The sequence below is a fragment of the Nerophis lumbriciformis genome, linkage group LG03, assembly GCF_033978685.3.
Source record: "Nerophis lumbriciformis linkage group LG03, RoL_Nlum_v2.1, whole genome shotgun sequence".
Lineage (NCBI taxonomy): Eukaryota > Metazoa > Chordata > Actinopteri > Syngnathiformes > Syngnathidae > Nerophis > Nerophis lumbriciformis.
This window is the reverse complement of record NC_084550.2, coordinates 35772610-35844698: the sequence shown is the minus strand read 5'-3', so window position 1 is coordinate 35844698 and position 72089 is coordinate 35772610. Positions and strand designations below refer to the sequence as shown.

At 39.9% G+C, this 72089-nt stretch overlaps 3 protein-coding genes across 8 annotated transcripts in view; all 3 read right to left on the bottom strand.

Moving 5' to 3' along the window:
* LOC133583746 (6-phosphofructo-2-kinase/fructose-2,6-bisphosphatase 2-like) overlaps nt 1-9048 on the bottom strand; it is a 62216-nt gene extending 53168 nt beyond the window's left edge. For all 4 annotated transcript variants that reach the window (XM_061937667.2, XM_061937669.2, XM_061937670.2 and 1 more), the window contains exons 1-2: nt 8800-9048; nt 8494-8591 (exon numbers count right to left, since the gene is read on the bottom strand). In XM_061937667.2, the coding sequence (XP_061793651.1) occupies nt 8494-8572 (79 nt within the window). In that variant the 5' untranslated portion in view covers nt 8573-8591; nt 8800-9048. The remainder of the gene's footprint in view (nt 1-8493; nt 8592-8799) is intronic.
* Nucleotides 9049-15062: 6014 nt separating this feature from the next.
* phtf1 (putative homeodomain transcription factor 1) lies at nt 15063-62044 on the bottom strand. Of its 3 annotated transcripts, none has more exons than XM_061937664.1 (17): nt 61785-62044; nt 61526-61617; nt 61339-61395; nt 61193-61262; nt 60957-61115; nt 44819-45011; nt 44613-44733; nt 39077-39241; nt 34631-34873; nt 34423-34551; nt 25529-25798; nt 23487-23618; nt 23322-23408; nt 23091-23246; nt 20850-20945; nt 20485-20610; nt 15063-15487 (listed from the first exon to the last, which is right to left on the bottom strand). In XM_061937664.1, exons 2-17 carry the CDS (start codon nt 61553-61555, stop codon nt 15467-15469), a joined length of 2055 nt encoding a protein of 684 aa, XP_061793648.1. In that variant the 5' UTR covers nt 61556-61617; nt 61785-62044; the 3' UTR covers nt 15063-15466. The 3 variants fall into 3 exon arrangements, with proteins under 3 accessions (XP_061793648.1, XP_061793650.1, XP_061793649.1); XM_061937666.1 differs by having other exon boundaries at nt 34507-34551; XM_061937665.1 differs by having other exon boundaries at nt 39089-39241.
* Nucleotides 62045-62589: 545 nt separating this feature from the next.
* LOC133576048 (olfactory receptor class A-like protein 1) lies at nt 62590-63713 on the bottom strand. Its single transcript, XM_061929008.1, has 2 exons — nt 63679-63713; nt 62590-63545 (listed from the first exon to the last, which is right to left on the bottom strand). Exon 2 carries the CDS (start codon nt 63532-63534, stop codon nt 62590-62592), a length of 945 nt encoding a protein of 314 aa, XP_061784992.1. The 5' UTR covers nt 63535-63545; nt 63679-63713.
* Nucleotides 63714-72089: the final 8376 nt, after the last annotated feature.

Sequence of the window (72089 nt, the reverse complement as noted above, 5' to 3'; positions counted from 1 at the left end):
CATCAAGGGTTAAATCACCAAAAATTATTCCCGGGCGCGGCGCCGCTGCTGCCCACTGCTCCCCTCACCTCCCAGGGGGTGAACAAGGGGATGGGTCAAATGCAGAGGACAAATTTCACCACACCTAGTGTGTGTGTGACAATCATTGGTACTTTAACTTAACTTTAACTTTACACATACAAACTGTAGCACACAAAAAAGCACATTTAATAAAAAAAACGTTATTATGGTCTTACCTTTACTTATAAATGAAGTCCATTCGCCGCTGTTGTGCTGGATTAACGTACCCTGACGGGAGTGTTATATCAACTAAAGCCCTCACTTAAACTTTCCACGTCCAAGATTGAATCTATTTAAAAAAGTGTAACCGAGGGTTTATAAATGTCGCCTATACTGTATGAAACTACAAAATAACAAACACGGAGGCTCCAGTTTACACGAGGACCACTTTATGTACCTTCTTTCAAAAACTTCCGCTCCACTCCAACGTGTCATCACTTCCGCTCTTAGCGCCTTCAAAATAAGAGCTCAAGGCATATACTGTATAACAGCGCATAACAGGAACTTAACATCACAAAGAGGAAAGCCCATAAAAATAGGTTACAAAAGTTATTTCATAAGAAGCCAAAAAGTGCAAAAACAATAATGTTCGTGTTGGAGGAGTTGTGAATTAGGTACACCTGCAGTCTGCAGGTGTACCTAATGTTTTGGCCCTGCAGTCATTCACAACTCCTCTAACACGAACATTATTGTTTTTGCACTTTTTGGCTCCTTATGAAATTACTTTTTTAAATAGATTCAATCTTGCACATGGAAAGTTTAAGTGTGGTCTTTAGTTGATATAACACTCCCGTCAGAGGGTGCAAATTCTACGGCGAGGGTGCAGGAGGCGAGCCTCAGCCAGTGCGTCTTTTGCAGCCGTTTTATGATCGCTCAGCACAAGAAATACGTTACACACATACAGTTGCTGACAAAATACACTGTACATTATATACCTCAGCTAACTAAACTATGGAAATGTATAATATAATTCATATAGCAATACGGTCTCACTGCACAGCAGGCCAGCAGTTAGCCGAGTCCGCAATCCATGGTGAGGCACAACTGAGTGACGTGCCTCAACTGGCTGCTGATCACCGCACCGTCTCTTCTCAGTATTTGAACGGCAAATGTGAAAATTCAGCGATTTTGAATAAAAATAATCTAAAACTGGTGAAGTTAAATGGAAAATAACTTTATAGTATAATCACTGGATACATATAACAATTTAATAAAAATGTTTTCTTTTTACATTTTTTTTCTTTCCATGATGGCAGGTGAGGCCCAGCCTCACCTGCCTCTAGTGACTGTACGTCACTGGTACATACGTACCTAACACCTGCACATGCATTAGCTTTGGGTGTTGTTAGCTAATGATAGCGATTTGGTTAGTTAGTGTTGGCTGTCATTGAATGTATATTCTCTCAAAACAACAACACGACTGCAAATTGTTCGTTTCTTCTCTTGGACTGCTTTTGTATGTGTGCACGCGCTACGTGTTGACGAGACACGGTGACAGTCCCAAACACCAATTATTATTTCCGGGACGGACATTTTATTTTAATCACATAAACATGGTAATTGTGAAACATATATAGACAGTTTTAAAACAAATGTTAAACCACTAATGGTAACTTAGGCTCGCCAATGGTGTTCTTGTTAAGTTTTGTTTAAAATGTAACTGTAAGGAAGTTGCAAACAGCCCCTTTAATAATGTAATCATTTTACTTTAATGTAACTAATTTTGCAACATGGAGGTATAGGTTATTAAATAAGTGGGATTTATTTTCCTCTCCCGACACATAAGAAATAATAAAGTTAATAAAATAAATACTGTACTCTAAATTAATGTAATAAAACATTTAAGACAATAAATACAAATCTAAACAAAACATATGTAGTAACAAATGATGGTGGTTAACATTTGAATATCTGGTTAGAACAAATATCTAAAATATACACTGGTGCCTCAACTTAAAAGTGTTTTGAAAAGACTCGTCTCTCAGCTAATCATTATACTTTAAGTTACAAGCATCCCCGCCATGAGTTGGCGTAGCAAATGTCACAGTCAACCCATATGATCAGCCCAAAAACACCAGGGGCCTCATTTTGCGCCCGCACAAAAACCTGATGTATGCACATTTTCACGGGAAAGTTGAGATGTATTAAGAGTGAACTGAACATCAAACATATATTAACGCCATCCCCCTCAGGGGGAAACTGGGTAACGTACTGACAAAGCTTGACCTAATTGTACTATAACAATCTATAAGGTTAATATAGTCCGCTTGTCTTTCTTCCTCAACATTTATCTACTTTCTTTTGTAATTACAGTTTTAAGTAGATATTCAACCCCTGTTTCCATATGAGTTGGGAAATTGTGTTAGATGTAAATATAAACAGAATACAATGATTTGCAAATCCTTTTCAACCCATATTCAATTGAATGCACTACAAAGACAACATATTTGATGTTCAAACTCATAAACTTTTTTTTTTTTTTGGCAAATAATAATTAACTTAGAATTTGATGGCTGCAACACGTGCCAAAGTCGTTGGGAAAGGGCATGTTGGTGTTACATCACCTTTTCTTTTAACAACACTCAATAAACGATTGGAACCGAGGAAACTAATTGTTGAAGCTTTGAAAGTGGAATTCTTTCCCATTCTTGTTCTATGTAGAGCTTCAGTCGTTCAACATTCCGGGGTCTCCGCTGTCGTATTTTACGCTTCATAATGCGCCACACATTTTCGATGGGAGACAGGTCTGGACTGCAGGCGGAGCAGGAAAGTACCCGCACTCTTTTTTTACGAAGCCACGCTGTTGTAACACGTGCTGAATGCGGCTTGGCATTGTCTTGCTGAAATAAGCAGGGGCGTCCATGAAAAAGACGGCGCTTAGATGGCAGCATATGTTGTTCCAAAACCTGTATGTACCTTTCAGCATTAATGGTGCCTTCACAGATGTGTAAGTTACCCATGCCTTGGGCACTAATGCACCCCCATACCATCACAGATGCTGGCTTTTGAACTTTGCGTCAATAACAGTCTGGATGGTTCGCTTCCCCTTTGGTCCGGATGACACGATGTCGAATATTTCCAAAAACAATTTGAAATGTGGACTCGTCAGACCACAGAACACTTTTCCACTTTGCATCAGTCCATCTTAGATGATCTCGGGCCCAGAGAAGCCGGCGGCCTTTCTGGATGTTGTTGATAAATGGCTTTCGCTTTGCATAGTAGAGCTTTAACTTGCACTTACAGATGTAGCGACCAACTGTATTTAGTGATGGTGGTTTTCTGAAGTGTTCCTGAGCCCATGTGGTGATATCCTTTAGAGATTGATGTCGGCTTTTGATACAGTACCGTCTGAGGAATCGAAGGTCACGGTCATTCAATGCTGGTTTCTGGCCATACCGCTTACTTTGAGTGATTTCTCCAGATTCTCTGAACCTTTTGATGATATTATGGATCGTATATGTTGAAATCCCTAAATGTCTTGCAATTGCACTTTGAGAAACGTTGTTCTTAAACTGTTTGACTATTTGCTCACGCAGTTGTGGACAAAGGGGTGTACCTCGACCCATCCTTTCTTGTGAAAGACTGAGCATTTTTGGGGAAGCTGTTTTTATACCCAATCATGGCACCCACCTGTTCCCAATTAGCCTGCACACCTGTGGGATGTTCCAAATAAGTGATGAGCATTCCTCATCTTTATCAGTATTTATTGCCACCTTCTTCAACTTCTTTGTCATGTGTTGCTGGCATCAAATTCTAAAGTTAATGATTATTTGCAAACAAGGTTTATCAGTTTGAACATCAAATATGTTGTCTTTGTAGCATATTCAACTGAATATAGGTTGAAAATGATTTGCAAATCATTGCATTTCGTTTATATTTACATCTAACACAATTTCCCAACTCATATGGAAACGGGGTTTGTATGTAGATAGGTAGATAGATAGTACTTTATTGATTCCTTCAGGAGAGTTCCCTCAAGAAAATTAAAATTCCAGCAGCAGTGTACAGAATTGAGATTGAATTTAAAAAGTAAAAAGTAAATAATGAATGGAAACAGAATACAAAAATATTACAATAGAATAAAAATAAAAAGCAACAATGAGAATAAAAATATAACAGTAAAATAAGAATATAACAAGAGAAACTGGGCAGTAGTGATCATGTTGTGAAAAAAGTATTGCACTGTTATTGTTTTGCATCCCCTGTCATCCTAGTACCCCCCTCCAAAGGACAGAGGAGTTTTTGAGTCTATTAGTCCTGCACTTGTACCGGGTATTGTTGATAATTGAGGTAATTATTAGTATTATTCATTGTCAATAGTGTTATTTCTATTGGTATTTTAGGGCTGTGAATCTTTGGGCACCACATGATTTGATTCGATTCGATTCTTGGGGGTAATAATTTAATTCAGAATCGATTCGCAATTCAAAAGCAATACTTTTTTAATAACATTAGATGAACTACATTCCTCCATAAAATAGATAAACAGCTCTGATAAATTTCTATATTACTTAAAGGAAAACTGGTTTTGTTAAAAAAAAATTGTACCCAAACATTTAATAAAGTCAAATACGAAGAAGGCAACCAGAGAAGTATCCGACACTTCTATTTTCTAAAATCAATCTGTACAGCAGATATAGATCATCTACATCAACAATATTATTTGTCTGAGTGGCTGGACAGGACAAAAAATATGAGTGAACTGATTGTGGAAATTTACGGTGCCTTACGCCAACTTCATGGCTGGCTTACGCCCATTTATACATGTTGCGGATACTTTGGCGACACCTGCAGGTGATGCTCGGTAAATGTTTAAATAAAGAAATCCATCCATCCATCCATCCATTTTCTACCGCTTATTCCCTTTGGGGTTGCGGGGGGGCGCTGGAGCCTATCTCAGCTACAATTGGGCGGAAGGCGGGGTACACCCTGGACAAGTCGCCACCTCATCGCAGGGCCAACACAGATAGACAGACAACATTCACACTCACATCCACACACTAGGGCCAATTTAGATGTCAAACAAATTACTCCGCAGAATGATTGATGTGCACATCATTGACATGTAAACAATGAACACAACCCCGCATGTGCAATTAAACGACTGGATATAAATGCATAGGGGAAGTGGTGCAAAAAAAATCACAAATATTCAGCATGTTTGCTGGGTATATCAAAGTAGCAGTCGAGTGTAAAAACAAGTTGACTTTATATGCTTATTTGTAGAGATGTCCGATAATGGCTTTTTTGCCGATATTCCGATATTGTCCAACTTTTAATTACCGATTCCGATAACAACCGATACCGATATATACAGTCGTGGAATTAACACATTATTAAGCCTAATTTTGTTGTGATGCCCCACTGGATGCATTAAACAATGTAACCAGGTTTTCCAAAATAAATCAACTCAAGTTATGGAAAAAAATGCCAACATGGCACTGCCATATTTATTATTGAAGTCACAAAGTGCATTATTTTTTTTAACATGCCTCAAAACAGCAACTTTGAATTTGGGACATTAGGAGGGTGAGGTGGGCGGGGTTGGGGGGGCGGTGTAAGGGGATAGTGAGGGTATATATTGTAGCGTCCCGGAAGAGTTAGTGCTGCAAGGGGTTCTGGGTATTTGTTCTGTTGTGTTTATGTTGTGTTACGGTGCGGATGTTCTCCCGAAATGTGTTTGTCATTCTTGTTTGGTGTGGGTTCATAGTGTGACGCATATTTGTAACAGTGTTAAAGTTGTTTATACGGCCACCCTCAGTGTGACCTGTATGGCTGTTGAACAAGTATGATTGCATTCACTTGTGTGTTACGGTGCGGATGTTCTCCCGAAATGTGTTTGTCATTCTTGTTTGGTGTGGGTTCATAGTGTGACGCATATTTGTAACAGTGTTAAAGTTGTTTATACGGCCACCCTCAGTGTGACCTGTATGGCTGTTGAACAAGTATGATTGCATTCACTTGTGTGTGTGAAAAGCCGTAGATATTATGTGATTGGGCCGGCACGCAAAGGCAGTGCCTTTAAGGTTTATTGGCGCTCTGTACTTCTCCCTACGTCCATGTACCACTCCGTACAGCGGCATTTTAAAAAGTCATACATTTTACTTTTTGAAACAGATACCGATAATTTCCGATATTACATTTTAAAGCATTTATTGGCCGATAATATCGGCAGCCCGATATTATCGGACATCTCTACTTATTTGTGTGTCATTATATCGATTAAACTATATCCAATTGTATTTACAATACACAAAGTATGTGAAAATACCGTCTAAATGTCACAAATTCAGTCAGTAATTTTAAAATATTGCTCTTGGAATATATTCGGCTATTTTTGGAGATTGACATTACGGTAGTAACACTTCCTCACTCTGACCGTATTAGCATATTTCAGTCATACTTGAAATACACAAACATTGTAAAGAGATGTGCTGTTTATCATTCACAACCATAATGTAAGCCAAGAACACATATGCTTGGCTTTTTTATGCGTTCGAAATAGTAAATAAATATCTAACAAATGAGTCAACAGATGGAGGGTCCTCCCATTATACTCTCTAAAACATCCAGAAAGCACCAACAATACTCCATTTACATGTCGTGACCTGAAAATTAACCAAATATGAGTGATAATTGTTATTATAAGCGCTAACGCAGACAAACTATTTTAGCGGTGCATTGATAGCAGTGAGATAATGCTAGCTTACGCTGCTATTGTTGGCACACTGATGATTGTCACACACACACACACTGGGAGTGGTGAAAATATCCTCTGCATTTGACCCATCCCCATGTTCACCCCCTGGGAGGTGAGGGGAGCAGTGAGCAGCAGCGGTGGCCGCGCTCGGGAATCATTTGGTGATTTAACCCCCAATTCCAACCCTTGATGCTGAGTGCCAAGCACAACGGGTCCCATTTTTTGTAGTCTTTGGCAGGGGCGTCACAAGCTTTTAAGGACAGGGCGAACGTAGCGCACGAGCACAAAACTTCACAAACGGCTAACAAAGACTTAGAAATTATTCATTGTTATTATTATTTAAAAAATGCACGGGACGAAATGAAATGCTCCCCGGGACGATGGCTTTTAACCATTTTTTTTATTTTTATTTTAATGTATTTATTAATTTGACATTTTATATTAAATGTCTTGGTTTTTCCTCCCTCTGAAAATCCTATGAAATGTTTACCAAGCCATTCTATAACAATACAACAGTAATTAATGTAACAATACAATAAAAACAAATATATTTAATGTTTTTTTCATTGTTTTAACATTAGACTAATGTATATTACTTTATGTAGATTCTACAAGTGTGATGTGGGCATTTTCTATATGAACAGTCAAAGGACCGCAGGCAAGGTTGCAGAGAAAATGCGGACTGGATTTTGAGTGATGTGGGCATTTTCTATATGAACAAGTGGAATGGATTGGATACCGACACACTAAAGGGGCTCTCTCCCTTAAAGTACCAATGATTGTCACACACACACACACACACACTAGGTGTGGTGAAATGTGTCCTCTGCATTTGACCCATCCCCTTGTTCACCCCCTGGGAGGTGAGGGGAGCAGTGGGCAGCAGCGGTGCCGCGCCCAGGAATAATTTTTGGTGATTTACGCTATGAAGTGAGGGGAAACTGAGTGAATAATGACAGGTTATATGATTAATTTATTTAAACTCATATTCGGGCCACTTCATAATGAGTATGTCAGCATGTATTTGTTAAAAAAATAAAATTATATATATATATATATATATATATATATATATATATAAATAACACCAAATTATTTAGGGGGGCTTAAGAATATTTTAGGGGGGCCTGAAATAGGCCTAACAACGCCAATGGTCTTTGGTATGACTCGGCCAGGGTTTGAACTCACAACCTCCCAGTCTCAGGAGGGACACTCTAACCACTAGGCCTTATGAAAACATTTTTCCAAAACACAATATAGAATGTGAAATACAACAGGATAATGTTTTAATTTGTTTTCAAAACGGTTACAAAAAAGTGGCACCCCAAAAATTCACTGTAGGGCCCCATTTTTATGATTTGATGGGGTCCCATGGACCCCATTTTGAAAATTCCTAGCGCCAACACTGATGGTGTATTGGTGCGTGCAAATCAGCAGCAGGCAGCTGTGGCCTGCGGGCCGGTTATAATACTAATCAAATATCATACATAATTCATTCGCGGGCCGGATCTGGCCCGCGGGCCTTGACTTTGACTAAGCGCTCTGTCACAGAAGTAACTAATTAGGTTGCTGTGCTACGAACATATCTAACAATATATTTGCAAATATTATGCTTTTTACAGAAGAGTAAAAATATTGGAACCACTTTCAACAATAAGTTTATAATAAATAATTAATATTGAATAGGTTGTGCAGGCAGGTGTCCTTAATGAAGTGAGCAGTGTTCTACTTGCATTTCTTCTCCTTCATCCTCACGTCCTTCTTGGCGTCTACTGAGCCCAACAAACAGTTCTCTCCTTGCTGGTTCGACATCGAGGAGCCGGGAAGACTGCTGTTAAAATCACAAATTGACTGTAGACATGTACTTTTATGTGCAGGACAATTGTGGGCGATGTCTCCCTGGCAACGTGGAGCCCAGAGAACAGAACACGAAAAGCGGTTCTGCCACATCATCGGTCCACCGAGGGACGAAACTTGGCAAGACGAACAATGTAACGTCACATAGTCATACGAATGTTTAAACATGAATGGTTTCTTACCTTGGTATTGTAATATGTACAGAACCAGTAAAGGTGAGTGGGTCTCGTTGTTCTGTCACGCCGTCCTTGGTGCTTCTCAGCCCGGCTGGCTGGTGCCTATGGCGTCACATTAGTGTCAAAAATCCGAGCGCATAAAAACTGTTATCGCGCGCTGATTCTCCACTTCGTGCGCGCGCGCGACACCCTTTTGCGCGCGCGCGGTTCCTTTCTGTGCGCGCGCGATGCCTTTCTGCGCGCTCTCTGTGTACTCCTGGCATCTCTCCTCGCGCTCTCATGTTTCTTTTTGGCACTTTGGGGGCGGGTATGCTTCAACGGCTCCTTCTTTCTGATTGGTCAGGCGAAAAATGCTGACAAATGCTCAGAGCCAATCAGAAGTATAGCAGGGCGGGTCATCGTCAATATGTATCAAGATTTACGGAGGTAGAAGTGGATAAAAAAAATGTCGCGCGCTGATGAAAGATCATTTTATTAATTTTATGGCTGAATCAAAAGAAATTCCATAAATTAGAAAACAAATGTTCAAGAAGAAGTGAAATTATAAAATAATGTTATGGTTGGATGTTATTGCTGGTGGACCAGTTCTGGCTGAAAGATGTGATTATGGTGTTTGTTGTCTTATTATTTATTTGGGTCACATTTTGTATTACCCTGTATTGTGTTTATGTGGTATGAAATAACCTGCATCAGCGCACGACATTTTTTTTTTATCCACTTCTACCTCCGTAAATCTTGATACATATTGTCTAAGCATACCCGCCCCCAAAGTGCCAAAAAGAAACATGAGAGCGCGAGGAGAGATGCCAGGAGTACACAGAGAGCGCGCAGAAAGGCGTCGCGCGCGCGCAAAAAGGCACCGCGCGCGCGCGCAAAAAAGCACCACGCGCGCGCAAAAGGGTGTTGCGCGCGCACGAAGTGGAGAATCAGCGCGCGATAACAGTTTTTATGCGCTCGGATTTTTGGCACTAATGTGACGCCATAGGTGCCGTTCCAACGCGGAGGCGTGCCGCTACTGCACGGTGCCTTACCGTACTGCTGCTAATAGACGGGCCAGCACAAGTACAAGCTACCACAGTGCAAACCTCTAACGGTGAACAGCTGAAATAATCACATGTGAAATTCGAGGAAAAGCGGAAGTTTTTGCAATGTTTAGCCTAAACACGTGGACAGTTTTGACATTGTATTGTAAATATTTATTTCGGACATGTTAAAAAAAGAAGAAAAACAAAAACAAAAAACAAATAATGAAAAAAATAATAACATAACATTACAGTTTCACTTTGTAACGGTGGGAAGAAGCAGAGCTTATCCTATCGCTTTACTATATATTTTTCCTATAATACATTTCCTATAAATAATTTTAAACACAATTGTTCACTTCCTTTTTTTATCTTAAACAAAAGCAACAAATGAATGAATAAATAACTATCAATACAGCTCATATATATATATATATATATATATATACATATATATATATATACATATATATATATACATATATATATATATATATATATCAGTGACGTGCGGTGAGGTTGATGGCTGGTGAGGCACTGACTTCATCACAGTCAGATTTACAAACATATGAACCCTAAAGAGTATCTTATTCACCATTTGATTGGCAGCAGTTAACGGGTTATGTTTAAAAGCTAATACCAGCATTCTTCCCTGCTTGGCACTCAGCATCAAGGGTTGGAATTGGGGGTTAAATCCCCAAAAATTATTCCCGGGCGCGGCGCCGCTGCTGCCCACTGCTCCCCTCACCTCCCAGGTGGTGATCAAGGGATGGGTCAAATGCATAGGACAAATTTCATTACACCTAGTGTGTGTGTGACAATCATTGGTACTTTAACTTAACTTTAACTTTACACATACAAACTGTAGCACACAAAAAAGCACATTTAATAAAAAAAACTTTATTATGGTCTTACCTTTACTTATAAATAAAGTCCATTCGCCGCTGTTGTGCTGGATTAATGAACCCCCTGACAGGTGTGTTATATCAACTAAAGTCCTCACTTAAACTTTCCACGTGCAAGATTGAATCTATTTAAAAAAGTGTAATCGAGGGTTTATAAATGTCGCCTATACTGTATGAAACTACAAAATAACAAACACGGAGGCTCCAGTTTACACGAGGACCACTTTATTTACCTTCTTTCAAAAAGCTCCGCTCCACTACAACATGTCATCACTTCCGCATATACTGTATAACAGCGCATAACAGGAACTTAACATCACAAATAGGAAAGCCCATAAAAATAGGTTACAAAAGTTATTTAATAAGAAGCCAAAAAGTGCAAAAACAATAATGTTCATGTTGGAGGAGTTGTGAATTAGGTACACCTGCAGTCTGCAGGTGTACCTAATGTTGTGGCCCTGCAGTCATTCACAACTCCTCCAACACGAACATTATTGTTTTTGCACTTTTTGGCTTCTTATGAAATAACTTTTTTAAATAGATTCAATCTTGCACGTGGAAAGTTTAAGTGTGGGCTTTAGTTGATATAACAATTCTACGGCGGGGGTGCAGGAGGCGGGGCTACTGGAGCCTCAGCCAGTGCGTCTTTTGCAGCCGTTTTATGATCGCTCAGCACAAGAAATACGTTACACACATACAGTTGTTGACTAAATACACTGTACATTATATACCTCAGCTAACTAAACTATGGAAATGTATAATATAATTCATATAGCAATACAGTCTCACTGCACAGCAGGCCAGCAGTTAGCCGAGTCCGTCCATGTTGAGGCACTGAGTGACGTGCCTCAACTGGCTGCTGTTCACCGCACCGTCTCTTCTCAGTATTTGAACGGCAAATGTGAAAATTCAGCGATTTTGAATAAAAATAATCTAAAACTGGTGAAGTTAAATGGAAAATAACTTTATAGTATAATCACTGCATACATATAACAATTTAATAAAATTTTTTTCTTTTTACATTTTTTTTTCTTTCCATGATGGCAGGTGAGGCCTCGCCTCACCTGCCTCTAGTGACTGCACGTCACTGATATACACATACATATATATATATATATATATATATATATATATATATATATATATATATATATATATATATATATACATACATACATACATACATACATACATACATACATACATACATACATACATACATACATACATACATACATACATACATACATACATACATACATATATATATATATATATATATATATATATATATATATATATATATATATATATATATATATATGGTAAAGGTCTTAAGTGTAGTGCATGCACACAGATATTACATTTTTTTTAACATTTATTTGGTAATATTTTTTCAACAAAACAGTTAAGTGAAATACAATACAATATGAATCAAATGTTCTCCCCCCACAAAAATAAATAAATAAAAAAAATAACGAGCTAATCATTATGACACTGGAATGGGTTGAGATTTGTTTGTGGAATGTAGCAACAAATTATCCACCTAAAAGAGGGGCTCTGTCATGCAAAATGTGAAATTCCAGGAAAAGTGGAATTTTTGGGATGTTTCAGACTACCAAAGTGGCCTAAATAGGATTTTTTGGAGATCTGATTTTTTCCAGCTTACTGTTTACACTGCAAGTAAAATGTGATTGTTATCAGACTCCAGTGTAGACGGGCACAGGCCCCAATGTGGACTCTATGTGGCCTTGACGTCACTTGCATGTGCACTTCTATAAAGTGAAAACAAAGAAAGTTGAACGGGAGGAAGTCGGTACTACTACAAATTAAAATAAAAGTTGCGACACCTTAAAAATGTGTGTTTTTTTACGTGAAAGTAACATAATGTATGAATGGATGTATATAGTGTAATGTATTTGGGAAGGTTGTAATCTTTTTATGGCTGTTGAGTAGAGGAGACACGGACATCAGTGTGGATCTACCTTAGTTTTATTTTTCAACTCACATGAAAGCAAATACACCACAGTGTCAATTCTAGTCTTTCAACAATGGCTATTTATTTGGAATCCAAATATATATTCATATATTACATGTAGCCTATGATTTGTGCACTATTGACAAGTTATGTACCGAAAATTTGGTCGTCTTAAATAGATGTTGTGATGAAATATCCCTCGTGTGCGTCTTTCCCCGCACACACGAGTGACGTAGCTCACCCAAAAATTACAAAAAAGTCACATTCAGGTTGCATTGTGTCTAGACCAGGCCTGGGAAATTATTTTGACTCGGGGGGGCAAATTTAGAGAAAAAAATGTGTTTGGGGGCCGGTATATCTGATTTTTAGGAACACTAATACAAAACCTCACAATAATGTCTGATTGAATGCTAAAAACGTTATGACAGACCGCCTTAAAAAACGGAATGGAATTTAATTTTTTTTAACTGAATCAGACACCCAAAATGTACATGAAATTAAAGAATGTGAGATTTACAATATTAACTATGAATGATAAAACACTAAATATTGACGACATATGAACGTCACATCGCCTCTCGATCGACATATTTTATAATCAAGCAAAACGCAACAAAAATGCAACAAACACAGCGAAATATGAACGCGAAGGGTATAAAAACCCCACCCACTATTTCATATATCTGATACATCACTAAGCTTTAGAACTTTGTTGTAAAAATCTCCCTTTATGTCTGCCCCTGACACCCGCATTTCAGGCTGGCCGCTCTGGAAACACTCTATAGAAATGCTCCCACACTGCTTGGTGCCTCGTCTGAGCTGCTGTGACTTAGATTACCATAGTAACTAATTAGATTACCATAGTAACTAGTATATCATGCAAAAGCGCAGATTCCAACCATTGAAATACTTTTTATAGTTCAAGACTTACAGTCATTTGTAAACATCTCTGCACATCATAGTGGCAGCTACAGATTCCATCTTAAAGATCTAAAAAAATTATTTGGGAATGTCCGTCGGGCCAGATTGAAACGCTTAACGGGCCGCATGCGGCCCCTGGGCCTTAATATGCCCAGGTCTGGTTTAGACTGAAGTCACATTTGAAAAGACCAGGGGCCGTATTTATCAATCGTCTTATAGTGCCATTTTACACTTAAGTCCTGAGAATTTGCAAAATTTAGTCCTACTCTCAAACTTAAGAATAAAAGCTATTTATCAACTTTCTTAAGTCCAAGAATCCCTCCTACTCTCCACGATATTTAAGAGACCTTCAGAGGTGTCCTAAGTGGTTAGGAGTTGCCAGCGGGGGATGGCACTGAGGCGAGAGAGACGTGCGCGGACGTTGAGGGAGCGGAAGGATGTCCTGGCTTAGTTTGATGACGAGCAGCTGATCAAACGGTATCGTTTAGACAGAGGGGGTATTATTTTTGTCACAGATTTAATAAGGGGTGTTATCTCATCAGCAACATCACGCAGCAGAGCTTTCACAGCAGAACTAAAGGTCATCACAATGCTTCGATATCTCGCCACTGGGTAAATGAATTGGAAAGAAAAGGAAACATTTATTTTTGATTCATTGCCAATATTGTTTGTTTGTTTTGTATTATTTTGTAGTTTATTGTCAAAATATACACTCCTATTGTCCACTTAAATATTTCTAAGATATTTCTTTATTCTTAGACAAGGGATTCCCTTCCGTGATTGGTCATTTCTATGGACACAGAAATGACGTCACCTAAAATTCCGTTTACGGCACATAGTAATGTCGTAATTCAGCTCTGAGTGTGACACTTAAGATTCAGTCCTACACTTCGCTGAAAGTGTGAGTAAGACGCTTGATAACTAACTTTTAAGTACAGCTTTCAGCGAAGTATGTCTTTACTCATAAGTCAACCCTTAGCAGACTTCTTAGGAGTAATTCTAAGACGCTTGATAAATACGGCCCCAGATTTCAATCGGATTCAGGACTACCTCCTGATGTGGTCTGAATCTGATGCCAAAAGTTCAAATTTGAAGCACCTTGGAGCGTTTAGACTGGCAAAAAATTGTTTTGATCTGAATCACTTGAGGGCAAAAAAAAAATATTTGGTGCGTAGTGTAAACAGGACCTACAATTGTTAGCCGAAATGTTCTAAATGAGCGTAATATTTTAATGCTGGAATTATTTGAATTGATGTTGAAATGAGGAATAATAAGTTCTCAATTCATTTCATTGGGAATTTGGGGCCAGGAAATGTGTAATTCAGGGAAAACCAGGAATTACTGTGAGGTGAAAGCGACAACATGTGAATGTTTGAAAAATGTGGTCGTTGAATAATAATATTGCTGAGACGTTTTGATGCACAATAACGTGTGTAAATGCTCTTCAAGCAAAATGAGTAAAACAATTTATTTTATCAAACATCCATCAATTCATTGCATAGTTATATTCACCAGTGGTCCTCAGTAGGGAAGGCAGATAGTGGTCATTGAACACCAAAGTGCTAAAATAAATACGTTTTAAATCCCAAAGTTTCCTTAATATGGCCACCTGTGCTTATTTACTGGCATTGCATAGCATTGACATATATGCTTGAAGGTTAGTACTGAACTACATAGTCTGTGTTTCACTCCGTCCTTGTCATGTTTCACTACATTCAAGGGTCAAAAGTGTTAAGTGTGTGACGGACATGTGGTCAGTAGTTTTGCACGAGGGGTGAAGGCGAGAGGTGGCCGGCGTCTGACCACCTTCCTTCAGGAAACTTTAAGTGCTTTTTGGCGCATTCACATTACGGTTTGATTTTCCACAGCTGCAAAAGAAGCAGAACATGTTCAACTGTTGAATGACATTACATTCATTCATATACATTCACTAATCCATGCCAATAACCATCTGCACTTGCAGCTCTTTAACTCTCTAGTTCAGGGGTGTCCAAACTTTCTGACTTGGGCGCCGCTTTGGGCTCGAAACATTTGGTAGAGGGCCAAAAGCCGACTGCATGTAAAGTAATACACACACATACATATGTATATACCGTATTTTTCGGATTATAAATCGCAGTTTTTTTCATAGTTTTTCATAGGGTGCGACATATACTCCGGAGCGACTTATGTGTGAAATTATTAACACATTACCATAAAATATCAAATAATATTATTTATCTCATTCGCGTAAGAGACGAAGCAAATGTCCGCAATCGTCACACACACGTCAGCAATCGTCATACACGACAATAAGAATTCGGCGGGGGCGGGTCATGGCAGAAATGCATTGTGCGTCATGGCAGAAGTGCATTGTGGGTCATGGGATGCTAACTGCTGCTACATCCGTAGCTATTAAAATTGATTATTTCTACATTGGCGGTAACTTATAAAAACTGAGAAGGGCTGAACTAAAATGGCACTGAAAAGGAAATCATATACTGCAGATTACAAGCCAGACGTAGTGAAATTTGCAGCAGAAAACGGCGATCGAGCAGCAGAAAGAAAGGAAGCGGCGCATACCAGGAGCGTCAACGAGGAAGAAGATTTCATCGGATTTAACGATCAGGAGTGACAGATTGTTTGGTAAACGTATAGCATGTTTATATGTTGTAGTTATTTGAATGACTCTTACCATAATATGTTACGTTAACATACCAGGCAACAGTTGGTTATTTATGCGTCATATAACGTACACTTATTCAGCCTGTTATTCACTATTCTTTATTTATTTTAAATTGCCTTTCAAATGTTTATTCTTGGTGTTGGATTTTATCAAATAAATGTCCCCAAAAATGCGACTTATACTCGAGTGCGACGTATATATATGTTTTTTCCTTCTTTATTATGTATTTTCGGCTGGCGCGACATATACTCCAGAGCGACTTATAATCCGAAAAATACGGTACTGTATATACACACAGTGTATGTATATATATTAGGGCTGCAACTAACGATTAATTTGATAATCGATTAATCCGTCGTTTATTACTTCGATTAATCGATTAATAATCGGATAAAAGAGACAAACTACATTTCTATCCTTTCCAGTATTTTATTGGAAAAAAAACAGCATACTGGCATCATACTTATTTTGATTATTGTTTCTCAGCTGTTTGTGAATGTTGCAGTTCATAAATAAAGGTTTATAAAAAAAGAAAAAAAAAGAAAAAAGAAAAAAAGCCTCTGCGCATGCGCATAGCATAGATCCAACAAACCGATGACTAAATTAATCGGCAATTATTTTTATAATCGATTTTAATCGATTTATTCGATTAGTTGTTGCAGCCCTAATATATATATATATATATATATATATATATATATATATATATATATATATATATATATATTTATATACACAGTACAGGCCAAAAGTTTGGACACACCTTCTCATTCAATGCATTTTCTTTATTTTCATGACTATTTACAGTGTAGATTGTCACGGAAGGCATCAAAACTATAAATGAACACGTGGAGTTATGTACTTAACAAAAAAATGAATGGTGAAATAACTGAAAACATGTTTTATATTCTAGTTTCTTTAAAATAGCCATTCTTTGCTCTGATTACTGTTTTGCACACTCTTGGCATTCTCTCGATGAGCTTCAAGAGGTAGTCACCTGAAATGGTTTTCTCTTCACAGGTGTCATAGTTGTGATGCCTTCAGTGACAATCTACAATGTAAATAGTCATGAAAATAAAGAAAACAGATTGAAATGAGAAGGTGTGTCCAAACTTTTGGCCTGTACTGTACACACACACAATATATACATATATATATATATACACAGGTAAAAGCCAGTAAATTAGAATATTTTGAAAAACTTGATTTATTTCAGTAATTGCATTCAAAAGGTGTAACTTGTACATTATATTTATTCATTGCACACAGACTGATGCATTCAAATGTTTATTTCATTTAATTTTGATGATTTGAAGTGGCAACAAATGAAAATCCAAAATTCCGTGTGTCACAAAATTAGAATATTACTTAAGGCTAATACAAAAAAGGGATTTTTAGAAATGTTGGCTAACTGAAAAGTATGAAAATGAAAAATATGAGCATGTACAATACTCAATACTTGGTTGGAGCTCCTTTTGCCCTCAATTACTGCGTTAATGCGGCGTGGCATGGAGTCGATGAGTTTCTGGCACTGCTCAGGTGTTATGAGAGCCCAGGTTGCTCTGATAGTGGCCTTCAACTCTTCTGCGTTTTTGGGTCTGGCATTCTGCATCTTCCTTTTCACAATACCCCACAGATTTTCAATGGGGCTAAGGTCAGGGGAGTTGGCGGGCCAATTTAGAACAGAAATACCATGGTCCGTAAACCAGGCACGGGTAGATTTTGCGCTGTGTGCAGGCGCCAAGTCCTGTTGGAACTTGAAATCTCCATCTCCATAGAGCAGGTCAGCAGCAGGAAGCATGAAGTGCTGTAAAACTTTCTGGTAGACGGCTGCGTTGACCCTGGATCTCAGGAAACAGAGTGGACCGACACCAGCAGATGACATGGCACCCCAAACCATCACTGATGGTGGAAACTTTACACTAGACTTCAGGCAACGTGGATCCTGTGCCTCTCCTGTCTTCCTCCAGACTCTGGGACCTCGATTTCCAAAGGAAATGCAAAATTTGCATGGTTGGGTAATGGTTTGGGGTGCCATGTCATCTGCTGGTGTCGGTCCACTCTGTTTCCTGAGATCCAGGGTCAACGCAGCAGTCTACCAGCAAGTTTTAGAGCACTTCATGCTTCCTGCTGCTGATCGGGCTGTCCCGATACCAAGTAATTTAGTACCGGTAGCAAAATGTATATTGATACTTTGATACTTTTCCAAATAAATGGAACCAAGAAAAATGTCAATATTGGCTGTGTTTTAACAGAATATCTTACACTACATTAAACACTCACAGTCAAAGAACAATTTTACAAGGTTGAAATATAAATTAAAAGGCATTGAAATGGCATCGACCCTGAAGGGAACGTCTCCAAACAGCAGGACAGGTGTAACAACTACATTATTACCTGTCACTATTTAAACTCCTTGTGCAGATCTGAATGCTTATTATTTAAATGTTTATATAAGTTTGAAGCAAAGGTGATAATACTAATCGCCACATTTGGCGAGGCGTGTTTTAAAGCAGCTGTTGTGAGAGTGTGTGTGCTCCTTTAAGAATGTCAGAATCTGGGGTTGGTGAGTGAGTGAGTAAGTAAGTAAGGGAGTGAGTGGGCAAGATAGGAGAGGTAGCGCTAGCATGTGCAGGAGTGTTAATAGCATGGTGGATGTCCGGTTGTGCCCTGTGGAAATTATGAATTAAGTGACCAAGTTGTAACTAATCAACGGCCTCGTCATTCCAACCAAAGAACGGAGCTTTACGGACCCATTGTGAAGTGAAACGTCTCCCCTGCTCTCCTCGACCACGGTCTGGGAGCCGACAAGCAGGAAAGATGTAAAACAGTACTTCCAACGCGGGTCCTCCATGTTTAAAGAGTCACATTTAATGTTACTTGTGAAACCCAAATACCTCTATATTGTACTTCACCACCCTCTTGATTAACAAGTAGAATTGTATTTTTTTGCCATTCTTCCTCTCCAAAATGTTATTACTTGTATGCACTTTGTGTGTGCGTTTTAATAATAATAATACCTGGGATTTATATAGCGCTTTTCTAAGTACCCAAAGTCGCTTTACATGTAGAACCCCTCGTTTTGACACGCTCAACATCATGCACCTCCGCTCTGTAGTCACCCCCACAAAGCGGCACTCAGATGAAAGAGCGGTACCGGTACTTTTCAGAAGGGGGTGTAGTACCGATTTCAATTGATTAGTACCGCAATACTTTATTAGTACCAGTATACCGTACAACCCTATATACACATATACTGTATACATATACAGTATATACTGTATCTTACACATATATATGTCTACATATTATATTAATATGATGGATATATATTTAATAATTAATATAATTGGATATTATGACTATGTGAAAGTTTGACTCCTACCTTGTTTACTTCTGTGACAACTTCTTTAAAGTTTTGTAATCAATCAGAAATATCAAGCAGCTAAAATGTGCCAAATATGGATAAATGTGGAAAGTGTTTAGCATGTTTCCCATCATGCTTTATAATGGATTTAAATGGGTGTAATTTTTTTTTTTTTTTATGGTGCATGGATATTTTTTCTAATACCAACAAATTTCAGGGAGCAGGTTGTGCTATGTGTGACCATGTCTGTTGACATTTTGTGTTGGTTGTTTTTTTTGCACCATGACTAGGGAAGGTTGTTTGCATTGGGTCATATAAGTAAATTATGCGCATTGGGATAGGCTCCAGCACCTCCCGCGACCCCATAAGGGACAAGCGGTAGAAAATGGATGGATGGATGGATTTTCTATTCAGAGCATAATAAAGGTCATTGACCTGAATTACTCGCATTATCCACTAAATGGTGACAGAATGACAGCATAAAAGGTAGTTTGGACACCCCTGCTCTAGATCATTGATACTCAAACGGCGGCGCTGTCTACAGATGCTCATGAACACCATTTAAATTAAAAAAAGATGTTAAACTAGACATATGAACTTGTTGTAAAAAATACAACGTTAAGACCAAAGATTAGCTGAAATTTTAAGTTTCTTTTGTTGAAATGTTGGAGTCACCTCATACGCCACAAGCCACATTCTACAAACTCAAACCAAACATGGTGGAACTTTTTTAGCTTTAAGCTTTGAAATAACAACAAATCAGACACTAGAACAAAGTGTTTTACCGGAATGGAGACTATTTTACATTGCAATTGAACCGAGTGGAGACTCACTCTAATGTTGAAGCCCAGCAGGTCGCTGACCACGGCGGACACAGCCGACAAGATGACCACTCTGGTGATGTTGTAGATGAGCGGGTTGACGGTCAGACCGAGAAGGCGAAAGGGAGTGTCGAGCTCCTGGCAAAGGTTCAGTGTAAACGGGTCACAGGTCAACAGGGAACTACAAGTGGTAATACAACTATCTACTGTATGTTGGGAGGAGTGGACCAAGTCTATGAGAACTTGGTTTGGGCACCAGAATGATGGGGTCATTGACCAGAAGATAGAGGTTGGCACTACCGAGGGGGCACATTTGCACACTCTGTGTATTGCTATAATATGTTGTGATGCATTGACAAGCCACCACCACCTCTCACCTTCATGAGTTTAGAAGCGAGCTTCAAGACGTTGTTCACGATACTGAGCTCTTCTTTCTTGTTGGGCTTTTTCTCCATCTTGAGGTACAAGTTGATCTGAAAGACACAGTGGCGCTCAGTGCTCATGACATGAGGCACACTTGCACAGTCAACATGTCTAATACATGCATTAAAAGTTGAAATGCAGCTCAGTTTTGATTGGTTAAAGAGTATTTTTTGTTATGTGAGTAGTTTTCGATGCATTATCCTGTACCATTGATACAGGTGAATCTAAAAAAATTAGAATAACGGGCAAAGTTTATACAACCAATTACATTTACAAAGTGAAACTTATGTATGACACAGTCTCAGGACATGCAACTCATGATACTTCAAGCCTTCTTTTGTTATAATTTTGATGATTACAGCTTGTGAAAACTTCTAATTGAAAATCTCAGAACATTTGGGGTTTTCAAAAACTGTAAGCCATGATTATCAAAATGATAATAAAGGCTTAACATATCATACTTTGCATTTATATCACATACTAGTTTCACATTTTAAGTTGAACTGCTGACATGAATGGGCTTTTGCACGATATTCAAATTTTTGGAGTTTCACCTGTAATATGTTGTTAAGAATGGTGAAAGTTGTTTTTAATGTATTTTGCATGTATTTACAACGTGAAGCGCCATATACATATATTTAACTTTACTTCTTCTGGTTTACTTTAACAGCAGTCTTCTTAACCATTGTTGGGCCGTGAGCGCCAAAATATCTGTTTCTCAGCTGTGGTCCGTATGGGCCGCAGCGGTACTTGGATGTAATACACTTTTCCCATGAATTGATTAACGTGGACCCCGACTTAAACAAGTTGAAAAACTTATTGGGGTGTTACCATTTAGTGGTCAATTGTACGGAATATGTACTGTACTGTGCAATCTACTAATCAAAGTTTCAATCAATCAATCAATCCACCATTTGTGGCAGTAATGACAATATCAAACAGAAGCTGTCTGGAGCTATAAAGTCTTAGAGGAGTTTTTTAAGCGCAAAAACTATGACTAAAAGGGATGAAGCAGTATTCTAACTTGCACTTCAATTTTATAGACAGTTTGTTTAAGAAACATATACTATTAATTATCAATGTAGTTAGAATGTATTTATTTTAGCACTGTGTAATTAATTGTATGTACATTTATTTTCACAGTTTTTATGAGTCCCTTCTTTTGCAGTATATTTGATGAGTAGTTATTTTTCTAATCAGCCTGACCTAAGCCTTGATAACAATCTTTGTAAATACTACATGCTTTCATATCACTTGACGAAGTTGTAAACTGTAAGTAGCTTAGTTGTAATTATTTAATTAAAGTCAAAAGTACGATTACTAATTCAGTGTTAACATTTAAGTGGGTCCCAGACCCTCCTGTAGTGGAAAAGTTAGGGCCCGAGGTAAAAAAAAGTTAAGAACTCCTGTTTTAAAGTGTTTAATATTCAAGACAGAACAGGTGTTTGTATTGGGGGAAAGACATTAATGTGTCTGGTATTTATGTTAGTATTTGAGCTAACTAGCGATTAGAGCGCTACCTGCTTCGGCAGGTAACTTTTCAAAGTAAGTTAATTAATCAGATCCATCCATCCATCCATTTTCTACCGCTTGTCCCTTTTGGGGTCGTGGGGGGTGCTGGAGCCTATCTCAGCTGCATTCGGGCGGTAGGTGGGGTACACCCTGGACAAGTCGCCACCTCATCACAGGGCCAACACAGATAGACAGACAACATTCACACTCACATTCACACACTAGGGCCAATTTAGTGTTGCCAATCAAACTATCCCCGGGTGCATGTCTTTGGAGGTGGGAGGAAGCCGGAGTACCCGGAGGGAACCCACGCAGTCACAGGGAGAACATGCAAACTCCACACAGAAAGATCTCGAGCCCGGGATTGAACTCAGGACTACTCAGGACCTTCGTATTGTGAGGCACATGCACTAACTATATTTACTGTAATTAAAAATTAGTAACAATAATACAAAACGATCAGGGATTTTATCGCGGTTTATTATAATAACAGTAATCGTTACATTCCTGGTACATTTACACGTTATATGTTTTACAGCTACAAGCAGCCCTCTGAGAGCAGCTGTAACCCGCGACGTGGCCCACCATGAAAATTAGTTGGACACCCCAGCATCAGATCGTGTACCTACTGTGTGGCTTTGAATAATCTACATTCAAGCGGATAAGTGAAGTCAAGTTCTGACCTGCTCAGTGAGAAGCACAGAGGAGTTGCTGTACTTGCAGTTTGTCTCCGACCCCAGCGTGGCGAACCGCAGCAGAAAAAGGATGAGCGACGAGGCCCACACCATCAGCTCCCAGTTGGTCAGTGACTCTAGGAAGGTTTTGTGGCTCTGCAGAAGCTTGGAGTGAAATGCAAGCGTTAACTCGTTCCATCCTCGGGCCTGCACATCAAGAGCCGCGCACCAACATGTTACCTGCGCGCAGATGATGAATGAGATGGAGAGCGCCAGCAGAAAGATAGTGGACACGATGACGTCGACGGAGCGCTGCGGCCCGCGCCTCTGCAACGAGCCAGCAAAGTGGACGTGACAAAAAAGCCTGCGGTAAAGCCAGCCTGACAGCGTTTGTGGGACACGCACCCTGAGAAAGGAGCGCAGCGACAGCCACATTTTGATGTTCTGCACCTTCTTCAGGCGGAAGTGAGGGATCTCCGACTTCTTGGCCTTGCGGGCTGACGTGAGGTGGTTGAAGTGTTTGGCGAATAAAAGTCTCTGTTGAGGAGACAATGTCCAGTCGATGGAAGTCAAGCAACATGTCCAAAGAAATTCATATTTGGCAATGAAAACAAAAAAAACAATGCTCTGGCTTTTCCCCCCGCATTCTCATAATCGTCATAAATCACAGTTAATAAAAGAAAACATCAATATTTAAACCTGATGTTAAAAAAGGGGAACATTTTATAAAATACTGACATAATGCTAGATTGTTGTCATTAAATCCTTATAAGATATTTTTGTTTTTTTGCATTCTGATTTGTAATAATCGCCTTGTTCTAGGTGGTTACCAATGGTGCCAAAAATTTTAATAATCCATTTTGGCTCTAAATCACTCTAAAATGCATGCAAAAAGCGTCAACAATACTCCATTTACATCTCGTGACCTGAATATTGATCAAGTATTAGCGATATAGTCATTATAAACATTTATGCAGACAAACAATTTTTAGCTGCGTCGTAAATAACACTAACTAGCTTGTGCAGCTCCCGTGTTATAAATCATGCCTCACACCTGCATAGTAGAAGGTCCACCACCTTAGGGGTGTTAAAAAAAAAGATTTTCAAATGAATCGCGATTCTTATTTGTAACGACTCATAAATCGATTACAATAAATAAAAAATTGATTAAATTTTTTTTAAATGTTTTTAATCCGTCATGTCCAGCCACTCAGACAAATCATATTGTTGATGTACAGTAGATGATCTATATCTGCTGTACACATTTACTTTAGAAAAGACAGGTGTTGGATACTTCTCTTCTTGCCTTATTTGTATTTGACTTTATAAAATATTTGGGTAAAATGCTGTTAATCAAAACCAGTTTTCTTTTAAGTAATATAGAAATGTATTAGCGCTGTTTATCTACTTTATATAGGAATGTAGTTAATCATAAAACTGCCACTCAATGTCATTAAAAAATTCTTGATTTTGAATCAAGGATCGTTTTGAAACAAGAATTGATTCTGAATCGAATCGTTACCCTCAAGAATCTAATTTAATCAAATCGTGTGGTGCCCAAAGATTCCCAGCCCTAGTTGTGGACATAAACCGAGAAGTTGGCAAGAAAGACACGAGTTTGAGGCACCAGCTTTTTTTTTTAAACCCTTAACATGAATTATGATTAATTATTCATCTAAACGGCGGGATTTGAACATCCAATCAGTCTGCATCCTAATGACAGCAGACAGTAAGTCATGATTTTATTATGTTTGTGGTCTTTCATGAAGTCTGTCGTGATTCGTAGTGTTGTCGTCAAAGGGAAAAGCGAACATTGTGATGCGTCTGGGAAATTTATGCTTGAAATTAGAAAAATATGTAAATATTACATGTTATTATGAATGTTACTACGTTACATATATACTTACCGGTATATCATGTATATATTACATGTTATTATGAATGTTACTATATTACATATATACTTACATCATGTATGTATTACATGTTATTAAGAATATTACTACATTACACATATTCTTACATCATGTATATATTACATGTTATTATGAATGTTACTACATCACATATATACTTACATCATGTATATATTACATGTTATTATAAATGTTACTACATTACATATACTTACAGCGTGTATATAAAACCTGGATGGAGATGTTTTTAGAGGCAAAATAGAGCGACTCTATTGCTAGCTGACTTTAATTAACGTTTATTTGCGAGTTAGAATTCATAAAAAAAGAAAACACGTGTGCTTGTCTTTCATAAGGATTGTGAATGATGAGCAAAATTCCAAAAAAGTGCAGTTCCCCATTAACATTAATGCATTATACCCAAAAAAATAACCTGTAGAAAAATGTGATGCCAAGAAAATGTGGTGTGGGGTGGGGGAACACATTCGTAATGTCGTGTAAAAGCCTCCTCAGAAGAGGTAAATATTTGCTCGCCTGCTTGTAGGTCCTTTCGGCCACACACATCATGAAGAAGAAGAGTCCAGTGAGACACACTCTCAGCACTGTGGTGATGAAGTAAAAGGCGTAGTTGTGAGCGCCAGCCGGCCTGAACAACAGCTCCACCAGCTCAGGAGCCGACAGCGAGCAGAAGTCGGACATGTCCAGACGCTGGGCTAAGCGGAAGGCGAAGGGCAACAGCGCCAGCGTGGCGGTCACCAGCCCACCGAACACCAGGTAGCCCATGCCTTGCTCTGCGAGCTTCACCTGTTAGTGACAGATGAGAGGACAAGAGGACATCTTGTGAGGGTGTGTAAAAAAACACGTGTAGAGGGAATTAGCCTTCAGAGCAAAGTATGCAAAGGGCCTTACAGCCTTACTCTAAAGTGAAAACATGTCATTGTGTCCTCAAAATTCTACACACAATACCCCATAATGACAATGTGAAAACGTTTTTTTTCACCCAACCATGCAAATTTTGCATTTCCTTTGGAAATCGAGGTCCCAGAGTCTGGAGGAAGACAGGAGAGGCACAGGATCCACGTTGCCTGAAGTCTAGTGTAAAGTTTCCACCATCAGTGATGGTTTGGGGTGCCATGTCATCTGCTGGTGTCGATCCACTCTGTTTCCTGAGATCCAGGGTCAACGCAGCCGTCTACCAGCAAGTTTTAGAGCACTTCATGCTTCCTGCTGCTGACCTGCTCTATGGAGATGGAGATTTCAAGTTCCAACAGGACTTGGCGCCTGCACACAGCGCAAAATCTACCCGTGCCTGGTTTACGGACCATGGTATTTCTGTTCTAAATTGGCCCGCCAATTTAGAACAGAACTGACCTTAGCCCCATAGAAAATCTGTGTGGTATTGTGAAAAGGAAGATGCAGAATGCCAGACCCAAAAACGCAGAAGAGTTGAAGGCCACTATCAAAGCAACCTGGGCTCTCATAACACCTGAGCAGTGCCAGAAACTCATCGACTCCATGCCACGCCGCATTAACGCAGTAATTGAGGCAAAAGGAGCTCCAACCAAGTATTGAGTATTGTACATGCTCATATTTTTCATTTTCATACTTTTCAGTTGGCCAACATTTCTAAAAATCCCTTTTTTGTATTAGCCTTAAGTAATATTCTAATTTTGTGACACACGGAATTTTGGATTTTCATTTGTTGCCACTTCAAATCATCAAAATTAAATGAAATAAACATTTGAATGCATCAGTCTGTGTGCAATGAATAAATATAATGTACAAGTTACACCTTTTGAATGCAATTACTGAAATAAATCAAGTTTTTCAAAATATTCTAATTTACTGGCTTTTACCTGTATATTGTAGCGGTTGATTTAAGGACATAATTCACCACACCTGTTATTTGAGTTTGTCATCATTCACTGTACTGTTCTATTGTGCATATGACAATGTTGTTCTTTGTGTGCAGTTAAGAGCGAGTAATTCGGCGCGGCCCCTTTAAGTGGCCGTCAGTAGATTCTCGCAAAGGTGGGGGTTTGTTGTTCCCGCGAGATTTGAGTTTTTGTTTTGATATCATTCATTCTTGCTTGTGCTTGGAAGAATAAACGACGCACACGTTTTTGTGTGTCAACTATACTTAAAGTTGTCTTGCTTTCACGCCACGAGCACAACACTGGTGACCCCGACGCTTCACTGAACGGATTCGGTGAATATTAGCGACCATGACGGCGAATGCGGTTTCTCTTAAGCTGCCCGAGTTCTGGGAAACTTCCGCGACCACATGGTTTGCCCAGGCCGAGGCACAGTTCGCCCTGCGTGGTATCACCGAGGACGACACTAAGTTTTATTATGTCGTGTCCTCCCTTGGGAGCGCGACGGCGGACAGAGTGGTTGGCATCCTCACGCACCCACCGGAGAGGAACAAGTACCTCACGTTGAAGGCTCACCTCTTACAGACATTTCAACTTTCTGACGCGGAGCGAGCTAGCCGCCTTTTTTCGTTGCAGGGGCTTGGCGATTACAAGCCCTCTGAACTAATGGACAAAATGCTGGGTCTCTTAGGTGAGCACAGACCAGGATTCCTCTTCGTGCAGTTTTTCCTGAGGCTCCTGCCTTCTCAGGTGCGGGCTTCTTTAGCCAACACCGCCATTTTGGACTGCCGCGAACTAGCTGCTGAAGCTGATAAGTTCTTTTTAGCTTCCCAACCTAGCTTTGTGGCTGCTTTCCTTCCGGCTGGGACAGAAAGACCCATGGCAGATTCTCCCACTATCGCTGCTGCTGCTGCGCCCCCCAGGCGGCAACCGGATTCTGGACTATGTTTTTTCCACGCAAAGTTTGGGACCAAAGCTAGGCGGTGCCGTCCCCCGTGCAGTTTTCGTGGACCGCCGCCGGGAAACGCCGGGGCCGGCGTTCAGCAGTGGCCATGAGCGTCGGCAGTGCGGGCAGGCTGCTCTTCATCCAGGACTCCCTCTCTGGGCGACGGTTCCTGTGTGACACCGGCGCGCAGAGGAGCGTCCTACCAGCATCAAGGTTGGACATGCTGTCTGAGTCGCATGGCCCCCCCATGGAAGCGGCCAATGGCAGCCCTATCCGCACTTACGGAATACGGTATGTGGAACTGTGGACAGCGTTTCAGTTGGGACTTTGTGACTGCTAAAGTGACGGTGCCGCTCATCGGTGCAGATTTTCTCGGTGCTTTCGGCCTCCTTGTGGATGTTAAAAACAGGCGTTTGGTGGATGCGATTACGTTCTGCTCGTACAAGTGCAGTCTCAGCGCGACAGACTCCATCAGGCTTTCCAGCATGCTACCCATCGCAGACGTTTTTCTGCGCCTCCTCGCCGAGTTCCCCACCCTGGCGCAGCCCACGTTCTCATCATCTACCGCCAAGCATGGTGTGGAACACCACATTGCCACCGCGGGCCCCCCTGTGCATGCACGAGCCCGGCGTTTGGACCCTGCTAAGCTCTCCATCGCTAGAGCTGAATTCGAGACCATGGAACGCCTCGGGATCATTCGCCGCTCAGACAGCCCGTGGTCGTCGCCCCTCCACATGGTGGAGAAGCCCGGGGGTGGTTGGCGGCCATGCGGTGATTACCGCATACTCAACGAGGCGACTACCCCGGACCGTTATCCGGTCCCCCACATACAAGATTTTTCCGCCAACCTCGCTGGAAAATCTGTGTTTTCTAAGGTAGATCTCGTCCGGGGCTATCATCAGGTGCCGGTCCACCCCTCTGATATCCCGAAGACAGCGGTCATCACCCCATTTGGACTGTTTGAATTTTTACGTATGCCTTTTGGCCTTAAGAGTGCCGCACAGACTTTCCAGCGGTTAATGGACTCTGTTTTACGTGACTTGCCGTTTCTATTTGTCTATTTGGATGATATCCTGGTCGCAAGCACCTCTCAGGCCGAGCATGTGACCCACCTCAGGTCCCTTTTTCAGCGCCTTAGCCAACACGGGCTCATTGTTAACCCAGCTAAGTGCCAGTTCGGGTAGTCTGTAATCGACTTCCTCGGACATCGTGTCACTGAGTGCGGGGCAGTTCCCCTCCCAGCGAAGGTTGCTGCCATCGCAAACTTCCACCGCCCACTCACGGTTAAGGCTCTTCAGGAGTTCCTTGGCATGGTAAATTTTTACCATCGTTTCATTCCCCGAGCAGCTGACCTCATGCGGCCGCTGTATGATGCTCTTAAAGGAGCTGCTCCCAAGCACATGGTGGACTGGTCTGACGCACGGCACACTGCTTTTTTGGGGGTCAAGTCTGCTCTCGCTAACGCTACCCTGCTGGCACACCCATTACCTGATGCTCCTATTGCAATCACCACGGACGCGTCAGACTATGCTGTAGGTGCAGTGCATGAGCAGTGGGCGGGTGGCACTTGGCAGCCTTTGGCTTTCTTTAGCAGGCAGTTGCGTCCCTGCGAGCGGAAATATAGCACATTTGACCGTGAGCTCCTTGGCCTCTATCTGGCCATACGCCATTTCCGTTCGTTGCTTGAAGGCCGGCCTTTCACGGCTTTTGTGGACCACAAACCCCTCACTTTCGCGATGGCCAAGACGGCTGAACCGTGGTCAGCTCGGCAACAGAGGCACCTCTCCTACGTCTCAGAGTTCACGACGGACATCCAGCACCTTGCTGGTAAGAGCAATGTCGTGGCTGATTGCCTTTCCCGAGCCGTCGCGAGCGCTGTCCATGTGGGACTCGATTTTGCACAAATGGCATTTGACCAGGCCGACGACCCAGACATCCAAGCTCTGAAGGCTGCAGCCACAGGGCTTCGGTTGTCTGAGGTCCCATTTGAGGACACCGGGGTTACACTCCTTTGTGACGTCGCTACCGGTCGGCCACGGCCCCTCGTGCCCGCCATTTGGAGGCGGCGCGTGTTCGACTCCATCCACGGCCTTTCCCACCCTGGGAGGAAACCTTCCCAGCGGCTGGTTGCTGCAAAATTTGTCTGGCGTGGACTGAAAAAAAACGTTAGGGACTGGGCTTCCACATGTGTGGCATGCCAGCGCTCAAAAGTGCACTGCCACACGCGGGCCCCACTGGCACCGTTTACGGTTCCGGAGCGCCGTTTTGACCATGTCAATGTGGACCTGGTCGGACCTCTCCCATCCTCACGCGGCTGCACATACCTCCTCACGATGGTCGACAGGACCACCCGCTGGCCGGAGGCAGTACCTCTGACGTCCGCCACCTCCGCGGAGGTGGCGGAGGTGAAACTCCACCACACGACGGCGTATCACCCGCAGGCCAATGGTATGTGTGAGCGATTTCACAGGTCCATGAAGGCAGCACTTAGGGCGTCCCTGAAGGACAGCGCTTGGGTAGACAAGCTCCCTTGGGTGATGCTGGGGCTTCGGACTGCCCCCAAGGAAGACTTGCAATCTTCCTCGGCAGAGTTGGTGTATGGCCAGCCCCTGCGAGTGCCAGGCGACTTTATTCCTAGCACGACGACACCTTGGTCCGCCGGTAAGCAGCGAGCTGCTCTCCTCGATGCCGCCAAGAGTTTTGCCCCCATCCCCACTTCTCAACACGGCCTTACGCCGCCTCATGTTCCCGCTTCCTTAAAGGGAGCAGCGTTTGTTTTTGTCCGACACGACGCCCACCGCGGCCCCCTTCAGCCTCCTTACGATGGGCCATTTCGCGTCCTAGAGAGCGGTGACAAACATTTTCTGTTGGACATCGGGGGTCGGTCTGAAAAGATCACGGTGGACCGGCTGAAAGCGGCCCACTTGGATCTTAGTCAGCCGGTTACCACGGCCGTACCCCCGGGCCGGGGTCGTCCGCCCGCTCTACCTAGGCCCCATGATAATGTTATGCATCCTTCTACGCAGGCCCCCGGGACCTTGGACAGTGCAGGTGCCCTTCCGGTCCCCCCTGCTGACTCCCCGGCGTTGGTACCGGTCCGGCGCACCCGGTCTGGTCGGCCCGTCCGTGCCCCTGTCCATTGACGGTTTGTTTTCTTTGTGGTGGCGAATTCTGGGGGGACGTGTGTAGCGGTTGATTTAAGGACATAATTCACCACACCTGTTATTTGACTTTGTCATCATTCACTGTACTGTTCTATTGTGCATATGACAATGTTGTTCTTTGTGTGCAGTTAAGAGCGAGTAATTCGGCGCGGCCCCTTTAAGTGGCCGTCAGTAGATTCTCGCAAAGGTGGGGGTTTGTTGTTCCCGCGAGATTTGAGTTTTTGTTTTGATATCATTCATTCTTGCTTGTGCTTGGAAGAATAAACGACGCACACGTTTTTGTGTGTCAACTATACTTAAAGTTGTCTTGCTTTCACGCCACGAGCACAACAATATATACATATATATATATATATATATACTTTTTTTTTTCCCCCCATCTGTTCTGTCCAGTCAGACAAATCATATTATTGATGTAGATGATCATACCTGCTGTACATACACTATATTGCCAAAAGTATTTGGCCACCTGCCTTGATTCACATATGAACTTGAAGTGCCATCCCATTCCTAACCCACAGGGTTCAATATGATGTCGGTCCACCTTTTGCAGCTATTATAGCTTCAACTCTTCTGGGAAGGCTGTGCACAAGGTTGCGGAGTGTGTTTCTAGGAATTTTCCACCATTCTTCCAAAAGCGCATTGGTGAGGTCACACACTGATGTTGGTCGAGAAGGCCTGGCTCTCTCAGTCTCCGTTCTAATTCATCCCAAAGGTGTTCTATCGGGTTCAGGTCAGAACTATGTGCAGGCCAGTCAAGTTCATCCACACTAGACTCTGTCATCCATGTCTTTATGGACCTTGCTTTGTGCACTGGTGCACAGTCATGTTGGAAAAGGAAGGGGCCTGCTCCAAAATGTTCCCACAAGGTTAGGAGCATGGAATTGTCCAAAATGTTTTGGTATCCTGGAGCATTCAAAGTTCCTTTCACTAGAACTAAGGGACCAAGCCCAACTCCTGAAAAACAACCCCACACCATAATTCCTCCTAAACCAAATTTCACACTTGGCACAATGCAGTCCGAAATGTACCGCTCTCCTGGCAACTTCCAAACCCAGACTCGGCCATCAGATTGCCAGATGGAAAAGAGTGATTTATCACTCAACAGAAGGCGTCTCCACTGCTCTAGAGTCCAGTGGCGACTTGCTTTACACCACTGCATCCGACGCTTTGCATTGGACTTGGTGATGTATGGCTAAGAAGCAGCTGCTTGGCTATGGAAACTCATTCCACGAAGCTCTCTGCGTACTGTACGTGGGCTAAATGGAAGGTCACATGAAGTTTGGAGCTCTGTAGCAACTGACTGTACAGAAAGTCAGCGACCTCTTTGCACTATGCGCTTCAGCATCCGCTGACCCCTCTCTATCAGTTTACGTGGTCTACCACTTCGTGGCTGAGTTGCTATTGTTCCCAAACGCTTCTATTTTTTTTATAATAAAGCTGACAGTTGACTTTGGAATATTTAGGAGCGAGGAAATGTCACGACGAGATTTGTTGCACAGGTGACATTCTATGACAGTTCCACGCTGGAAATCACTGAGCTCCTGAGAGCGGCCCATTCTTTAACAAATCTTTGTAGAAACAGTCTCCATGCCTAAGTGCTTGATTTTAAACACCTGTGGCCGGGCCAAGTGATTAGGACACCTGATTTTGATCATTTGGATGGGTGGCCAAATACTTTTGACAATATAGTGTATTTACTTTAAAAAAACAGAAGTGTTCTCTTGTTGTCTTATTTGTATTTGACTTTATTAGATGTTTGAGTTAAATTTTGTTAAACAAAACCAGTTTTCTTTTAAGAAATGTATACATTTATCAGAGCTGTGTATCTATTTTATGGAGAAATGTAGTTAATCATAGAACTGGCACCCATTGTTATTAAAAAAAAAGTTTAGTAGGCTAAAGACAACCCATCTAGATATTAGGGGTGTCAAAATAATTGATTTTCAAATTATTTGAGATTCTTATTTGTAATGATTCTTAAGAGATTCAAAAATGTTTATATAAAAAAATATATATACAGTATATATATATTTATTTATTTATTGTTTTAATCCATCCTGTCCAGCCACTCAGACAAATCATATCATTGATGTAGATGATCTATATCTGCTGTACACATTTACTTTACGAAAGAGAAGTGTTAGGTACCTTGCCTTATTTGTATTTGACTTTATTCAAGGTTTTATTTTCAGTAATATAGCAATTTCTCAGAGCACTTCCATCTATTTTATGGAAGAATGTAGAACTGACACCCAATGTTATTAAAAAATGTTTTTTTAAATTTAGTAGGCTAAAGTCAACCCATGTAGATATTAGGGCGTGTCAAAAAAATAGATTTTCGAATTATTTGTGATTATTGTTTGTAATGATTCTTAATAGATTAAAACAAAATCTAAAATGTATTAAAAAAAATTCAAAAAAAGTTTGTAATCCTTCCTGTCCAGCCACTCAGACAAATCATATTGTTTATGTACAAAACCCAAAACCAGTGAAGCTGGCACGTTGTGTAAATCGTAAATAAAAACAGAATACAATTATTTGCAAATCCCTTTCCACTTATATTCAATTGAATAGACTGCAAAGACAAGATACTTAAAGTTCGAAATGAGAAACTTAAGCTTAAATTGTTCAACAGTCCGGAGTCTCTGTCGTGGTATTTTAGGCTTCATATTGCGCTACACATTTTCAATGGGAGACAGATCTGGACTGCAGGCAGGCCAGTCTAGTACCCACACTCTTTTACTATGAAGCCACGCTGTTGTAAGAAGTGGCTTGGCATTGTCTTGCTGAAATAAGCAGGGGCGTCCATGATAACGTTGCTTGGATGACAACATACAGTATGTTGCTCCAAAACCTGTATGTACCTTTCAGCATTAATAGTGCCTTCACAGATGTGTAAGTTACCCATGCCTTGGGCACTAATACACCCCCATACCATCACAGATGCTGGCTTTTGAACTTTGCGCCTAGAACAATCCGGATGGTTCTTTTCCTCTTTGGCCCGGACGACACGACGTCCAGTTTCCAAAAACAATTTGAAATGTGGACTCGTCAGAGCACAGAACACTTTTCCACTTTGCATCAGTCCATCTTAGATGAGCTCGGGCCCAATAACTTTATTAAATGTTTTCTTTTAAATAAAATAGAAATGTATCATATCTGATTTTCTATTTTATGGAGGAATGTAGTTAATCATAGAACTGGCACCCAATGTTATTAAAAAAGTATAGATTTTGATCGAGAATCGATTCTGAATCGAATCGTTACCCCGAAGAATTGAATTGAATTGTGTGGTGCCCAAAGATTCACAGCTCTACCGACTACCTAAAGTTGTTTTTGATTCCATTCCTCCAAGTTTATGTGCCTTTTGCAACATCAGCATGTTTTTTGTAGTGCAGCACATTGTCATGTAAGAGGTTTAAAAGGCTATGGCCGCCGTACCCGAGTGAGTATGATCCCGCTGATCTCCAACACGGACATGTCTGCTTTCTTACACTCGCCCTGCTCCCAAATGATGGCACTTACTCGGTCCTTGGCAGGATGGCACGCCTGGAGCCAAGACAGCTGGTGCTGCCACACAATGCACATGATTAATGCGCACAATCATAACACAGAAACCATATCTGAAAGGCGTAGTTGGTAACCGTACTCCAGTGATGCCTTGCTGCAGGCTCTCGTCATCGCTGCTCAGCGTGGTGTTCTGCTGAAGTGCCAAGCTGGCGGCAAACCTCCCGTTGTCCTCGCTGTCGCTGCTGCCGGTGGAGACAGTGTCCGGTCCCTGGAGAAGCTCCTCCCACATGGTGTCGTCGGTGTCAGAGGCCGGACGGGAGCCCGTGCTCGGTCTGAGGCGCTCTAACTCTCGTGGCTTCACCCTGAAGGCACTGGCGCATTCCTACCTTTGCACAAGTAACATATGAGGAACATCTCTCTGTATGATACTTGCAGTTCTACACCGATGCAAACCACTATAACACACATGCAGTTGTTTCTATGTCACAAGCTGGTGCAGCAGATCAGGATAAAAAAAAGCTGTCATACTATTAAGATTAGAGATGTCCGATAATATCGGACTGCCAATATTATTGGCCGATAAATGCTTTAAAATGTAATATCGGAAATTATTGGTATCGGTTTCAAAATTATCGGTATCGGTTTCAAAAAGTAAAATGTATGACTTTTTAAAACGCCGCTGTGTACACGGACGTAGGGAGAAGTACAGAGCACCAATAAACCTTAAAGGCACTGCCTTTGCGTGCCGGCCCAGTCACATAATATCTACGGCTTTTCACACACACACAAGTGAATGCAAAGCATACTTGGTCAACAGCCATACAGGTCACACTGAGGGTGGCCATATACACAACTTTAACACTGTTACAAATATGCGCCACACTGTGAACCCAACCAAACAAGAATGACAAACACATTTCGGGAGAACATCCGCACCGTAACACAACAGAACAAATACCCAGAACCCCTTGCAGCACTAACTCTTCCGGATCGCTATAATATACACCCCGTTACCCCCCACCCCACCTCAATCCCCCCACCCCCACCCCTGCCCAACTAAACCTCCTAAATTTGGGATATGCTCAGGGAGAGCATATCCCAAATTCCAAACTGCTGTTTTGAGGCATGTTAAAAAAAAAAAGCACTTTGTGACTTCAATAATAAATATGGCAGTGCCATGTTGGCATTTTTTTTCCATAACTTGAGTTGATTTATTTTGGAAAACCTTGTTACATTGTTTAATGCATCCAGCCGGGCATCACAACAAAATTAGGCATAATAATGTGTTAATTCCACGACTGTATATATCGGTATCGGTTGATATCGGAATCGGTGATTAAGAGTTGGACAATATCGGAATATCGGATATCGGCAAAAAAGCCATTATCGGACATCTCTAATTAAGATGTTTGACTACCATCTACAGGACTAGGGATGTGTACGTACATATTATATTAGTATGATGGCTATACAATTAATATAATGGATATATAATTAATATAGTTGGATATTAAGAGAATGTGAAAGTTTGACTCCTGCATTATTTACTTTTGTGACGACTAGGTATACCGGTACTAGAATAGTATTGCGGTACCAATGAATCAAAAACGGCACTATACTCTGTTTGAAAAGTACCAGTTCCCCAATTTATTTATTTTTTAACGGGCATGACGGCGCGTCGTCACGTTGTGACATTGCTGGTTTTACGAGCATAGGAGCATGTTCGGCAGTGCACAATCACGGAGTAGTTACGAGCAGACACAGTGTGTAAACAGAAAAGGGAGAACGGACGCATTTTGGCCTAAAAATTAAACAAAGGTGAAGTTATAACACTGAAATGCCTTCAGGAAGAGGTGCTTTAAGACATGGCTCGCTAGCTAGCCGCTAGCATCCATCCGCAGTCGGCAGTGTTTTAGCTACATCTAAATCACTAATCCTCGCCTTCATGGCGACAAATAAAGTGAGTTTCTTACAAGTATCATCCCTACAGGACGAGGAATAGCTAAACATGCTTCACTACACACCGTAGCTTACCTGAATGTAAACAAACGCCTTGGGTGGATCTACACGGTGGATCTACTACTAGGATTACGTGAAGTGAAGTGAATTACATTTATATAGCGCTTTTTCTCAAGTGACTCAAAGCGCTTTACATTGTGAAACCCAATATCTAAGTTACATTTAAACCAGTGTGGGTGGCACTGGGAGCAGGTGGGTAAAGTGTCTTGCCCAAGGACACAACGGCAGTGACTAGGATGGCGGAGGCGGGGATCGAACCTGCAACCCTCAAGTTGCTGGCACGGCCGCTCAACCAACTGAGCTATACCGCCCCATACGTCAATATTTTTTTCGTCACAAAATCTTTTTTCCTTTTTAAAAAATCATATTATGTTTATAAACTCTAAATACGTCCCTGGATGCATGAGGTCTTTGAATATGACCAATGTATGATCCAGTAACTACTTGGTATCGGATCGATACCTAAATTTGTGGTATTATCCAAAACTAATTTTACATGAGCTGATTATGACATTTTAACAGAAGTTAAAAGTGTCATAACTTTTGTTGAAACGGAAAATAACCAGATATTAACAGTAAATTAACTAGTGGATTAATAATACATTTTTACAGCTTGTCCCTCATAATGTTGACAAAATAATAGAATGATAAATGACACAATATGTTACTGCATACGTCAGCAGACTAATTAGGAGCTTTTGTTTGTTTACTTACTACTAAAAGACAAGTTGTCTAGTATGTTCACAATTTTATTTAAGGAAAAAAATGTTCTTCGATTGCAACAAGAAACATATGTTTAATGTACCATAAGATTTTTTGTTAAAATAAAGCCAATAATGCATTTTTTGTGGTCCCCTTTATTTAGAAAAGTATCGAAAAGTATCGGAATATATTTTGGTACCGGTACCAAAATATTGGTATCGGGACAACGCTGTGACGACCTTCTTAAAATGTTGTAATCAATCAGAAATCAGAAGTAAATCAGAAACATCAAGCAGCTAAAATGAGCCAAACATTGATAAGTGTGAAGAGAGGGTTTTACATATTTCCTATCTTGCACACTAATGGATTTAAATTAATCTAATTTTGATTATTTTTTTTTGTATTTGTACGTTGATCATAATATCCACAAAGTTAAGTGAGCAGGTTGTGTTATGTGTAACTATGTGTTGATCTTTATGTTAGATGCATTTTTCCCCCCACCATGACTAGAGAAGGTTGTTTGGATTGTGTCAAATAATATTATTAAATAATAATAATGCTATTATTTCAAAAGTACTTTCAAAGGTCATTAACCTGATTTACTCACATTTTCCACAAGATGGCAGCAAATATGTAGACAAGAGACTGTCTGGTATTTAAGATTAATTTGAAAGCACTCCGGTGCATGCGTTGTTGAACTCATGATGTCTCGCGGGAAATATTGAAGAGGCTGGCGGGCCGCACTTGGCCCGTGGCCCATAGTTTGGACACCCCCGATCTAGGTGTAATATTCTTGTGTTTAGACAAAGTTTTTTGTGTTAGAGATGTTTCTTAACAGCGGACAGTTTTGGCTGACACTTTTTTAAAACACAGGAAAGTATTTTAACAACACCTACTTTTTAGGTCTAAAACAAGTCAACAATGTTTAGCAGAGCAAGGTGCAATGCAGTTGTTTTGTCATCATCTTGCAAAGACCAAACAGGTTCATCACTGTGTTTCTATTCATTACAATTACACTAAGATGGAAATAATATTGACCTATTCATGTGATTCTACATGATATATCACATAAAACATAGAACATACCGTATTTTTCGGACTATAAGTCGCTCCGGAGTATACGTCGCACCGGCAGAAAATGCACAATAAAGAAGGAAAAAAACATATATACGTCGCGAATGAGATAAATAATATTATTTGATATTTTACGGTAATATGTTAATAATTTCACACACAAGTGGCTCCAGAGTATATGTCGCACCCACGGCCAAACTATGAAAAAAACTGTGACTTATAATCCGAAAAATACGGTAAATCAATTAGCATGTGAGGTGGGTGTGCATTAAAGGTGTGTTTTGATGCCACACAAACGATGGAGTGACGTTAGATGGAGACTAGAGTTTTGTCATTGCCTCAGAGCAACTTTATGGATTATTATATTAGTTCAACTTTTCACTTTTTTGAGTGGATTAATAATGGCTCACTGGATCGCTAAGAGGACGCTTGATGAATCGCGGTAGCAACGGTCGTGACTCGTGAGTAAAGCGCGTTCACTTCAAACAGACACCAACTCTTATTAGCGTGTGTGACTTTGAGGAGGAAATATTGTTGTGTTACAAACGCTTGTGTGGTGTTGCTTCCTTATTTGTCATTATTTATAACTGATTATCATGTTTATGATGATGTTTATGCGTTGCAGCAGCACAAGTAAACGTCGGTCAGCTGGATAAAATAAAAATACAGAAAATCTTAACCCAACTAGGAACCAGTCCAAAAAATACCGGTACTCGGTATACATCCCTACACAGGACTGAAGGGGAAATGTGTTGCTCATCAGACAATTCATATGGATTGTAAAGTTCACCTGAGGCCTCACCGCAGCTTTTGGGTTGGACTTTCTTGACCTCAAAGAAGACTGCGAGGCTGCACATTTCTCCTGAGGAGGATGAATCACTTCCACTGGTTGCACCCCGTCCTCTTCTTCACTAGAGAGCTCGTCAGATGCTCCAAAGTCTGACTTTCTTTTGCTCTACATTAAACAAATAGTACATTTTACCAACAGAATGTATTTGTTATTTACAGATTTTTTGTATTGCTACATAGTCGTCCCTCGCCATGTAGTGCTTTTAAGTTTGCCGTTTTACTCCATTGTAGATTTTTTTAAAGCATGTACCGTATTTTCCGGACCGTAGGGCGCACCGGATTATAAGGCGCACTGCCAATGAGTGGGTCTAGTCAGGTCTATTTTCATACAAAACGCGCGTCGGATTATAGGGCGCATTAAAAGGGTTATATTATTTTTATAAATTGAAAACATTTCCTTATGGTCTACATGTAATGGTGGATCTTTGGTCAAAATGTTGCATAGATGATGTTTTACCGATCATCTTCAAGCCGCTTTCTGACAGTTGCTTCAGGAGGCGCCGTTTTGTGGGCGGTCTTATTTACGTGGCTCACCTTCGGCAGCGTCTTTTCTCCGTCATCTTTGTTGTAGCGGTGTAGCGTGCAAGGACGGGAGTGGAACAAGTGTCAAAAGATGGAGCTAATTGTTTTAATGACATTCAGACTTTATTTGAATCAATAATGGAGCAGAATCTCCTCATCCGTGGCTCACTAGTGAAATAACACCAGAAATGTGTCCCGTGAAAAAAACGTCCGACCGGAACTCTCTAATAACTAAAGTTCCTTGGGTGAATTATGTAAACTCACTACACCGGTATGTTTTAGCGCTTTCATGGCGAGTTCACTGACAGATATAAGTAAGAACTTTGCACTACTTTATATTAGAAATGGCAACAGCGGATAATGAATGTTCAATAACAAGAAGATAGAGACAAAGAAGAAGCTTTTCAGCTACGGTGTCGGCACGGACTACAAAGGCGGAAACGCGCACATTTTCAGGACTTATACAGATCCCAACTACAGATCAGCAGGTACCAGATGATAAGAAAAGTTGCTTTTGCATAATATTGTGAAACAAAACGCCAGATAATATGTCCTACGTATTATTATGGGGTGTGTGTAACACACCCCATAATAATATTTGTATGTTGAAGCACAGTACAATACATCAAGCGGTGCGGCTTCATAGCTAACCAAAGTCGTACTAAAACATTTTGATAGATTTTTGAGCGCCGTGTGTAATGTTCTATATTTTCAATGGAACATATACAATTTTGGTGTTGTGTACTTGAGTCATATTGCAATCTAAACATATCTTTTATGTGTGACTGCCATCTACTGGTCACATTTATCAATTTACCATGTCCAAATAAAATAGCTTTGAGGTCGGTAAGCACAACCAAAATTATTCCGTTCATTAGGCGCACCGCGTTATAAGGCGCACTGTTGAGTTTTGGACTTTAAGTGTGCCTCATAGTCTGAAAAATACGGTGTGTATCTTTTGAAAATTACTTCCATTTTTAAGGACAAAAAATAAATGGCTAAATGAACTACAAATATTAATACTATAGTAGTATTGGCCACTAGATGAGACTAGACAACTGCCACTGATTGGCAGAGCCTTATGCTGCATTACTACTATGTGGGTGTTATTTCATGACGAGAGGGATCTAATAAATGTTTAAAAAACATATTTAGAAGTACGTAAACATGTTTTTTATGCCCCAATTATAAAACATATTGGAGTTATGATGATTAATTCCTACTTTGTCAAAATGTAACTACCACAGTCGGGCTCAGAACCAATTAATTAATAAGAATAAACTTGGGTTTACTGTACACACAAGGTTATTGTTTTTCAGATAAAAAGAAACATTTACAGATACATCAAATTAGAGTGTCAGTCTTTCAATTATTTTAGTCTGTAAAATTGAATTCAAATCATTATTATTGATTAAATATTTCTTGGTTCAACTCTTCAATTCCCTAATATTCATTGACCATTTTAATGGACATATTGAGTTTGTTTGAATTGTTGTTGCTGGTGTGGTTTTATGTTTTCAGCTGTTTTCTCAGATGCCAAAAAAGGTGTTAAAATTGTTAACTTCCATTGTAAGTTATCTTAATTTGCAAGGTACAGTAAGTATTAGGGATGTGCCAATCAATCGGACGATTTTCGTGGAAAAGGATGCGATTGACATTGCTGATTAATACTGATTCTCTCAGGCTGACACTTTCATCTGTTTGTATCCAACCGTCCAACAATTGGCTAGCAGCTAATTATGTGTCTACATTCACAGTGTGGAGACGTTCCCCAAAGATAAGAAAAAAATCACCTCTTATAGGGCAAATAAACTACTCTTCGTGTATTAAGATAGGCTCCAGGTTTACTCGAAGTGCGCCATTGTAGTCAGATGATGTAGTCAATAAGTTCCTTGTTTTTCTCTATCCTCTTGTTGAGGGGCAGACTGGCTCGTACATGCACATGCATCCTCCGCTGTTGCCATTTCTAATACAAAGTAGCGTATAGTTCTAACGTATATCTGTCAGTAGACTCACAATGGAAGCGTTAAAAAATACAACATGGCTGGCAGGGAGAAGACGCTGTCAAAGTGGAGGCTCATAAATTAGACCACCCACAAAACGGCGCATCCTGAAGAGACGGTCAGAAAGCGGCTCAGAGGCAGTCTGTAAAACAAAATCTACAGTATGCAAATTTTTGACCAAAGAACCAGCATTACATGTTATACACAAGAAATTGTTTTACATGTAAAAAAATCATATGAACGCTTTCAGACGTATAGATGGAAAGTAGGTAGCTATTAAGAGGAAATTAGCAAGTAGATCAATAAGCGTCTAAAGAGAGGATAATTACTTTTGGTGTGTCAGCATTGTCGCAGTCAGTACACGACACGTAAGAGGGTGGATCGATTCATAAATTGGTAGTTTCTATACCAAGGGTAGTATCAGTGTAAGGTTGATACTAGAGTGGTTAGGGCGATATTTTTATCTTCTTAAAAACAATTCCAAAAAATAAATATATTTATATATCCATCCATCCATTTTCTACCGCTTGTCCTTTTCGGGGTCGCGGGGGGGTGCTGGAGACTATAAAATAATAATAAAAAACACACATTTATATATATAATAAAAATGCAGAAAAATATCTAACAATTTAAAATGACAATAATGAACTAGTTTAAATATTGTGTTGATATTGTTGAACTGTCGATAGCACTCACCATAAATAAATTGAACAAATTACGGTCATTACATGTGTATAGTATCAATGATCGGTATTGGAATCGGCACCTGACCAGAGCATACTTACTAAGTATGTTTATTAAAAAAAAGAAAAATGACACTTTGGAGTTTTCCTATTACAACTATGTGAGATTTTACAAATGCAGGGCTCAAATTTAACCACGGCAACCGCGGCAACTGCTGCGACCACCCTTGTCATTTGCCGTCATGCCCTAAAGAATCGATCAATATCGGCGGCAACAACATGCCGTGACCGCCCTTGACTTGACGGTTTAATGATAATTTGTGATAAAATTCCAGACGGTTAGTAATAGCGTTTATTTTTTTAATCACCGAAAAAACGTAATTTATTAAAGCATTTTAGGCAACACGAAGTCAGGCGCATGCGCACTAGCATCGTTTGGCTTGATAATCATGACGGACCAACGACACAGACTTTGATCCGGAGATTTCCCCTCGGAGTAAACGGAGCCAAGCGTTTGGTTTAACGTCATTTTCCCTTGCTTCCCGCCGTGTGTTTAAGAGTGCACTGCTGTGTTTAGATGGAGGCAGGTGCGGACAATATTGGAGACAGACGCACTTGTCCCCACACTAAAAGTATACAGCGAAGGAGAAAACTGTTTGATGTTGCTTTTATTTTCTCAATACAGCCTTCATCAGCTGCTGTGACTTACAGTTAATGAGGTGAGGAAATATGCAGCAGGCGATGTGTCGTGAATGTTGCCTCAACTTGTTTATAAAGTCTTTAGTTTGTTTACTGGGATGTTCACTCCTTTATTTAACTGCAAACTGTATTAGTGTTCAAATAACATCAATACTAGCTAAAATGTTTTGTCATCATATCGAATTGAACGCAGGCTGTGAAGATTGTGTATTCGATGTGAGAGGTGTCACTTTTTATTTTTGTTGGCCAAACTGTTGTAGGTTGCGTTGGATAAGAACAAAGCTTATTTATTTGACTTTACCTTCATTAGCCGAACTGCTTTGTGTTTTATTTTGATATCAAAAAGTGAACACCGGATTTTTTTTTTTACATTGTGTATTTTTTCCATTTCACAAAGGTATTACTTTAAAATGGTAAATGGTAAATGGATTATACTTGTATAGCGCTTTTCTACCTTCAAAGTACTCAAAGCGCTTTGACACTGTTTCCACATTCACCCATTCACACATTGATGGCGGGAGCTGCCATGCAAGGCCCTAACCACCATCCATCAGGAGCAAGGCTGAAGTGTCTTGCTCAAGGACACAACAGACACATATATATTTATATATATATACTGTATATATATATATATATATATATATATATATATATATATATAACATTTTAAAACTACATTACAATATATATATATACCGTATTTTTCGGAGTATAAGTCGCTCCGGCGTATAAGTCGCACCCGCCGAAAATGCATTATAAAGAAGGAAAAAAACATGTATAAGTCGCACTGGAGTATAAGTCGCATTTTTTGGGGAAATGTATTTGATAAAACCCAACACCAAGAATAGACATTTGAAAGGCAATTTAAAATAAATTAAGAATAGTGAACAACAGGCTGAATAAGTGTACGTTATATGACGCATAAATAACCAACTGAGAACGTGCCTGGTATGTTAACGTAACATATTATGGTAAGTCTTTCAAATAACTATAACATATAGAACGTTTACCAAACAATCTGTCACTCCTAATCGCTAAATCCGATGAAATCTTATACGTCTAGTCTCTTACGTGAATGAGCTAAATAATATTATTTGATATTTTACGGTAATGTGTTAATAATTTCACACATAAGTCACTCCTGAGTATAAGTCGCACCCCCAGCCAAACTATGAAAAAAACTGCGACTTATAGTCCGAAAAATACGGTATATACAAAATTTTTAAACTACATATACATATATACATATATATATATATATATATATATATATATATATATACATATATATATATATATATATATATATATATATATATATATATATATATATATACATACACACACACACACACACATGCATGCATGCTTTAGAGCACCTGCCCTAAAATATGAGCTCTCCTTTAAGGCAACACTTGCCTTGACCTTAAAAAATTAAATTTTGAGGCCTGCAAACGTATTTTCCTGTTTACATGAGGGTTTTAGCTCTAAGCTTCGTTCACTATTTGGCACACGCTAGAAATTGAATGTGCATTTTTTTGCTGAGGACAATATTCTACAGGCTGCTGACCCTCATCTCATCTTTTCTCTTCAATTGCTGGATTTTCTCAAACTGCGACAAGCATCGCTGCTCCGTGTCCTGGCTGTCATTCTTATCATCAGATTTCTTCTGGCCTCTGCCCTTCCTAGGCCTGAGGGGACAGGAAAAGAGGTGGTGGGGATGCAGCACACAAACGACTATAAAGGGGTTTTATTTGCGACGTCGGAGTAACTCGCCTCCTCCTGCGGGCCGGACTGCTGCTGCAGCTGCTGCTATTGCTGGCGGCCGGACAAGCCGGTGGCCACCTGCTGCACTCAGTGGACACAATCTGGCAATGCACGGTGCCAAGCAGCAGCATTAGACACATGGGTCCGAAAACCTCACTGGCACTGGCACTGGGGACCTCCATGTAGAGCAACACTGCAGCCACTAGGGGGAGAAAAAAACAATGATGGAGGTCTTCCTATGGCACTTCATTACTGTAAATACACTTAACAGGCTGTTATAAATATAATAGCGTTCAATTTTGAGCACATTGTTTTGCTGTTGGAAAGCACACAGCTTCAACAACAATAAATATTTTGTTACAGCTATTTTCCAAAAATGCAGAGGACAAATTTCACCACACCTAGTGTGTGTGTGACAATCATTGGTACTTTAACTTTATATATATATATATATATATATATATATATATATATACACACACACATACATACATATATACACATATAATAAATGTAATCAAAGTAATTTGCTGCAAAAGTGAAAAGTAAATAAGACAAGCTAAAATTAAGTTTTCATGATATATTCGGCACTGAAATGGTTTAATTTAAGTGTTGGCGGAACAGTAAAAAAATATTTTTGGGATATCACACCTTACACACTGTTCTGTCTTGTTTGTTGAATTTATTAATAATATATAAGCGGTAGAAAATGGATGGATGGATATGTAAACCAGTGTTTAAGTTCAGTTTGGAATTCAACAGTGAGGTGCACTTCCTCCTTTAGACAGCAGGAGGCAGCATTGCCTAGTTTACAGTAATGTCCATGTTAACAGGGCTCAACAAGGAGTTCCTTTCAAGTCTACTTTAAACTAGTTCGGTGACGATTGCAAACGTTTTCATCTGCTCGAATCTCATGCCAAACAAAGTATCATCGGTCTGTATTGTTGAGTAGTCTGCTAATATTTGATTGAGTTGTATTATTTGTTGGTTGTGATGTAATTTGGGACGTTTTATGGCCATGCTAATTTTCGTAATTCATACAGTGAAGTGAATGTTAGCATAGTAAGCTAGTTTGCTGTAGAGCACTTAAATTACATATTTTGTGGCATTTATTTATCCATTTAAGTTCAATACACAGCACAATGTATGTTTTATTGTAGTATGCTTGTGTGTGTGCATGTCTGTAATGTAAGCATCCTTCTGCTTGTATGCTTTCAGTTTTACCCTTTTTACGGTCAATAAACCTGTGGACAAGAAGACGTTTTTCAGAGTGTTTGATCAAGAAAAGGTGTTAGGGTAAAGTCAAGATATTTCTACATATCGAGGGCGGCACAGTAAAACGATGTCTTTAACACAGAAGATAAGACAGCATACACAAGAACAAATGATGGATTGCACAGAAAGCTCAATACGGACAAAATCTACCACTTCACATGCTTCAACGAGGTCAAAAGCTTCCTCCACCGAGGCTGCAGCTACCAGAGCACGCGCAAAAGCAGAGGCAGCCAAAGTACGTCTGTCTTTTGCACAAAAAGAAATGACACTCAAAGTGGAAAAAGCACAACTGGACGTGGAAAAAGCAAAACTGGACGTAGATAAAGCACAACTAGATGCTAAGATGGACATGCTCTTACTGGAGCAGGACGCAGCAGCTGCACTCGCCAAAGCGGAGGTCTTGGAAGCCGCTGTGGAAGGAAGTGATCGAAGCAGCTCCTATCTTCACAGTTGTTTGAACATTCAGTGGACACATTAGAGCGCACAAAAGAATACATAGCCACTCAGGCCCAAGAGAAAAGTCAAATAAAAGTTGAATCACCACACCAACAGCCATCATCATGGAATGAAACACAACATTATAAACCACCAGATGTGAACTCTATTCAACACTCACATCTCCAGACAGAGCACAATAAACACAGAGTTGGCTTTGTTTCTACCCTACAACAAAGGACGACACCTTCACAGCCAGAAGTCACATCAGTCACTAGTCCATCTTCAACCAACATACGAGACAATCACCAAGATTACAAGTCAAGCTACAGTTCTCCTTTGCATCCAAGGTCCAGCCTTACACCTTGTCAGCCTGTCTACGATCAAGGGAATGTGGCAGACTTCGCAAGATATCTAGCTCACCGTGAGCTAGTCACAACGAGCCTGATAAAGTTCAGCGACCAGCCATGCAGTTACAGGGCATGGAAACAGTCCTTTGTGAACACAGTCAGAGACCTCAACATAACGCCCAGTGAAGAAATGGATTTGTTGGTCACGTGGCTGGGGAAGGAGTCAGCTGAGCACGCAAAACGCATCAGGGCTGTCCATGTCAACTCCCCAGACAAAGGCCTAAAAAGGATATGGGAGAGACTGGAAACATGTTACGGCGCACCCGAAATGGTGGAGGATTCACTGTTTAAACGGATCCACAGCTTCCCTAAAATCATCAACAGAGACTATTCAAAGCTCCATGAGTTGAGTGATTTTCTCATAGAATTGGAGGCAGCCAAGGAAGATGGAGACCTGCCTGGCCTTGCATATTTGGACACAGCGCGTGGGATAAACCCATTAGTTCAAAAGTTACCATTCAACCTTCAAGAAAAGTGGCTCAACGTTGGCACAAACTATAAATTACAACACAATGTAACATTTCCCCCCTTTTATGTTTTTGTTGACTTCATTGGAGAACAGGCTATAATTAGGAATGACCCAGGCTTCAAGTTTGCAGGTCAAATTGACACCTCAAAAGCAGACAAAGTTCAATGGAAGCAGATCCAAAATAGAGAAGTCTCAGTTCATAAGATCGATTTCCAGTCTACTGCCCCTCCTATTAATGACAAGCAACACTTTGAAGCTGATGATCCCGAGAAACAATGCCCTATTCATAAAAAACCTCACATGCTCCAGAAATGTAGGGCCTTCCGTACAATGCCGCTGGAACAACGCAAGGAATTCCTGAAAGAGAATGGCATATGTTTTAAGTGTTGCACATCCACTCAACATATAGCAAAAAACTGTAAATGTATTACTAAGTGCACTGAGTGTGAGAGCGCAAAGCACATTTCTGCACTTCATCCTGGACCTGCACCATGGATCCAGGTCCCAACCACCTTGACACAGCTTGGCGGGGAGCAAGACTCAGAACCTTCAACTGAGGTCAGTGCTCGATGTACAGATGTATGTGGTGGCGATCAAAGCTACAAATCCTGCTCAAAGATCTGCCTTGTTAAAATATATCCTAGCGGCCGTCCTGAGAAATCCCTGAAAGTTTATGCAATCATCAACGAGCAGAGTAACAAGTCCCTTGCTCATTCAGAGTTCTTTGAGATCTTCAACATTCAAAATCCTTCATCTCCATACACACTCCGAACCTGCTCTGGAGTGACGGAAACCACTGGGAGAAGAGCTTCAGGCTACAAAATTGAGTCCATGGATGGAAAAGTGTGCCTCTCTTTACCAAGCCTACTGGAATGTGATGATCTACCTAACAACAGATCAGAAATCCCAACACCTAATGCTGCAGCCAACCATACTCACCTCAAATCAGTTGCTAACCTCATCCCGGAGCTGGATCCTAACGCATCCATCATGCTTCTCCTTGGGAGAGACATCATCTCTGTCCACAAAGTGCGCAAGCAGGTTGATGGGCCACGCGATGGTCCCTATGCTCAAAAACTTGACCTGGGATGGGTGATTGTTGGAAATGTATGCTTGGGAGGTGTTCACAAGCCGACCACAGTGAATAACTTCAACACCATTACGACTGAACAAAGGCGTCCCACAGTCTTTACACCTTGTCCTAACGTATTTCAAGTTAAGGAGAGACATGGCCAATTTCAAAGCCCTGAATACTCAAAGGTAACCTTCACAAAGAAATGTAAGCAAGATGACGAGGGCTCTACGGTGTTTCAGCAGACCAAAGATGACAACAAAGTCGGTCCATCCATTGCTGACATCGCCTTCCTGCAAATCATGGAGAGGGGTTTGAAAAAGGACATAACCAACAGCTGGGTAGCTCCGCTGCCATTTAAGACTCCAAGGCACAAGCTTCCTGACAACAAAGTTCAAGCCTTGAAGCGTTTTTCCTCTCTGAGACGCAACTTCGAAAGAAAACCAGGGATGGAAGAGCACTTTTTTAGCTTCATGGAAAAGATCTTTCAAAATGAACATGCTGAAATAGCTCCTCCACTCACATCTAACGAAGAAAGATGGTATTTACCGGCCTTCGGTGTCTACCATCCGAAAAAACCTGGGAACATCCGTGTGGTGTTTGACTCCAGCGCCCAATACAATGGTGTGTCACTAAACGACGTGCTGTTAACTGGACCCGACCTCAACAACACCCTTATAGGAGTACTCCTCAGGTTTCGCAAAGAAGCTGTAGCCATAACAGCAGACATTCAGCAGATGTACCACTGTTTCTTAGTCAGAGAAGAGGACCGCAATTATCTCAGATTTTTATGGTTCAGAAACAACAACTCATCTGAAGACATCATGGAATACAGAATGAAGGTCCATGTCTTTGGAAATTGTCCCTCTCCCGCAGTGGCCATCTACTGTTTAAGACAGTCAGTGAAAAATGCAGAGCCCGTTGTAAAGCAGTTTGTCAACCGCGACTTTTATGTAGATGATGGGCTAACGTCACTTCCCTCCATCGAAGCTGCAGTGAAGCTGCTCAAGAGGACGCGAGAGGTTCTGTCAGACTCAAACTTGAGGCTTCACAAAATCGCCTCAAATAAAGGAGAAGTTATGAACGCATTCCCATCTCAGGACCATGCCATCAACTTAAAGGACCTGGACTTCAATTCAGATATCTTGCCTATGCAACGTAGTCTAGGACTTAACTGGGATCTAATGTCAGACACATTTACCTTTCAAGTAGCTGATGAACAAAAGCCTTTCACCCGCAGAGGTGTCTTGTCAACTGTCAACAGCATCTATGATCCCCTAGGATTTCTTGCCCCTGTCACCATACAAGGCAAACTGATCCTGCGTGAGCTCATGGAGAACAACGGAGATTGGGATGCACCTCTTCCTCAAGAAATGGAAGAGACATGGTCAACGTGGCGTGGCTCATTGAAAGATCTCAGCAATCTCCAGATCCCAAGAGTTTACACACAGGTCTCTCCTACAGCGGTGTCAAAAAGAGAGATAATCATCTTTTGTGATGCTTCCACAAAGGCAATTGCAGCAGTTGCATACTTAAAACTAACAGAGAAAAATGGAACCAACCACGTGGGCTTTCTCATGGGAAAAGCCAAGCTTACACCCTTGTCAGAACAAACTGTCCCTAGACTTGAGCTTTGTTCTGCAGTATTAGCGGTGGAGCTTGCCGAGCTCATCACCTCAGAGATGGACATGGAGGTTGACATCACTTTCTACAGCGACAGCAAAATCGTTCTTGGTTACATCAGCAATGACACCAGACGTTTTTACGTGTATGTAAGCAACCGAGTTCAACGGATAAGAAGCTTTTCTCACCCTGAGCAATGGAAACATGTCTCCACTGAAGCAAACCCTGCAGACATAGCCACAAGGTCTGTGTCAGCGAAACACCTGTCCAGTACCACCTGGCTTTGTGGACCAGCATTCCTGAAGAATGCTCAGAATGACCAGTTTGAAAAGGGCCCTTTTGAGTTGTCTGACCCCTCTTTGGATACAGAGGTCCGCACGCATGTTTCAACATTGAACACCACTGCAGTAATCAAACACCTGGGTTCTCAACGCTTCTCCAAGTTCTCCAGTTGGAGCTCATTGATCCATGCCATTGCTCGTCTCACTCACATTGCTCGCCTCTTTCAAAAGAATCCTGCAGTAAAAGCTAATGGCTGCAAAGGCTGGCATCATTGCCACTCAGCAAATGCTGTTGAGGAACTTGCGCATGCTAAGAAAACCATCATTCGTGCAGTTCAAGAAGACATATATGCTCAAGAGTATACTTCCATCAAAAATGGTAAAGGGCTGTCCAAAGACAATAATCTCAAAGCCTTAGACCCTCTCATTGATGCCGATGGTCTGCTAAGAATTGGGGGTCGCATCAAAGAAGCGGAACTCTCTTTGGAGGAGAAATCGCCTCTCATAATCCCTGGCAAGCACCATATTTCCACGCTTCTGGTCAGGCACTACCATCAGAAAATACAACACCAGGGCAGATTGTTCACTGAAGGTGCTTTAAGAGCTGCTGGATTTTGGATTGTTGGTGGTAAAAGACGAGTCAGCAGTGTGATCTATGGATGTGTTAAATGCCGCAAACTTCGCGCTTTGCCTCAGACTCAAAAGATGGCTGATTTTTTAGTTGATCGCCTGTCCACTGAACCTCCATTTACCAACGTTGGGCTGGACGTCTTTGGACCTTGGACAGTGTCTGCACGTCGTACACGAGGTGGCCTTGCACAAGACAAAAGGTGGGCCGTACTATTCACCTGTATGAGTGTCAGAGCCGTGCACATAGAGGTAATTGAATCACTAGACACGTCCTGTTTCATCAATGCCTTAAGGCGTTTCCTTGCTATCAGGGGCCCAGTGAAATTAATTCGGTCCGATAGAGGCACCAACTTCATAAGTGCATGCAAAGAGCTCAAGATTCCATCCAACATTGATAACACATCTGTAGAAAAGTTTTTGTCCGATCAAGATTGCAGATGGATGTTCAACGTGCCTCACGCATCTCACATGGGTGGGCCATGGGAGAGGATGATTGGTGTGGCAAGAAGGATCCTTGACGCCATGTTCCTGCAGCTTGGGACCTCAAAGCTGACCCACGAGGGTCTCTCCACACTTATGGCAGAGGTGACTGCCATCATCAATGCCAGACCTCTTGTACCAGTGTCCACCGACCCAGATGACCCCCAAATACTCTCACCAGCAACACTCCTCACACAAAAGGTCAGTCCTTCAACTGCTCCCGTAGGCGACTGGGTTAAAGATCTCCACAAGCAACAGTGGCGTCAAATCCAGCATTTGGCTCAAACCTTTTGGGACAAATGGAAGAAGCAATACCTATCCACACTTCAGCCACGAAGGAAATGGCATTCGCCCCACCCTAACCTCCTGCCTGGAAGTGTAGTGCTCCTCAAAGATGACCAACTGAAGAGAAACCATTGGCCTTTAGGACTAATTACACAAGTCTTCCCAAGCAAAGATGGCAGAGTTCGCAAAGTGGAGATAAAAGTCTCCAGAAAGGATGGGACCAAAGTGTTCCTGCGGCCAGTCACAGAGACAATCCTGCTTATGGCACCAGAGAAGCCGTAGTATCCTTTGGGACAGTTTGGTAGTGGCGGCTTAATCCGCCAGGCGGGGAGTGTTCTGTCTTGTTTGTTGAATTTATTAATAATATATGTAAACCAGTGTTTAAGTTCAGTTTGGAATTCAACAGTGAGGTGCACTTCCTCCTTTAGACAGCAGGAGGCAGCATTGCCTAGTTTACAGTAATGTCCATGTTAACAGGGCTCAACAAGGAGTTCCTTTCAAGTCTACTTTAAGCTAGTTCGGTGACGATTGCAAACGTTTTCATCTGCTCGAATCTCATGCCAAACAAAGTATCATCGGTATGTATTGTTGAGTAGTCTGCTAATATTTGATTGAGTTGTAGTATTTGTTGGTTGTGATGTAATTTGGGACGTTTTATGGCCATGCTAATTTTCGTAATTCATACAGTGAAGTGAATGTTAGCATAGTAAGCTAGTTTGCTGTAGAGCACTTAAATTACATATTTTGTGGCATTTATTTATCCATTTAAGTTCAATACACAGCACAATGTATGTTTTATTGTAGTATGCTTGTGTGTGTAATTGGCTGTGTGTGCATGTCTGTAATGTAAGCATCCTTCTGCTTGTATGCTTTCAGTTTTACCCTTTTTACGGTCAATAAACCTGTGGACAAGAAGACGTTTTTCAGAGTGTTTGATCAAGAAAAGGTGTTAGGGTAAAGTCAAGATATTTCTACATATCGAGGGCGGCACACACACATTTGTAACCTTATTTCATTTTAGGCCATGTCCACATAAACACGGATAGTCTCAAAAACGCATGTCTGGGGTTAAAATGATTTCCATCCACACGAGTATCATTTCAAAACGGTCTCTGTCTACATGCAGACGCATATACCAGCTGTCAGGCACATTGTGTCCAATCAGAAGCCTGGAAAAGCAGTAATAGCTGACTTGGTGGCATTACGCCTCTGGTGATGTTACTTTTGATATACTAAACATACAATGACATCAGGGTTTTCCCCTTAATGTAATTGAATGTGGGGTTTTTTTTGTACTTGAAAACGAATTAAAGTAAAATAATATATTGTAGCCCACAAAAAGATCACACAAAGTCTGACGCTATTTTTAACTTATTTTACCAATCTTATGATAACAAACGGCACAATTCCAACAGGCTTTACCTCCCATAAAAACACTTTCGTATCCTTGAGTCTTCGTTTCCCCGCCGGACCCACAACAATACGTCCTCATCCTCCGCCAATCACCTTTCAGACACTAACATCAAATTCAAACCACACAAACATAAAACATTAACATTAACTGGTCGTTACAGTATCAATTGATAAATAAATAGCCTATTTTTTGCGCACTATTGACAAGTGATGTAGCAAAAACTTGACCTCCGGAAAAAAATATTTGATCACCGAAAACCGCGCTGTCGAAACCGGATGTAAACAAAACACACGCCATTGTCTGGAGCGTTGTCAGCATGTCTGTGATGTGGATGTGATTTATATATATATATATATATATATATATATATATATATATATATATATATATATATATATATATATATATATATATATATTTATATATTTTTTTTTTTATAAATATAAATATATATATATATATATATATAACAAATATACCCGCAGACAGCCAGCCATACACAAAATGTGCAAATATTAAGAAAAAGATGCTATATTTATTGCTAGTTTTTTTTAATGAAAATAAAAAGTCATTAAAAGTCTGTAAACACTTGAAAAAATGTCAACAAAGTACATTGTACAAAAAGCAACAATTGATAATATGGCAAACCGATAAAAAAAATACATGTTAATACTAATTAATAACACATTTGTTTTAAATGTATGTACCGGTATACATTTTTTGAGCCATCCATATAAATTATGCTAATTACACAGAACCCTGGGAACATTATGAATCTTTTTTTAAGTGCCTAAACGTGCTGCAGAACTCTCGCGGATGAATAACATTTAATCATAAATATAGTTATATATTACATGTGCAATAAAATGTGCTGATTGATTGATTGATTGAGACTTTTATTAGTAGGTTGCACAGTGAAGTACATATTCCGTACAATTGACCACTAAATGGTAACACCCGAATAAGTTTTTCAACTTGTTTAAGTCGGGGTCCACTTAAATTGATTCATGATGCATTGTCTTTAACATTAGTACACACCAGGACACATAAGGTTTTTTAGTTTTAGTTGCTCAGGCGCCATCTACACAAATGGAACCAACACACGTAAGTAAATAACTTCACAGACAACTGTTACATAAGGATTGAAAACATGAGATAATGTTGCACTTCTCTTATGACACAAAGCAAAAATACTGTTGTTCCATCAGCTAGAAGACCAACAGGGATCTTATCCAAAACAGCTGACAGTGTCTTTCAAAGCCTGTTTTGACATGTCTTTTCATCTATGTAGAGTTAAAATAGCAGTATGTTTACATTTAAACATACAATTTGGCTGTGTTGTTTACTATATATTTAACTGTGGCAATGACAGCCGTGACGTCAACAGATGAGTATAAATCTCCGTTTGAGCCGTGGGGAGAGAGTTTCACAACTCTACACATTGGCCAGTGTTGACAAAACTGCGTGTTTTTAAAGGACAAAAGTATGCATTTGTGGGACATGAGGCCTAAACGCAGACAAAAGCGCCCTGAAATTCTATTTATACTTCACTGATGAGAGTATTTGGCGAGTTTAGTTTTGTCCTATACATTTCGGCGGTCTTTGAAACACAGTAGTTGTGTGGACTGTGAAGCAACAGTTTGTTTACATGTATAACTTTCTCCAACGCTGCCACAGAAAGACGTGTTTTTTGTGCCACTCCTTTGTCTCATTTTGTCCACCACACATTTTATACTGTGCGTGAATGCACAAAGGTGAGCTATGTTGAAGTTATTGACTTGTTGGAGTGCAAATCAGGCATATTTGGTCAGTGCATGACTACAAGCTAATCGATGCTAACATGCCATCATTATGTCTCAATTGTAGGTATAGTTGAGCTCATTTAATTTCCTTTATTTATGTCCTCTGTGTATTTAATGTATATTTGCATGTCTCATAACTAGTGGCGGGGGAAAACATTATTAGATTTTTATATGCATCGCAATTCGGACATGGACAATTTCATAATCGATCAGTAAATGTCAATAATCAATAATCGATTTATTTATTTTTAAATAATGTAATGAAGACCGTTCTAAAATTTGGCTGACTGCAACAAGCCACCTCACAGAGAGATCCGACCAGCTCCTTTATTATCGGGCACTTATGTTCCAGTTTTGCATACATTTCCATTATTTTAATAAATGTTATATGAATTAATTTAACTGTTTCTTATTACAAATGCACTGTTTACAAAAGTTGCTCGTGATAAACGCTTATTTAGTGAAACGAAAAGAAATTTAAAACTGCATCAATACACATTAATTAAAGATGCATCAATAATCGATTTTTAATCGAATCGTAGCTCCTGAATCATAATCGAATCGCGAGGTGCTCAATGATCCTCTAACCTGACTCTCGCCAGATCCTTGTAGTTCGCTGAGCTCCACACAAGGATCTGGGACTTCTCAATAGGAGATGTATTTCAGAAGGCGCGGCCTTGTAAAAAAATAATTGTATGTGTTTAGATAAACCACTTGTCCGTTATCTTGAATGACGTGCTACTTCAACCACTCACATCGAAATCAACCCGTGACGTTGATGAGTGCGACGCTGGGAAATCCAAAACAGAACAGCCGACGTATTGGATAACGACAGCGCGAAAAGTTAGAGAACTTTTACTGAAACAACGCAGCAATGTCAGTAGACGATCGGTGTCGTTTGTTCAAAGAAAATATGCAGAATCAATGTCAGCACACGACTCCTCGCTGTGTGCCGCCATTGTTGTTTGAATTAAACAGTTGCTTCGGCGCTACGTCACATCTAGGAAATCCCTCCCGGCGATCCTGATTGGTTCATTATTTTTTGCTATCTTGAAGGAGTTTGCAATGCCCTCGAGCCCAGATCCTTGTGTGGAGCTCAGCGAACTACAAGGATCTGGCGAGACTCAGGTTAATGATTCCCACCTCTCTGTGTGTAATATTGGCTGCATTTCTGATAGTTGTTTGTTTGCCATGTTGTTCCAGACCACAGCAAACGTTACCCAGCTTGCAAAGATTCTAATAAATCCATTACAAGAAGACGGCCTTTTTACCATTCTACGCCAGTGATTTCCAGAAGTTATCTCAACCACTGAGAAGCCTCTGTTTTACTAATGTTTTTAAATATTGTAAAAATGTGTAAAATAAATATTAAATTTCAACATTTCCGTCAACGAAGATTTGCGTCAGCTTGCGAAACATTTTGATAGTAGGCTAAAATAACTAATAGACACTTACATCATGAGTTGTCTTCATTATAACACGTATATAAGACTTTTAAAGTCATTTTGATAGTAGGCTAATATAGCTAATATAGACACTTACATCATGTGTTGCCTTCATTATAACACGTATATAAGACTTTTAAAGTAATTTTGATAGTAGGCTAATATAGCCACTTACATCATGTGTTGTCTTCATTATAACACTTATATAATACTTTTAAAGTCATTTTGATAGTAGGCTAATATAGGCACTTACATCATGTGTTGCCTTCATTATAACACTTATATAAGACTTGTAAAGTAATTTTGATAGCAGGCTAATATAGCTAAATAGACACATCATGTGTTGTCTTTATTATAACACTTATATAAGACTTTTAAAGCCATTTTGATAGTAGGCTAATATAACTAATATAGACACTTACATCATGTGTTGTCTTTATTATAACACTTATATAAGACTTTTAAAGTCATTTTGATAGTAGGCTAATATAACTAAATATAGACACTTACATCATGTGTTGTCTTCATTATAACACTTATATAAGACTTTTAAAGTAATTCTGATAGTAGGCTAATATACCGGTAGCTAATAAACACACTTACATCACATTTTGCCTTCATAATAACACTTATATAAGACTTTTAATGTAATTTTTATAGTAGGCTAATATAGCTAATATAGACACTTATATCATGTGTTGCCTTCATTATAACACTTATATAAGGCTTTTAATTATTTTCAGCTCCAGACAGTATTGTTTTTTGTATTTTTGGTCCTTTAAGGCTCTTTCAACTTTTTGGGTTGCTGACCCCTGATCGAGTGGTATGCTGAAGAATCACTTAATTAAAGTTGTGTTTTGTTTTCCTATATTCAAACACAGTGTTACTGTTCATAATTTGTGTAATGTTGCTGTGGCCAAAAATATTAAATATACTTGTTTAAAAAGACCTCTGCCTTGTTTTAAATTTAATAATTATAATTAGGCCTTGTATTTTAATCAATCAATCAATCAATCAATGTTTATTTATATAGCCCTAAATCACAAGTGTCTCAAAGGGCTGCACAAGCCACAACGACATCCTCGGTACAAAGCCCACATAAGGGCAAGGAAAAACTCACCCCAGTGGGACGTCGATGTGAATGACTATGAGAAACCTTGGAGAGGACCGCATATGTGGGTAACCCCCCCCCCCCCCCCCCCCCTCTAGGGAGACCGAATGCAATGGATGTCGAGTGGGTCTAACATAATATTGTAATATAATATTGTAAGAGAGGATCCAGCATAACATAATGTTGATAATTTCTTTCTTTCTTTCTTTAGTTTATTTCGAACATGAACACACTTACATCATAATACATCACACAATTTTATATCATTTCATTTTACATCATGCCCGAAAAGGAGTAGGAAGAAGCAAAGCTTATTTAATCCTACCCCTTTCTCACTTCAAGCGTTTACAAATATATAGAATCATTTACTGACCTTTTATATAATAAAAGAACATCTATGAATTAGTATACAACAGTTTTGTAATATGTAATTAATTAATTAATTCAGTCATTATTAACATACTGAGATACTTTCAACCTTATTTTCAATAAGGTTGAAAGTATTTCTCATAATTCTTCTTTTTTGTACTCTGTAAGCACTATTATTTTGAACAACCTCTTAAACTGGATCATATCAGTACAATTTTTAACTTCTTTACTTAATCCATTCCATAATTTAATTCCACATACTGATATGCTAAAAGTTCTAAGTGTTGTACGTGCATATAAATGTTTTAAATTATTTTTTCCTCTAAGGTTATATTTCTCCTCTTTAGTTGAGAAGAATTGTTGTACATTCTTTGGTAGCAGGTTATAGTTTGCTTTGTACATCATTTTAGCTGTTTGCAATTTTACCAAATCACCAAACTTTAATATTTCTGACTTAATAAATAAAGGGTTTGTGTGTTCTCTATATCCAACATTATGTATTATTCTAACTGATCTTTTTGTAACACGGTTAGCGAATGTAGCGCACATTTGTAGTTATTTCCCCATATTTCTGCACAATAACTCAGATATGGTAACACTAGCGAGCAGTAGAGAATATGCAGTGATTTTTGGCCCAGGACATATTTTGCTTTATTCATTATTGAAATGTTTTTTGCCACCTTATGTTGTATGTTTTGTATATGAGATTTCCAGTTCATTTGATCATCTATTAATACTCCCAAAAATCTAGTTTCTTTTACCCTTTCTATGTCTACTTCGTCTATTTGTATTTGTGTATGATGCTCTTTTCTACTATTACCAAATAGCATTATTTTAGTTTTACTGAGATTCAAAGATAGTCTGTTTTTGTCAAACCCCATCCATCCATCCATTTTCTACCGCTTATTCCCTTTAGGGTCGCGGGGGGCGCTGGAGCCTATCTCAGCTACAATCGGGCGGAAGGCGGGGTACACCCAAACCATCTTTTTAATTTGTTCATTTCTTCTGTTATTATTTGTATTATCTTCTGTGTGCTCTCTCCTGAACAGAAAGCAGTTGTGTCGTCTGCAAATAAAACCAACTTTAAGTCCTTCGTAACCTTACAAATGTCGTTTATATAAAGATTGAACAATCTTGGTCCCAGTATTGACCCCTGGGGTACACCACAGGATATATCTAGCCGTGTTGACATATTTTCACCCATATTTACATATTGCTTCCTGTTGGTTAAATAACCTCTTACCCAATTCAATACCAAACCTCTGATGCCATATCGTTCTAATTTTCGTATTAAAATATCATGATTAATTGTGTCAAATGCTTTTGTTAAGTCCATGAATACTGCGACCGCACATTCTTTACCATCTATTGCATTGGTAATTTCCTCTGTTATTTTGGTTAGTGCTATTGATGTTGAGATATTTGCTCGGAATCCATATTGGTTCTCCACAAGCGTCCCACTTTTGTTAATAAATAAATCTAATCGACTATTGAATAATTTTTCCAAGATTTTGGAGAATTGTGGAAGTAATGAAACTGGTCTGTAGTTAGTAAACTGGTGTACGTCTCCATTCTTATAAATTGGTACGACTTTTGCAATTTTCATTATATCAGGGAATTTACCGGTTAAAAATGATACATTGGTGATATATGTCAGAGGTTCTGAAATGTCTTGTATAACCTTTTTTATCGTTACCATATCTATTCCATGACAGTCGGTTGAGGTCTTGGATTTACAATTTTTTACAATTTTGATTATTTATTCTTTTGTTACACTTTTAAGAAACATGGAATTGGGATTTCTGTCTATGAGCTCACTCAAGGCCTCAACTGACCCATCATCTGCATTTGGAATTCTTTGATCCAGATTTTTTCCGATATTAACAAAATAATCATTGAAACGTTCCGCTATTTGGTTCATATTGTCATTTTTTGTATTTCCATCTAGAAAGTACTGGGGGTAATCTTTCTTAGCACCATTTTTAATTATGCTATTTAGGATGCCCCATGTTGCTCTCAAGTTGTTTTTGTTCTTGTTTAATAATTGACTGTAGTATTCCTTCTTACATGTTCGTAGTATACCAATTAGTTTGTTTTTATATTTCTTATACTTATTTTCTGCCTCTATAGATCTCTGTGTTATAAATATTCGATACAATGTGTTTTTTTTGTGACGAGCATTTTTCAGTCCTTTTGTCATCCATGGTTGGTTGTTTTTCTTTTGCTTCTTACTACGTTCTTTCCATGGGCAATGTTTATCATAGAGTGTAAGAAAGGTGTTAACAAAATTCCCATATGCATCATCTACATCATCTTCATTATATACGTTGTCCCAAATTTGTTTCCTCAGATCATTCCTGAAGGAAATCATTCCTTCCTCTGTGCATAGTCTTTGAAATGTCTTTTTGTCAATATTCTTCTTCCTGTAGTTCCCATCATAAATAGTAAAGACTGGCAGATGGTCGCTGATGTCGGTTGTTAACAGTCCACTTGGATTATTTATAATCCAAGTGGATTTATAATTATGGTGGAACTTGGAGAGCCTAGCTTTTTCTGAGGTGGTACTTGTTGAAAAAAGGTTGAGAACCACTGATCTAGAACTACAACTTTTTTGGAACTGACAATGTTCGAATTGTAATTATCCAAATAAAAAGGGACAAGCGGTAGAAAATGGATGGATGGATGGAGGATTAGAAGCCAAGTAAAAAGCCGTCCAAGTATTGGCTTGGAGAGCGAACGGAGAAGACAACAAGTAAGCTAACTATATGATGCTATCTAGCTCACTTGTTTGGGTGCCTCATCCTGCAAATCAGTGTGGCGTTGAGGCAAGAGGAACAGCGAGTATCTGCGGCTAAGGCAAATTTAGTTTCAATCGTATTAATAAAAAATATTTCATAAACAAAACACGGAAGTGACATTTTGACGCAAAAAATTAACGTTTTAAAAACACGTATTTCCGTGTTTTCTCAGGCATTTAAACCTGCCTGATCAAGTATCTGTGTTCCTGTGGACATGGCCTTAGTGATTCCTACAGGAGGCGGCTAACCTTGCATGAAGTAGAGCACCAAAATACACAAAGAGATGGACTTGGAGGTGACCTGGATCCACCACGGGAAGAAGAACGGGAACAGCAGCACTCGGACGAGACCCTTGCGCGTCAACGCCGTCCATGGAAACGCTGGCTTGGCTTTGCTGAACGTGGACCCTGCAAGGAGAGCAATTCGGCTTCAAATATAACAATTTATCCCCTTGTTGGTCACACGATGCACAGGAAACGCTCACCTCTTACTAAGTCGACATCAATGAGGTCTGGTTTGATGTGACCAGTCTTCCTGGGTTTGCTGTTGAGACCCTAGATGAGAGACAAAGGTTACTCGGATACAGAAAGACAAACACATTCACTCTTTGCACAATTAATGTTGTCTTACATTTAAGTCTGTCTGCGCCAACGACTTCTCCCATACTTGTTGATCGTAGGCTCCGATCTGTGGCGGTAATAACATTTTACTTCATATAAATTACTAATTATTGACACATTTTTCTAATGAATTTGTACTACCCTGGGCCTTAAATAGCTACTCCAAACATGCACCTGCTCATGTGACCATACTGTACCTTCTCTTGATACCAGGATATTCTGGTCATTGTGTTTCGGTGCTCGAACCACTGATCCAGAGTCAGCTCATTTCACAGAGAACACATGGAAGCTGGGGGCAGAAACAACATCACTAAACCAAACAATTGGTGGGATGAACCAAATATGTCTGAGAGGCTATTTTGTTGTAAAGTTATAGCAAAGTGCTAGAAAATGACTATGCAACAAGTAACCGGAAGACATTTACCTATTAACTAGCAGGCCAATAGTCAAACTTACCTGATATAAGTTGCAAATCTGCCACATTTCGGGAGATGCTAGGTATTTATACCACGGTTGTTTTTCAGTGGTTAAAGTCGCTGTCATTCCAGTGCTCTAGCAATGTCTTTTCGCGCTTCACCTTCAACTTCGTCGACGTGAAAAATGACCAAATTAGGTAAAAGTCCTACACATATAACAAAATAAGCATAATTGTGTCAATTTCAGGCATTCCACGGCGAAGTTGACTTTTTACGATACACTAAATCTTCCGCTCTCCTTTTCCGGGTTTGTTCAACTGTCGGCATTTAGTTAGCCCTGGTTTGTAACTGTCAGGCAGATTAGTCGCTGACCAACCAACACATGACCGAGAGCCACGGTTGATACACGGTGGTAAAGAACAACTATGAACTTATTTAACTAATTTATACTACATTTCTGTGTTGTAGTTTATTTTTCTAAACACACTTGGCAAGCCTGGAGAGATTGGTCGCCTGACAGACAAAAATGAGGACATTTATAAATATTATGCATTATAAAGCGTTAAGCTATTATACTGACCAATCAGACAGAAGTATGATACAACATGAATGTGCCCATCTCTCTCCTATTTATGAAAATAATCACAAGTTTTGATTTAACTTTGACATTTATATCGTCAACCTTATGGATGATATCATAGGATATTAGAGTTGCATTGACTCAACCTTCAAATAGGCCAGACGTTGTGGATTTGTGTTTATTATGCATATAATTATAACTATGACGTATAAGGAATAAGTGGTAAAAGTTGATAAGTGGTAAAAGTCTGTCAAGAAAAAGAAAGTCATTTATCATATGTTTCCTGAGTGTCCATTGACTGTGGTCGGTCTTGCTCGGCTGCACACAGAACTTTGGCCTTGACTTTTTTGTTTGAAGAGATGATGAAGTACGGGCTGAGGAAAGCATAGCAGGAGGAGAAGAACACTCTCATGTCAGCCACCACCGGGGACACCTTGTCCTCGGTCAGCATGTAGATCCAGACCACGTTATCGATCCCAAAGAAAAAGACGTACAGGACCACCAGGGTAACCACCGTCTTTGCTGCTCGGGTCTCGGCCCCGCTGCCTTGGGAGCGATGGATTGCTCTCACCTGGCGGCTGTGGCGGTGGAGCAGCAGCAGGATGTAACCGCTGGAGGCCACCATCAGGGCCACGAAGGCAAAATCCCTCCCGGACACAGCGACCCCGTTGACGACGTAGGACAGGTTGTCCCTGAAGTCCACATGACAGAAGCCCAGGTTGAGCGTGTAGGCGGGGACAGTGCCATTGCGTGGAGCTATGGAGAAGAAAGGGGCTGCGATGCATATGGCCATGTTGAGTAACCAGAGTCCGGCAAAGGTGGGGAGGACCAGGGAAAGAAGAGCAGGCTTCAGTCTTGACAAGCCTGGCCCAGCAGGGGCAACGGTCACTGCCTGGAACACACTGAGCATGCAGGTGAGGCACACGGACAACGCCCGGCTGATGCGGTAGCTGTAAATGACCACCTTGCAGCTCGCGTCATTGAGCAGGTTAGTGAGGCCGAACACCGTCATGGTCTGGGGGACGCCGCGGGTCAGCAGGAGCACGAGGTTGGCAAAGGCTAGGTGGCACAGGATCATGTCCACAGGAAGCAGCTTGGGCTCGGCGAGGATGATGTGGGCGCAGGCCAGCAGGACCATGATGTTCCCCAGGATGCCCATACCTGTCTGCAAGAGGAAAGAGACGCCTTTGACGGTCACACACAGGTCCATGCCACCGACACCTGGAGCGACACAGAAGCTGTTAGAAACACTCTCCACATGGCAGGTTCAAACCAACAACAAGTGATTAGTCCAACATCTAATGAAGCTAAAACCAACAGAGAACCTCTTATAAGGCACCAAAGCTAATCTCACCTGAGGAAGCGGATGGCACGCTGCTTGTGTCGTTAATAAACTCTTCAATAGTCCACCTAGCAGCATTTATAGCCTCCCATCTCCTTGGAGACCATTGTGCTGGCTCTATCTAGAAATTCATTCAACAAATTAAAAATAGGAAATTAATTAGTTAAAACGTCTCAAAGGGCACGGCAAAGGTGGCTCAGGGATTATTGATCATATTATTGTTTTTTACACCAGTTATATTCCAAGTGCAGAGTGTTGTTGTTTTTCGGACACCTTGCTTGATATGAAAAAAACCTAAGGACAAAAACATGTATTTATATATTTATTTATTGTATAAAACATTACATATACAAAACCCAAAACCAGTGAAGTTGGCAAGATGTGTAAACCGTAAATAAAAACAGAATACAATGATTTGCAAATCTTTTTCAACTTATATTTAATTGAATAGACTGTAGAGACAACATATCTAATGTTCGAACTGAGAAACATATATTTTTTGCAAATAATCATTACCTTAGAATTTAATGGCAGCAACATGTTGCAAAAAAGTTGACACAGGAGCATTTTTACCACTGTGTTACAGAAAACGATGATTTGCAAATCCTTTCAACTTATATTCAATTGATTATTTGCATTATTTTTTAATGCAAATAATCATTAACTTAGAATTTAATGGCAGCAACACATTGCAAAAAAGTTGGCACAGGGACAATTTTACCACTGTGTTACATGGCCTTTCCTTTTAACAACACTCAGTAAACGTTTGGGAACTGAGGAGACACATTTTTTAAGCTTTTCAGGTGGAATTATTTTCCATTCTTGCTTGATGTACAGTTTAAGTTGTTCAACAGTCCAGGGTATCCGTTGTGGTATTTTACGCATCATAATGTGCTACACATTTTCAATGGGAGACAGGTCTGGACTACAGGCAGGCCAGTCTCTTGCCCACATTCTTTTACTACGAAGCCACACTGTTGTAACACGTACAGAATGTGGCTTGGCATTGTCTTGCTCAAATAAGCAGGGGCGTCAATGAAAAAGACGTTGCTTGGATGAGAACATATGTTGCTCCAAAACCTGTTTGTACCTTTCAGCATTAATGGTGCCTTCACAGATGTGTAAGTTACCCATGCCTTGCGCACTAATACACCCCCATACCATCACAAATGCTGTCTTTTGAACTTTGCGCCTATAACAGTCCAGATGTTTTTTTTCCTCTTTGGTCACGACATCCACAGTTTCCACAAAAGATTGGAAATGTGGACTCGTCAGACCACACAACACTTTTCCACTTTGCATCAGTCCATCTTAGATGAGCTCGGGCCCAGAAAAGCCGGTGGCGTTTCTGGGAGTTGTTGATAAATGGCTTTTGCTTTGCATAGTGGAGTATTAACTTGCACTTACAGATGTAGCGACAAACTGTACTGTTACTGACAGTGGTTTTCTGAAGTGTTTCTGAGCCCATGTGGTGATATCCTTTACACACTGATGTCGTGTCGGATGTTCAAAAGAAGTGTTTGATGGGCATTCCTCAACTTTCTCAGTCTTTTTTGCCACTTGTGCCAGCTTTTTTGAAACATATTGCAGGCATCAAATTCCAAATGATCTAATATTGGCAAAAAATAACAAAGTTTACCAGTTCGGACGTTAAATATCTTGTCTTTGCAGTGTGTTCAATTGAATATAGGTTGAAAAGGATTTGCATATCATTGTATTTTGTTTTTATTTACAATTTACACAACATGCCAATTTCACTGGTTTTGGGTTTTGTAGATCAATCGATCAATAATTTGATCAAACTTTATTCATAAAGCGCTTTTCATACGTCAAAGAAATGTAACACAAAGTGCTTTACAGACTTCAAAGCAACACGCTGATGACCCCCATCCCCATCTAACACACACACACACGCATGCACGCACGCACACACACACACATGCATATGAACATATACTGTATGAACGTATGAATGCATGGCTGAGTACAGAGGAGCCAGGTGAGTAAACACTATCACAGGAGCCATCAGACTAAGGGCCCCGCCAAACATGGCCGATATAAACTCCTGATGCAGATGGCTACCTCTGAGGAACGCTGGAAAGTAAAAATAATAAAACATGTAAAACAGTAAGGACCATGAGTATAGGAATAAAGGGTAAAATACATGTAAAACATATGGAGATAAAATATATATATATACAGTAAATATATAATAAATAAAAAGAACTAAATAAAATCTTGCATAACTAATAAGATAATAAATAAAGTACGAATGACTTCAATAAGAATATCAAAAATGTGGAAAAAGCCAAATCAAAAGGTGTGTCTTAAGTCTGCTCTTAAAAAAGATGTTTTCTTACTCAATGGATTTTGAATTGTTCGCACAAACATTTTAATTTGTGTAGTCAAAATGCCTAAGAAAGATGCCAGAGAAGTTTTATAATCATAAGAAAAATGAGTAGCCCCTGCAACACGATTGGCCATGTTTTTACACCAATCCTGCTCAAATTTGCTACACGTGTTTGTCAGGTACAGCAGGGGTTTGCAACCTTTTAGACCTCGGAGCCCAATTTTTCCACTACAAAAGGGCCCGGGGCCCAACTTTTCCACTACAAAAGGGCCCGGTCCATTTAATTAATTATCCTACTCTTGATGTTACTTGTATTCAATAATTATATCTAACCTCCTTACAGTTTAAAAGGGAACATTATCACCAGACATATGTAAGCGTCAATATATACCTTGATGTTGCAGAAAAAAGACCATATATTTTTTTAACCGATTTCCGAACTCTAAATGGGTGAATTTTGGCGAATTAAACGCTTTTCTAATATTCGCTCTCGGAGCGATAACGTGACGTCGCATCGGGAAGCAATCCGCCATTTTCTCAAACACCGAGTCAAATCAGCTGTTACTTTCCGTTTTTTCGACTGTTTTCCATACCTTGGAGACATCATGCCTCGTCGGTGTGTTGTCGGAGGGTGTAACAACACGAACAGGGACGGATTCAAGTTGCACCAGTGGCCCAAAGATGCGAAAGTGGCAAGAAATTGGACGTTTGTTCCGCACACTTTACCGACGAAAGCTATGCTACGACTGAGATGGCAAGAATGTGTGGATATCCTGCGACACACAAAGCAGATGCATTTCCAACGATAAAGTCAAAGAAATCTGCCGCCAGACCCCCATTGAATCTGCCGGAGTGTGTGAGCAATTCAGGGACAAAGGACCTCGGTAGCACGGCAAGCAATGGCGGCAGTTTGTTCCCGCAGACGAGCGAGCTAAACCCCCTGGATGTCTTGGCTCACACCTTCAAGAGAAGAATATCAACCCTAGTTTCCCTGGCCTGCTGACATGAGGGTATGTCTACAGAATATATTAATTGATGAAAATTGGGCTGTCTGCACTCTCAAAGTGCATGTTGTTGCCAAATGTATTTCATATGCTGTAAACCTAGTTCATACTTGTTAGTTTCCTTTAATGCCAAACAAACACATACCAATCGTTGGTTAGAAGGCGATCGCCGAATTCGTCCTCGCTTTCTCCCGTGTCGCTGGCTATCGTGTCGTTTTCGTCGGTTTCGCTTGCATACGGTTCAAACCGATATGGCTCAATAGCTTCAGTTTCTTCTTTAATTTCGTTTTTCGCTACCTGCCTCCACACTACAACCATCCGTTTCAATACATTCGTAATCTGTTGAATCGCTTAAGCCGCTGAAATCCGAGTCTGAATCCGAGCTAATGTCGCTATAGCTTGATGTTCTTTCCGCCATGTTTGTTTGTGTTGGCTTCACTATGTGACGTCACAGGAAAATGGACGGGTGTTTATAACGATGGTTAAAATCAGGCACTCCGAAGCTTTTTTTAGGGATATTGCGTGATGGGTAAAATTTTGAAAAAAACTTCGAAAAAAAAAATTAAGCCACTGGGAACTGATTTTTAATGGTTTTAACCATTCTGAAATTGTGATAATGTTCCCCTTTAACGAGATACACAATGTCAAATGATATCAAAACCTTTGGTAATCACAAAGATTATTATCAAGGTTTAGGTCAGGCAAATTACAAAAATAAATACTAATCAAATATAATAAAAAGATGAATTCCATCAATTAAGTGAGAGAAGGACTGAATCCTCAATCAAACTGATGAAAAAAAAAAAAAGATTTGTGAAAAAAAAAAAATCAAACTGTGGCAATTTAATGAATGTGCTAAAATAGATACATTTTAAATACATTCTATATAAATACTAATGATATGTCTCTTAAATAATCTGTTAATTAAATTAAAGTGCAAATGAAAATACAGCTTCACCACACTCCAGAAATCTTCTGTTTGAGATTGTCATTACTGCCACAAGTGGTGGAAAAGTGTATTACAACTGAGTACCGCTGCGCTGAGAAACAGATATTTTTTTGTGGCCCTCCAAGGAGCGCTCGCGGCACAACAATGGGCACAACACGTATGTACAGTACCAAATGTCATGGCAATTCAGCAAGACACTCAAAAGTTATGATTATAGTTTTTGTTGCGTCAATCTGATTTATGGCAGGCGTGTCCAAAAATGGATGCTTTTAGATATTTCTTTATTTCGATAAACAGGATATAATCGACCTATGTACATATGCTAAAAAGTTATATTCATTTAAAAAAACAAAAATCAGCCTGCATATGTTTTATAGGTGACAAAATCTACAGTGTATACACTATTCATGTTACCAGTATTATTATTTCAACTATACATTTTTTGATCTCCCTCTTTTGCTGGATTTTCTCCTTTTCTTTTGTTCAATAGTATTTTCTTTTAGAATGTGCCTTGGGCTAAAACAAAAAAAAAGTACTTTGGACACCCTTCATTTATGGCAGGGATGCAAACCTTATATTTTTGAGCCTGAATATAAGGAGGATGACCTTAAAATAGGGGTGTCGAGCTCATTTTCAATGAAGGCCACATCGCAATTATGGATGCCCTTGGAACAGTGAATACTATAAAATCTACATAAAAAAAGTTTCTGTAGATTTTGCAGTAAAAAACTGGCCACCAGGTCGCCAAGATTTTATTATTAAATTTGCAATTTTCTTTATACTGTTTTTATACGGTAAAATTCTGGCAACCGAGCTACCATTTTTTTATGCTGTTGTTTTTAGAGTGTATTACTGTATATTGAAAAACAGTACCTTATTTTTCTTTTACTGGCAGCTCAGTTTCCAGATATTTTACTGTAAAAAACAATGGTATTGTTTTTCCCTTTACAGTAGTAAATAGTATGCTTTTGCAGTAAAACAAGTAGTCACCAGAATTTTATCGTAAAATCTATTGTCATTTTTACAGTGTACAATTTAAAGGATATTGGATAACTTACTTTAAAATCGTAAGTCAAGCAGATATTTAAGTATTTACAAAAAAAAAAATTAAAAAAAAATGAAACAATATATGTGTTGCATTATTAGATAATATTACATTTTGAAAGATATGCAATTCCATGTATTTTTTTCAGTCAAAATTAATGAATACATATAAGAAAGTATTGTCTTATACTTTGCCTAAAATGAGAATGCATCATAATCAGTGGCGGCTGGTGAATTTTGTTTTAGGTGGGGCTGAAAGTTTGTAAACCAAACCCCTGTAGGGGCGTCATCCTCCCCCAGAAGATTTCTTTGTGATTTTCACATACAAATATTGAAGATCTTTGCTCCTTCTCAACTCTGTGCTAATATTCTTTTCATAAAATACAACCACTTCAAGATGGCAGCCAAATTGCTCACGTCACAGCAACCAATGCTGCGTCTACTAGGGCCCTGACATCTAAAAAGTACAACTCTGTTCATTGTTTTGTTCATGTATTTGTTATGTTTTTCATGTGTACGCACACATAAACACACATACAGTATGAGATGAGATCAATGAGATAAGGTAAGTACAGGATAGAAACTGCTGTGGAACTAGTTACAATGCAATATGCCATGAAAATACAATGTTAACACTTTTGTGCAAATAAGTACAGTTCCACTTGTTTTTTCAAATGTGTTTATTCTGTAAAGGAATGAGTTAAATATTTAAAATGACTGGTTAATAGTGCTATTATGAAGTGCAATGTCAGCACTATTTTTTTTCCTGCAATTTCAAATGCACTTGTTTTAATAGATAAATACAGCGTTTTAAAAGCATACACAATCTGTGTAAATATATTAGTCTGTGGTTAAAAGGACTTGAAAGGACTTGAAACTCAAAATGCAGGACTTGGGACTTGACTTGAGACTTTCCAGTCTTGACTTTGGACTTCCCTTTCTTGACTCAGGACTTGACTCGAGACTTGAGGGCAAAGACATGAGACTTACTTGTGACTTGCAAAGCAATGACTTGGTCCCACCTCTGCTTCCAGGGGCATTATAAAATGATGTGGCCGGGCATATTTGGACCCTGGGCCTTGAGTTTGACACAGGTGACCTAAAAGTTTTAGAAGCTGAGTGCTAACCAGATTAATCTTTAGTGAAACACTAAGCAAGCATCATGTATCAGCATTGCTAAGTGCTAATCAGGAAATACAAACTACAAACATAATAAAACAATCACTTACTATGCAATGTCTGCTGTCACTGGGATGCTGACTGATGGGATGTGTATATCTTATCGTATAGAACAGGGGTGTCAAAGTTATTTTAGCTCAGGGGCCACATGGAGGAAAATCTATTCCCAAGTGGGCCTTAATGGTAAAATCATGGCATGATAACTTAAAAATAATAAACTCCAGGTTGTTTTCTTTGTTTTACTTTGACCAAGAATAGAACAAGCACATTCTGAAAACGTACAAATCACAATTAATCCTCTGGACAAAACACTTCAAGTTTGTTGAAAATTCTGAGGAAATTGGTGCAGCTTCAAAAACACCATGAGCTTAGACTTTGTCTCAGTGTATCTACAAAGCCAGGATTAAACTTTTAAGTCAAAGTCTTTCTGGGTTTGAACAAAAAAACACAACATGTAAACTCTTCTAGGTATCAAATACCTCCTTTGTCATGTCCACGTATCAATCCAGAGCTAACTCAACAAACTGTAAGAAACGGAGGTAAAAACTATTCAAAAGTGTTAAGTTCACTTTTCTCGTGTTTGACAGACATTTTGGGGCAACGAAGGTGCCAAATGACAATGTGTTCAAAGCAGAAGACATAAAACGGCAGGTTTTAAGTTTCATGTGGGTCGAGGAGGAGGAGCCACAGTCACCCTTTACTACGTACCTCTTGTTTGCGAGCCTATCATAATTGCTAGTGTGACATCCATTTAGACCAGCAGTTTCTTTCGTTAAAAAAAATAAAAATAAAAGCAGCTCATTTTAATACTTGGCAAACTCATCACGCAGGCCGTATAAACCCCGTAGGTTTGACACCCCTGGTTTAGATGAAGAATTAATCATTTAAAAAAAGGTGGCCGCAAACAAGCAATTTGTTGTGTCTTTGTCATAATAACCGGGTATAAGTTGGGTGTCAAAGTTGACCAACTTTTTGTTTTTATGTCCACAACCTTCTACTATCCAGGTGAGAGACATGATTTATTTATTTTATTTTTATTTATTTATTTATTTTTTGTCCTGTCCAGCTTCTCAGGCAAATAGTTGATGTAGATGCCTATATCGGCTTTTCAGATTTACTTTACAAAAGAGAAGTGGAGGATACTTCTCTTGTTGCCTTATTTGTATTTGACTTTATTAAATGTATTTATATTATCATTTGGTGCAGCCGGGCCGGAGGGGATAGAAAAGAGAAAAAAAGGAAGACAGAGGGGGAAATTGTGGGGACAAGAGGGGGATTGGACAGAGAGACAAAAACAACAACAGCAAACACAACAATAACAACAACAACAATAGAGCAACATCAGCAAATACGATACTGTATGCACAAATATGATGGTAAAAGTGATAGCAAAGAAAAAGTTAGCGAAATAAATAATAATACAGAAATGACAATGAGCATTATTACACTACAAATGGAGCATTACAAATACCAATAGAAATAGCGCTATTGATAATGAACAATACCAATAATTTACCTCTATTATCAACAATTCAGTTGTTCAAATAATAACTAGAGATACAAAAGAATGCAGAAAAATGGAGGGGAAGAAAGAGAAGCAACCTATATTAACCTTGTAGATTGTTATAATAAAAATAGGTTAAGCTTTGTCAGTGTGCCTTGTGTTACCCGGTTTCCCCTAGGGCAACCGTACGTATGTACTTGTATATGTACAGTATGTGTATATGTATGTTTGTACAGTGAATGTATATGTACAGTATGTGTATATGTATGTTTGTACCGTGAATGTGCTTGTGGATGTACAAACTTTGAGTATGTAGGTATGTACTGTATTTGTGTATGTATGTGGGAGCGTAGGTACCTATGTATTAGAGATGCGCGGTTTGTGGGCACAACC

Coding starts and splice junctions, on each gene's coding strand:
- phtf1 (XM_061937664.1), bottom strand. CDS start 61,555: ATGACCAGAATATCCTGGTATCAAGAGAAG. Junction 23,409..23,486: donor CGCTGCGCTCCTTTCTCAGG/GTGCGTGTCCCA, acceptor GGCTCGTTGCAG/AGGCGCGGGCCGCAGCGCTC. Junction 15,488..20,484: donor TGCTGGGCTTCAACATTAGA/GTGAGTCTCCAC, acceptor CTTCTTTTGCAG/CTGTGGAAAATCAAACCGTA.
- LOC133576048 (XM_061929008.1), bottom strand. CDS start 63,534: ATGGACCTGTGTGTGACCGTCAAAGGCGTCTCTTTCCTCTTGCAGACA.